We start from the raw sequence: 72089 nt of genomic DNA on the forward strand, positions 1-72089 counted from the left end.
CTGCTTTCTGGAGAGTTTTTATCATAAATGGATGTTGAATTTTGTCAAAGGCTTTCTCTGCATCTATTGAGATAATCATATGGTTTTTATTTTTCAATTTGTTAATGTGGTGTATTACATCAATCAATGTAATACACCTCATTTTAATTTTATAAGGTTGAAACTTTGTTTTATTTTACAGAAGGGGAAGTGCCGGGGTCCAGCCCCAGCTGATCCAGGGTATTCGAAGGAGAGACGGCGTAGGCGAGGGTCAGGGAACAACTGCTTAATTAAACGTTAATTAAGGATATAAAGAGTAATAGAATGAGGATAGCTCAGTAGGAAAATTCAGTGGAGAAAAGAGGCTGAGTAGCTTGGTTTACGCGGGGGACCAATAAAACTTCAAGACAAGAAGTTTGCACCACTTACGTAGGCCGCAGGCGTCCTTCCGTTCTCCCGAAGGAGAGGAGACACTGAGGCCTCCCCGGTCGGATCTTAGAAGCCCAGGCATAATTAGTAAGCATGGTGGGTTCCGCGCTCCAGATGGAGACTCAGCCAGAGTGAGAGAGAGACATGGGGAGACCAGTTTTTCGAGGAACTGATCCCAATTCTTTATTTTCCATGGTCTACTTTTATACACTGAGATGTTATGCAAAAGTCACGTGGGGTCAGCAGTCCTGACTTTTATCAAAGTCAGGTGCTTCATACAAATGTATACAGAGGTCTTAGGGGTGTTACATCATCTCCTGGCCAGGGAGCCTGCTGACAATTTACAACCCTCTCCTTGTGACAGCGGTCAGTCAACCAGGACACTTATTTCTCCAGGGGTGATTATTCTTAAAACAGACGCCACCCAAATAAAGTTACATTCCTATAGGGTGAGGGTGTAGTGGGTTTTAGTTAAGGAAAGAATTTACTTAGCCTAAGGTCTAACGTGATTTATATCAAAGGTTAATACTTATTTCTTCTGTATATTCATTAATGTGTGTAAGGGCAGGGGATGTGGAGACTTAGCAGTAAACATTGGCTCAACAAATGAAAAACCCTTCACCAATACAATTTCTAATCAGCCCATTATACTTATACTAATAATTTTCTAACTTTTCTAAAGAACCTGTTTTTAGAAGGTTTAAAGCATCTCGTGCCTCTCACGGTTGGGAGGCTGTGAGCAATCACATGTGGCCGGACAAGCCTGTCAGGTAGGCTAGAGAACCTTCAGAGGAGTTTGTAGGTTAAAACACTCTTGTCACGCCCAGGAGTTTTTATTAACTGGAGCTCTAAGTTAACTCCTTCTCCGAAAGAGGTGGTGGGGGACAGCCCCCCGTAAAGTCAGAGGTGTAGGTGGGAGCACAAAGTAGTAAAGCAGGCAGGCTCTGGTTATGGGGGTAGATACTTGAGGATTTCCAGGGGGACTCCTGAGGCTCGATCCCGCCTTTGCGTATGTCGAGCCTCCTTCCTCATGACCTTTGCCATGGGCGGAGTGCCTCACGCCGGCCCCCAACAGGGAAGCTAAAACCCTGACAGGTTAAATAACTTTCCCAAAGTCATGGAACTGTTAAACAGTGAAGTTAAGATTCATCTCTAGTCAATCTGAATCTAAAGTCCCCTCTTCTCAGTTTTAAAAACAACCTTTTTTTTTTCTTTAAAGTAAATATATCCCCTCTTTATTAATTTCAGACATGTATATTGCTTGTAATTTGGTTCCTGATTTCTGGTTAGATGTTTAGGATAAATTCCTGGAAGTGGATTCCCTGTACCAAAGAATGTAAAATTTAAGCTTCCTTTAGAATATATCAGATTCTTTTTCAGAAAAGTTAAAAATATTTAGAGTCTAGGTGTACTTCTCAATCCCACATAGAAGTATATTTCAATCTCATGGGATTGTCTAAGCCATGACATACAAGAGGACTCAGTAACACTGTGATAAAGATGGTGGTTAGGATAATGAATCAGTGAATCTGTTAGAGCAGGAAGGAACTCCAGGTGTCAGGGAGCCACGTCCTTCTTTATTAAGGACCAAGGCTCAGAGAGCTTAAGGGACCTCATCCAGGTCACAGCCCTCATTAGAGTCAGTCTGGATAAGAAGCTGCATTTGGCACTTTGTGATACACTGAGGCAGAGTCTCTAGGATGGTATGGATGATTCTGGGGTTGCTAAAATGTCCATCTGGGATCTCAGCTGGAGATTTAAGAGCCTTTTAGTGTTTGAGTGAGCTTCATAGTTCATCTTTGAAACTTCACAGTTCTATCAGAAGGATGAGGAAGTAACTCAAAGGGATCTTCCCTGAATTGAGAGGTCCATCACCCACCCCTGCTGAGCTGAAGGGAATCCTGAAATCCCCTTTTGTGAGTTTTCCTGCACTGGCCCACTGTAAGATCCACAGGGGTGATTCTGAACACTCTCTTTGTTATTCTGTAGATGATACAATACCTTTGAACAAAAGCGTGCTCATGTAATTCAAAACTCATATAACTAAAGACTGATTTTCTATGAGTGTGTTAGTCACTCAGTTGTGTCTGATCCTTTGCCACCCCATGGACTGGGGCCCACCAAGCTCCTCCATCCATGGGATTTTCCAGGCAAGAATACTGGAGTAGATTGCCGTTGACTTCTCCAGGGGATCTTCCCCACCCAGGGATCAAACCTAGGTATCCCAATTTGTAGGCAGACTCTTTACTGTCTGAGCCACTAGGGAAGACTCTGATTTTCTATAGCACTGACCAAAAAAGGAGTATATTTTTGTTTTTTTATTGCTTGATCATGTAGCAATACAGTTCAAGCCTGGTTTTCTATCAATTCAGTTCAGTTACTCATCATGTCGGACCCTTTGCCACTCCATGGACTGAAACATGCCAGGCTTCCCTGTCCTTCACCAACTCTGGAGCTTGCTTAAACTCATGTCCATTGAGTCAGTGAAGCCATCCATCCATCTCATCCTCTGTCATCCCCTTCTCCTCCTGCAGTCAATCTTTCCCAGAATCAGGGTCTTTCCCAATGAGTTAGTTCTTTGCATCAGGTGGCCAAAGTATTGGAGCTTCAGCATCAGTCCTTCCAATGAATATTCAGGACTGATTTCCTTTAGGATGGACTGGTTGGATCTCCTTGCAGTCCAAGGGACTCTCCAGAGTCTTCTCCAACATCACAGTTCAAAAGCATCAGTTCTTTGGTGCTCACCTTTCTTTATGGTCCAACTCTCACATCCATACATGACTACTGGAAAAACCATAGCTTTGACTAGATGGACTTTTGTCAGCAAAGTAATGTCTCTGTATTTTAATATGCTGTCTGTGTTTGTCATAGCTTTTCTCCAAGGAGCAAGCATCTTTTAATTTCATGGCTGCAGTCACTGTCCACAGTGATTTTGGAGCCCAAGAAAATAAAGACCTTCACTGTTTCCATTGTTTCTCCATCTATTTGCTATGAAATGATGGGACTGAATGCCATGATCTTAGTTTTTTTTTTTTCTTAGTTTTTGAATCTTGAGTTTTAGGCAAACTTTTTCACTCTCCTCTTTCACTTTCATCAAGAGGCTCTTTGGTTATTTTTTGCTTTCTGCCATAAGAGTGGTGTCATCAGCATATGTGAGGATATTAATATTTCTCCCGGCATGAACAGAATGAAAAGACAAAAAGATAGGACACTGAAAGATGAACTCCCCAGGTCAGTAGGTGCCAAATATGCTGCTGGAGATCAATGGATAAATAACTCTAGAAAGTATGAAGAGATGGAGCCAAAGCAAAAACAATACCCCGTTTTGGATGCGACTGGTGATGGAAGTAAAGTCTGATGCTGTAAAGAGCAATATTGCATAGGAACCTGGAATGTTAGGTCCATGAATCAAGGCAAATTGGAAGTGGTCAAACAAGAGATGGCAAGAGTGAACATCAACATTTTAGGAATCAGCAAACTAAAATGGACCGGAATGGGTGAATTTAACTCAGATGACTATTATATCTACTACTGTGAGCAAGAATCCCTTACAAGAAATGGAGTAGCCATCATAGTCAACAAAAGAGTCTGAAATGCAGTACCTGGATGTGATCTCAAAAAAGACAGAATGATCTCTGTTCATTTCCAAGGCAAACCATTCAATATCATAGTAATCCAAGTTTACTCCCCAACCAGTAATGCTGAAGAAGTTGAATGATTCTATGTAGACCTACAAGACCTTCTAGAACTAACACCCAAAAGAGATGTCCTTTTCATTACAGGGGACTGGAAAAAAGTAGGAAGTCAAGAAATACCTGGAGTAACAGGCAAACTTGGTCTTGGAGTACAGAATAAATCAGGGCAAAGGTTAATAGAGTTTTGCCAAGAGAATGCAGTGATCATAGCAAACACTCTCTTCCAACAACACAAGAGAAGACTCTACACATGGACATCATCAGATGGTCAATACTGAATTCATACTGATTATATTCTTTGTGGCTGAAGATAGAGAAACTATACACAGTCAGCAAAAACAAGACAGGGAGCTGACTGATTATGGCTCAGATCATGAACTCCTTATCGCCAAATTCAGACTTAAATTGAAGAAAGTAGGGAACACCACTAGACCATTCAGGTATGACAGAAATCAAATCCTTTATGATTATACACTGGAAGTTAGAAATAGATTCAAAACATTAGATCTGATAGACAGAGTGCCTGAAGAGTTATGAACAGAGGCTCATGACATTGTACAGGACCATCCCCAAGAAAAAGAAATGCAAAAAGGCAAAATGGTTGTCTGAGGAGGCCTTAGAAATAGCTGAGAAAAGAAGAGAAGCTAAAGGCAAAGGAGAAAAGGAAAGATATACCCATTTGAATGCTGGGTTCCAAGAATAGCAAGGAGACATAAGAAAGCCTTCCTCAGTGATCAGTGTAAAGAAATAGAGGAAAACAAAAGAATGGGAAGACTAGAGATCTCGTTAAGAAAATTGGAGAAACCAAGGGAACATTTTATGCAAAGATGGGCTCAATAAAGGACAGAAATGTTATGGACCTAACAGAAGCAGAAGATATTAAGAAGAGGTGGCAAGAATACACAGAAGAACTACACAAAAAAGATCTTTTTGACCCAGATAATCACAATGGTGTGATCACTCACCTAGAGCCAGACATCCTGGAATGCGAGGTCAAGTGGGCCTTAGAAAGCATCACTATGAACAAAGCTAGTGGAGGTGATGGAATTCCAGTTGAGCTATTTCAGATCCTAAAAGATGATTCTATGAAAGTGCTGCACTCAATATGCCAGCAAATTTGGAAAACTCAGCAGTGGCCACAGGAGTGGAAAAGGTCAGTTTTCATTCCAATCCCAAAGAAAGGCAATGCCAAAGAATGTTCAAACTACCACACAGTTGCACTCATCTTACACTAGAAAAGTAATGCTCAAAATTCTCTGTGCTGGGCTTCAACAGTAGGTGAACTGTGAACTTTCAGATGTTCAAGCTGGATTTAGAATAGGCAGAAGAACCAGAGATCAAATTGCCAACATCCGCTGGATCATGGAAAAAGCAAGAGAGTTCCAGAAAAACAACTATTTCTGCTTTATTGACTATGCCAAAGCCTTTGACTGTGTGGATCACAATAAACTGTGGAAAATTCTGAAAGAGATGGGAACACCAGACCACCTTACCTGCCTCCTGAGAAATGTGTATGCAGGTCAAGAAGCAACAGTTAGAACTGGACATGGACTGGTCCAGTTCCAGTCCATTTGCCAGCAAGGGACTGGTTCCAAATTGGGAAAGGAGTACATCAAGGCTGTATATTGTCACCCTGCTTAACTTATATGCAGAGTACATCATGAGAAATGCCAGGCTGGATGAAGCACAAGCTAGAATCAAGTTTGCTGGGAGAAATACCAATAACCTCAGATATGCAGATGACACCACTCTTATGGCAGAAATTGAAGAAGAACTAAAGAGTCTCTTGATGAAAGTGAAAGATGAGAGTGAAAAGTTGGCTTAAAACAATGTTAAGAAAACAGATCACGGCATCTGGTCCCATCACTTCATGGTAAGTAGATGGGGAAACAATGGAAACAGTGACAGACTTTATTTTGGGGGGCTCCAAAATCACTGCAGATGGTGACTGCAGCCATGTAATTAAAAGATGCTTGCTCCTTGGAAGGAAAGTTATGACCAACCTAGATAGCATATTAAAAAGCAGAGACATTACTTTGCCAACAAAAGTCCATCTAGTCACAGCTTTAGTTTTTTCAGTAAGTCATGTATGGATGTGAGAGTTGGACTATAAAGAAAGCTGAACGCTGAAGAATTGATGCTTTTGAACTGTGGTGTTGGAGAAGACTCTTGAGAGTCTCATGGACTGCAAGGAGATCCAAGTAGTCAATCCTAAAGGAAATCAGTCCTGAATATTCATTGGAAGGACTGATACTGAAACTGAAACTCTGATACTTTGGCCACCTGATGCAAAGAACTGACTCATTTGAAAAGACCCTGATTCTGGGAAAGAGTGAAGGTGGGAGGAGAAGGGGATGACATCACTGACTCAATGGACATGAGTTTGAGTAAGCTCTGAAAGTTTGTGATGGACAGGGAAGCCTGGCGTACTGCAGTCCATGGGCTCACAGAGAGTTGGACACAACTGAGTGACTGAACTGAACTGAATCTTCATTCCAGCTTATGCTTCATCCAGCCCAGCATTTTGCATGATATACTTTGAATATAAATTAAATAAGCAGGGTGACAATATACAGCCTTGGCATACTCCTTTCCTGATTTGGAACCAGTCTGTTGTTCCATGTCCAATTCTAACTGTTTCTTCTTATCCTGCATACAGATTTCTTAGGAGGCAGGTCAGGTGGTCTGGTATTCCTATCTCTTCCAGAATTTTCCATAGGTTGTTGTGATCCACACAGTCAAAGGCTTTAGCATAGTCAATGAAGCAGAAATAGATGTTTTTCTTGTATTCTCTTTCTTTTTCTCTGATCCAACAAATGTTGACAATTTGATCTGTGGTTCCTCTGCCTTTTCTGCTGCTGCTACTGTTGCTCAGTCGCTTCAGTCATGTTTGACTCTGTGAGACCCCATGGACTGCAGCCTACCAGGCTTCTCCATCCATGGGATTCTCCAGGCAAGAACACTGGAGTGGGTTGCCTTTTCCTTCTCCAATGCATGAAAGTGGTAAGTGAAAGTGAAGTCGCTCAGTCCTGTCCGACTCTTAGCGACCCCATGGACTGCAGCCTACCAGGGGCTCCTCCATCCATGGGATTTTCCAGGCAACAGTACTGGAGTGGGGTGCCATTGCCTTCTCCCCTGCCTTTTCTAATCCCAGCTTGAACATCTGGAAGTTCTTGTTTCTTTTTCTGTTGAAGACTAGCTTGGAGAATTTTGAGCATAACTTTTAGCGTGTTAGATGAGTGCAATAGTTTTATATAGTGCTGACCAAAAAGGAGGATATGTCTGATTTTTATTGGTCAATCATGTAGCAATGGAATGAACAGAATTTGCAGTATGTTTTAGCTTGGTATCCCTTTGGATCTGCTTGATTAAGCTATTAAACCTCAACATTTAAATGACTTAACCCAATAAAGGGTTGTTTCTTGTAGAAATCTGATGCAGGCTGTTTGATTGTCTTCTATCTTGTAGATATGCTATGCCCAGGTTGCCAAGGCAGGGGAAAAGTGAGTTAAAGGAAGCATGTAGGTTCTTAACTGACTCACCCTGGAAGTGACAAATGCCACAGTCCACTGCTCAGAACTGGAAATGTGATTCTGATCAAATGGTGAAGTGGCTGGGAAAAGTGTGGAAGAGTACACAGATATTTGATAAGTACTAATGATCTTTTCCACACTCTTGGTGTTTGATACTTTGAAATTACCTATTTAAAAATTCTTGTAGGCAATTTTATATCACTTCAAGTTTTAAACATAAAGATAAAACTTTCCTGTTACTTTCTTTCAAATATATTTAAAATGTGTTGGTTGAGTACACACTATCATTTTTCAAAGATCTTTTCAGTTCTCTGTTAAAAACAATGAAGTTTTTTTTTTTCCCCCCAATAGTTGTGAGGTTTGGGTAAGTCATTTCACTTCCTATACTTGTATCCCAATTGAAAATGTGATTTAACCCTTGATTTATGTGTATGCTGTGAAAATTAAGTTAGAGATCACATGTAAACCGCTTGACACAGTGCCTAGAAAAAGGTAAGTGTTCAACAAATGTGGATTTTTCTACTTGCTGGTATGTTGATATTGTAATAGGTCTACTACTGTCGTCAGTGATACTGGATCCTCTGACTCAGTGGTAATATCTACCATTATCAGAGATAGTATACTTTACAGAAAAAGTGACATTTAGGCCAAGTTCTGGGAATGAAATGCCTTCATCTTCTCTATGTTCTTATTTTGGTAGTCATGGGGGATTTCAAAGGCCATGTTCTCCCTGGAGTCTTCTTATTTACATTGGGGATTTGGTGGACTATAACGTGCGTTCTGAAATATGCCTTCAAAAAGCAGAAGCGGATTTCCTACTTTGAGCCCAAAGTATTATTCTATCGAATAGAAATGTTGGAGGGAATTGCACTAGTTGGAATGGCTTTAATCGGTGAGTGACCCTTTTCTGTGTTCTGTTTGCTTTCTTGGTGTATTTTCACATGCAAAGAGAAGATTGAATATCAAAACAAGAGATTACTAAAACAAATTTTTTATTCAAATACATCTGAATACGTATTCTAATTGTATTTCTGTTTTTTATTGCTTGATCATGTAGCAATTCAGTTCAAGCCTGGTTTTCTAACAGTTCAGTTCAGTTGCTCGGTTGTATTTGGTTATCCTTAATTGGGGAGAAGCTGAACTCTAGCATTTTAATCCTGAGCCAAGCACAACTCCCTACCCAAAGATGTACTCTGTAAGAAGGAAGTAATCAGATGCTATAGGATTAATCTCACAAATCTAAATCCAAAATTACTCAGGATTTATCTAGTCATTAGATTAAAATAGGAACTCAGTGGAACTAAGTCCATTAGCTTTGAAGATCTGACATAGCTGTTTGACAAAATTGGCTATCTTTGACTAAAAGGGATTATCTAAACCAGTCTTTGAAGCTCTAAACCAGTCTAAAGAACCAGTGCTCAGCTGTTAGGTAATGGCCCAGAAAGAAGAATCAGTGCCATAAAAAGACAATATATTGGGCTAAGCTGTAGGCTGATCTTTCTGCATCTTCAGTTTTCAGTAAAGTTGTGGAAAGATGGCTTAAAGTGTGATTTATCCCTCTGCAGGCATACTTGCAGGACAGTTTATTCCTGGAGGACCGCACTTGATCTTATACGACTACAAAAAGGATCAGTGGGTCAGACTCCCAGGCTGGCATCATTTTACCATGTACCTCTTCTTTGGGCTGCTGGGTGTGACAAACATCTTATGTTCCACCATCAGGTCACTTCCTCCCTCCTTTACCAAGCTAATGCTATTAAATGCCTTATTTGTGGAGGGTAAGTATGAATGTTTTCATTTATCTTTCATTATTATTGGACATTTGTCTAGCCCTTTACAACAATAAAGGGCACCTTTCCTTTGGTGTCCTGGTACAGCCTTGACCTGTAGGCCAGCTGTCTGGGTCATGGTAAGCTATTGAGGTGTCCTAGACAGGATGCCAAAGATTTCCCTTCCCTACTAACTTATTTAGTAAAACTGGACAAGCACAATCATTCAGGTATCGTATTCAAATTTCACATCTACCTTAAAGAACCACCTGCCATGCTCATTTATCTCAGGTTTATCCTGGAGATGATCATTATTTCCATTTTTAACACAAAAAACTGAGCTCAGAGTAGTGAAGTGTTGTTGTTGTTTTTTAGTCACACATTTGTGTCCAACTCTTTGTGATCCCATGGACTAAAATCCATCAGGCTTCTCTGTCCATGAGATTTCCCAGGCAAGAATATTGAAGTGGGTTGCCATTTCCTTCTCTGGGGTTAGTAAAGCATAAATATTCCTCCAAAGAAGAGACCACTCAAAGCAGAGTAGTTCCCATACCTATGAAGTAGCCTTTTTAATATTGATATAATTAAACTCCACCATTACATGATAAACAGAGTCCAAAAAATCCAGTCACATAAAATTGAGGTCCTAACACTTTTTGTTCAGTTGGCCTCTCTGTTACTGCATAAGAAAACACTGATGACAAGTATTTAATGCTTTGTTTTCATTTATTTTATATGTATGGAGAAGGAAATGGCAACACACTCCAGTATTGTTGCCTGGATAATCCCATGGAAGAGGAGCCTGGTGGGCTGCAGTCCATGGGGTCACAGAAGAGTTGGATACGACTTAGTGACTGAACCACAACATTTTATATGTAAGGGGTAGACTGGTCATAGAACTAAAAAGCCCCCAATTATCAAGAGGCAGTCCTTTCTAATGTCCACCTTGCCTCCTACGTCTAAAGATAAGCGCTTTTGCCAAATGCTCTTTGAGAACAAGTGATAGATACAAGTTGGGCAACAGTCACCAACAGCATGATTCTCATTATCTCAGATGTTATCATATTATTTTAAACTTTTTATTTTATGTTGGAGTATAGTCGATTAACAGTGCTGTGATAGTTTCAGGTGGACAGCAAAGGGACTCAACCATACATATCTGCACGTATCCATTCACACCGAAGCTACTCTCCAGATGTTACTATATTTTGAATGAACATCTTTTCCTCTACATCTGAATGAAAAGGATGAAGTTGAAGCCACTATCTGTCCATAGGATTAAAAATATAGTTAGTTACTACTTCTTGGGAGCTTCCAGAGAACCTTGCCCTACCCATCGAAGTGCACTCTTATGATTTGTGTTTATATTTGCTGCCTCCAGTAGACTAAATTGCTTAAGGAAAGACTTTATTTCATTCATCTGTCCACTCGCCCTAACTCCTGCTCCCCTGCCTTCATCATGCCTATTATTCATCCTTTTGCATAAAATATGGTTTGAAATTTAGTTCCTTGAAAATGTCATGATGTATTGGAGAAGAGAATAAAGACTGGGGAAGGGAAAAGGAGATTTCAAAGATTACATCGTAAACAGGTATAGTGATGATTCCAAAAATGCTAGAGATTTCCATTATTAATGGAAGCAGTGGGCACCTCATCTTTTGGACAAATGCGTGTGCTTTATGTAAAGCTGTGTGGAGATGGGGGAGGAACAGTAGTTTCATTGAGAAAGACAAACTATTTTTTCTGCCTCCGACAGCTTTTATCTTCTACCATCACACTCATGGCCGAGAAGTGCTGGACATCTTTGTGCACAAGCTTCTGGTCTTGGTCATCTGTTTGACAGCCCTGGTTACCTTCATGGAGCTCTTCATGCAGGCCAAGATAACTGTGGAACTTCTGCGGATAAGCCTTTTCCTGCTTCAGGGAAGCTGGTTCTGGCAGGTGAGTTGGGGCCTCCAGTCAATGTGCCTGATGTCTGCACTGATGACCTCTCTTTGACTGTGGGTGTTGTGCCCTGGAACCCAAAGATTTCCTTCTGATATGCTGCTGGTAGTGAGAATGCAGGCCTTTGAGGGGCCCAGTGGCCCTGGTGAGAATAGTGGCAGAGCGGCAGGGAAGGAGGTAGGAGGTGTACACCTTCATCACGCACCTGAATATCCATTTGTAGGAACTCTGAGCTAGTGCTTAGCTGGAAGCAGTTCCCGATGCTAAAGTCACTTAAAGCCTAATGGGTATTAAGCTCGAGAAACATAAGGAAGGCAGGAAAGGAAGGGAATTATTATCTATTGAGGAATAAGTATGTGCCGGCCCCTGGACATGACTTTTACATACACATTGTTTCATTTTCATTTTGTCTTCATGACAACTTGGAAGTTAGATATTATCATCCCCAACTAACTGATAAAGAGACTCAGAGAGAGCAGGTTACTTGCTCAGGATCACACAGTAGTGGAACTAGGATCTAAATGTGGGTCTGTCTGACTCCAAATCCCAGGCACTTTTATTGTTGACTCCCTAACCTTGGAGTGTTGTTGAAAACATATATTCCAATCAGTGAACATATACTTTATCTGTTCAGTTCAGTTCGGTCAGTCATGTCCGACTCTTTGTGACCCCATGGACTGCAGCACACCAGGCCTCCCTGTCCATCATCAACTCCTGGAGTTTACTCAAATTCATATCCATTGAGTTGGTGACGCCATCCAACCATCTCATCCTCTGTCCGAACATACATTCATGAATATAAGGAAAGTCTGGAATGAAAGGTGAATGTGGTTTAATTACAGAAGATTTCTTAGAGGAGATTTTTAGTCACTAAAGTGCAGGGATTTGGGATGATGAGGTTCTTCCAGGGATTTGCATTTCAGTGAAGATTGACAAGAAAGCCCTGGTGGACTCAGAGAAACATCACGGTCAAATGGGGGCTAGGAAAGATGTGATTATTTAAGCTTGTGGGGGAGTAGAAAGGTTGTTGGAGCACAGGCTAGTAAATAGGGGCTGAGATTCAGGGGTTTTTTGAAGGTAAAATGATTTGGAAAAAATAACAAATACCTCATCATGGTATAATTTGATAATCAGTGAATTTAACCAGTTGGTATATAGATGTTGTATTGTGAGATTATTTACCATCAGTTGGCAAGCTAAATAGAATGGCATGTAAGATGTGATTATGTTTTCTATATCTCTTGGTTGGAATATTTTACTATGTTCTGGTATTGCTGATTCAAAACTAAAAATAAAATTTAAAAAATTTAACGGTGATAATTTCAGATCAAGATGACACAGTGAGTTTATGCCTCAGTGTATTGCCTCTGCTTCAAGTATGTAACAATGATACATAAACTATCAAAAATACCTATAAAATAAAAAGTAAATTAAAAGAATAGAAAAGTAAATGAAAGTAAGAGTGTTTAAAAATACATAGTTGCAAATTAAACACCACAAACAAAAACAGGGCAAGCCACCAGTGAATAAAATAAAAATAGAATAGACTAGACATTCCCAGACTGAGCAGAGCTGGGCGGCAGCTCTGTGGGTTCCAAGTCTGGGGTAGGCATGATGGTTGGTTATTTGGCTCCAGGGGAACTAAAAGGAAATTAGAGATTTCTCTGGATGTAGGGGTAAAGTCAAGCTCTTCGACTCTTTTTAATTAAATGTTTGTAAATATTTTCTGTTTCTAATTGCTTTCCATCCAGTTGATCATTCACTTTCTGATAAAGGTATGTTAAAATTTTATGTTATATTTACGGATTTGTCAGTTTCTCCCAGTTTTCAGTTTTCTTTAATGTCATGAGGCTATATTCTTCTCTATTTCTAGTTTTTTTGAGTTGAATATTCACTTATATTTAATTTTTCTTATTTTTATATAAATATTCCTAAGACTGTAGAATTCCTCCTATACACTAGTATAACTACTTCCTATGAGATTTTGTGGGAGAAGGCAATGGCACCCCACTCCAGTACTGTTGCCTGGAAAATCCCATGGATGGAGGAGCCTGGTAGGCTGCAGTCCATGGGGTCGCTAAGAGTCGGACACGACTGAGTGACTTCACTTTCACTTTCCACTTTCATGTATTGGAGAAGGAAATGGCAACCCACTCCAGTGTTCTTACCTGGAGAATCCCAGGGATGGGGGAGCCTGGTAGGCTGCAGTCCGTGGGATCGCACAGAGTCGGACACGACTGAAGCGACTTGGCAGGCAGCATGAGATTTTGTATGTGGTAGCTTTCATCTTGGGTGATTTTGAATGTTGCATTTTCTATGTGCTTTCCTCTTTAATTTATGAGTTATTTAGAAACATTTTTTTCAATTTCCAAAAATATTCTTTTTATTATTTGTTTTCAATTGCTTTGTATGTGTTCCCTTTGAAATGTGTCAAGACTTTTTCGGGATGCAGCCCAATGTCAGTGGTAGTAAATATATATTTGAGAAGAAAGTATATTCCATCTTTTGGGCTGAAGATTATCCACATGTTTATGCAATCCAATTTCTTAAAGAGCTAAATATTCAAATAAAGAAACTAAGATAAAAGGGGGAAACCCAAAGATAGTTGAATAAAGTAATAATACAATTAAGAGCAGAACTGATGAAACTAATTAGTGTTCCATTAAAGATTAATGATTAATTAATTAAATATCTGAGGGAGGAAGCTGTGAACTTTTGCAACTGAGCATAGGTTGGCTTAATGTTGTCCCTTTTGGCAGAGTAATAATGTTTTCATATTTCCCCAAGAGCTTTTCTAAGGAAGATATATGAGGTTAAATTTTGAGGGTATAAATTTGAGATTATTTTTAAAACTTTCTGTCCATCACTATGTCCAGACTAGTATTTTTCTTTACTGGGTGGTCAGACTAAATGACATTTGAGACTTAGAGAAAAATGAATATTTGATACCAATACAAGCAAACATACTAGCAGGATAGGAAGCTTTAGCCATGGTACATGTCCCTTGTCCCCTCTGTGCTGGATTCTTCTGAAATGAAAATGTTTCAGGGACTTAGGTGAATTTATTATGCTTCCATGTTTGGTTGCTTTGAATGTTTATTTCCCAAACTCTATCTCAAGCTAATAAAATTACATTGTTATTTGCTTTTCACAATTTTTTTCTCCCACTACTTTTCCATACAAAATGTCCTCTTCATTATGGGGGACTAGAGTGCAAAAGTAGGAGGTCAAGAGCTGCCTGGAGTAACAGGAAAATTTGACCGTGGAGTACAAAATGAAGCAGAGCAAAGCCTAACAGAGTTTTGCCAAGAGAATGCACTGATCATAGCAAACACCCTCTTCCAACAACACAAGATAAGGCTCTACCCATGGACATCACCAGATGGTCAATACCAAAATCAGATTGATTATATTCTTTGCAGCCAAATGGAGAAGCTCTATACAGTCAGCAAAAAACAAGACGGGAGCTGACTGTGGCTCAGATCACGAACTCCTTACTGCCAAATTCAGACTGAAATTGAAGAAAGTAGGGAAAACCACTAGACCATTCAGGTATGACAGAAATCAAATCCCTTATGATTATAGTGGAAGTGAGAAATAGATTCAAAAGATTAGATCTGATAGACAGAGTGCCTGATGAACTATGGATGGAGGCTCATGACATTGTACAGGAGGCAGGGATCAAGACCATCCCCAAGAAGAAATGCAAAAAGGCAAAATGGTTGTCTGAGGAGGCCTTAGAAATAGCTGAGAAAAGAAGAGAAGCTAAAGGCAAAGGAGAAAAGGAAAGATATACCCATTTGAATGCTGGGTTCCAAAGAATAGCAAGGAGACATAAGAAAGTCTTCCTCAGTGATCAGTGTAATGAATTAGAGGAAAACAATAGAATGGGAAAGACTAGAGATCTCTTCAAGAAAATTAGAGAAACCAAGGGAACATTTCAAGATGAGCACAATAAAGGACAGAAATGGTATGGACTTAACAGAAGCATAAGAGATTAAGAAGAGGTGGCAAGAATACACAGAAGAACTGTACAAAAAAGATCTTCATGACCCAGATAACCATGGTGGTGTGATCACTGACCTAGAGCCAGACATCCTAGAATGGGAAGTCAAGTGGACCTTAGGAAGCATCACCAGAAACAAAGCTAGTGGAGGTGATGGAATTCCAGTTGAGCTATTTCAGATCCTAAAAGATGATGCTGTGAAAGTGCTGCACTCAGTATGCCAGCAAATCTGGAAAACTCAGCAGTGGCCACAGGGCTGGAAAAGGTCAGTTTTCTTTCCAATCACAAAGAAAGGCAATGTGAAAGAATGTTCAAACTACCACACAGTTGCACTCATCTCACACATTAAGCAAAGAAATGTTCAAAATTCTCCGTGCCAGGCTTCAATAGTACATGAACTGTGAACTTCCAGATGTTCAAGCTGGATTTAGAAAAGGCAGAAGAACCAGAGTTCAAGTTGCCAACATCCATTGGATCATGGAAAAAGCAAGAGAGTTTCAGAAAATAATCTATTTCTGCTTTATTGACTGTGCCAAAACCTTTGACTGTGTTTGTTGTGGTTTGTTGTGGAAAATTTTTAAAGAGATGGGGATACCAGACCACCTTACCTGCCTCCTGAGAAATGTGTATGGAGGTCAAGAAGCCACAGTTAGAACTAGATACCAATTCCTTATTAGATACATGATTTGCAAGGATTTTCTCCTATGCAGAGGATTTTCTTTTTATTTTCTTGATACTGTCCTTTGATGTACAAAAATTCTTAATTTTAATGTGTCTTGGTGTCATGTATAAGAAATCATCACTAAAACCCAGGACATGAAACTTTTTCCTTATGTTTTCTTCTAGCAGTTATGATTTTAGTTCTCATATTTAGGTTTTTGACTCATTTTGAGTTAACTTTTATATATGGTGTAAAATAAGGGTAAATAATTTTTTTTTTTTTTTTGCACGTATATATTCATTTGTCCCAGCACCGGTTGTTGAAGAGACTTTAACTTCCCCATTGAATGGCCTTGGCACACTTGTCAAAAACCAATTTATTACAGGTTTATGGTCTTATTTCTGGACTCACAATTTTATTTCATTGATCTGTATGTCTACCATTATGTTAGTACCACAATGTTTTCATTATTGTAGTTTTTGTCATAAGTTTTGAAATCACTAAGTGTAAGACTTACAACTTTGCTTTACTTTTTCAAGGCTGTTTGGGCTATTCCGGGTCCCTTGCAATACCACATCAATTTTAGAATCAGATTTCCATTTCTGCAAAAAAAAGACCATTGGGATTTTGATAGGGATCGTAGTGAATCTGTGGAGTGCTTTGGGTGCTATTGCCGTCTTAACAATATTAAATGCTCCAGTTCATGAACATGAGGTATACTTTCATTTATTTAGATCTTTGATCTCTTTTGACAATATTTTGTAGTTTTGCAAGGTACAAGACTTGAACCTCCTTGATTAAATTTATTCCTAAATATTTTATTCTTTTCAGTGTTTTTATAAGTGGAGTTGTTTCCCTAATTTACTTTTTTGAATTGTCCATTACATGTTTTGAGTGTTGCTTTTGTATCCTGCAAGTTTGCTAAATTCATTTATTAGCTCGAATAGGCTTTTTGTGGATTCTTTAGAATTTTCTGTACATACGATCATTTTATTTGTGAATATAGATAGTTTTACTTCTTCCTTTGCAGTGTGGATGCCCTTTATCTATTTTTCTTGACTAGTTGCTCTGGCTAGAATTTCTAGTACAGTGTTGAACAGAAATGGTAAAACCAAACACCCTGTCTTGCTCCTGATCTTAGGAGACAAACTTTAAGTATAAATATAATGTTACCCATGGGCTTTGTTTATTTCAAAAACTTAAAAAAAAAAAAACCCTCTGATTTTGAAATAATAGAGTGAAACCGAGCAACTTAGAATCCTACCAAATTCTCTGAAAGTCTACCAATCTACAGAGATGACTACTAGTCATATTTTGAAAATTGATCTGTAAATATCCTAAACATTTTTGCAAAAATATAATTTAGTAGATATTGTCTATCTTAGTAAAACAGATAGCAGTTTCTTATCTGTAGCATCTCAGATAATGGGAGTTATCTGTCACCATTAATCTTGAAACAAAGCATTTTGAATTGCACCATTTTTGTGAATATGGCTGGTAATGCTTTAATGTTCACTTTTTCTTTTAAATTACAGATTGCGTTTGTCCTTTATCCCCTCAACGGAAACCCTCCTTGGGATTTAACGGATCATAACAACATTATGTTTCTCACCATATGCTTTTGCTGGCATTATGCAATAGCCATTATCATCACTGGAGCAATGTATGTCTTTGTCACCTGGTAAGTTAGTGATTATTGTTCATAGAAATTCTATTTTTTTTTTTTTTTTTGGTATATGATCATCAAGACTCGACAGTCCGAACTTTAAGTTCAAAGAGGTATTTTATTCCTTAGCATTCCACAAAGAGGGTAATATAGCAGAAAATTATCTACAAACACAAACATTTCCAATTAAAATAATAAATGCTGGTTTAAGATTGGAATAGCTAAAGAGTGTCTCTGCTGTACTCTGAACCTATGCATCACCCTTCAATATGTTCTTCTGTGCCTTCATGTCTTTGTATATTCTGTTTTCTTTCCCAAATGGTCATCAACATACCTGCAGTGAGCCCCCTCCATTTGCCCATGTGGACATCAGTTATGACACTTCCCAAATGTGGTGGCGTTTTTGACCAACATGTATGCCTCTCATTAACTTTGATTAATTTGATATTTGCTGTAATATTTGTAACAGTAAGATTAAGTTGAATGCTATATGTTTTTATAAGGACTTTGATACAGTGTTTCATGATGGGTGAGGAGCAATGTAACAGATTGCTAAGAACCCATGTTTCCAGCTCTGCTTCTTGTCAGCTAAAAGACTTTGGGTAAATGATTTAACTACATTAAATATCAGTTTTGTTGTCTGCAAAATGGGGATAACGATGGTACCTAAATGAGATCATATCATTAAACTGCCCTTAATATAATAAGAGCTCAACAGAAATTCTTCTTACCCTTGCTCTTTTTTTCCCCGCATTGGTTCCTATGATAGATTTCTTTTTCAATTGAAGTACAATTGACATGGGCTTCCCTGGTGGTTCAGTGGTAAAGAATTAGCCTGCCAATGCAAGAGATGGGGGTTTGGTTCCTGGGTTGGGAACATTCCCTGGAGAAGGAAATGGCAATCCACTCCAGTATTCTTGCCTGGGAAATCCCATGGACAGAGGAGCCTGGCGGGCTATAGCCTAAGGGGTTGCAAAGAGTCAGATACAACCTAGAGACTAAACAACAACCACCACAATTGACACACAACATTATACTAGTGTCATTTTGTACAACATAATGATTCAACTTTTGTATACATTGCAAAATGACCACCACAATCAGTCTATTAATAGTTACACCATCTGTCACCATATTAATGTTACAAAATTTTTTTCTTATGATGAGAACTTTCAAGATTTACTTGTTTAACCAACTTTCATATCTGCAATACAATATTTTTGATTATAGTCACTGTGTTATATACAAAATCCCCATGACTTATTTTATTCTGTTTTTAAAAATTTTTTAGTTATATGATAGTACAGTTGATTAACAGTGTTGTGCTAATTAAAGTGTACAGAATAATGATTCAGTTCTACATACACATATATCTATTCTTTTTCAAATTCTTTTCCCATTTATTTTATTACAGAATATTTAGCAGAGTTCCTTATGTTATACAGTCGGTCCTCTTTGGTTATTCATTTTAGAGGCAGCAGTGTGTACATATCAATTCCAAACTCTCTAAATATCCCTCCCCCCACTACCCCTGTAACTATAAGTTCCTTCTCTAAGTCTGTGAGTCTATTTCTGTTTCATAAATAAGATATGATATTTCTTTCTCTGTCTGACTTACTTTACTAAGTACGACAATCTCTGGGTCTACCCATGTTGCTGCAAATAGCAGTATTCTTTTTAATGGCTGAGTAATATTCTGTTATATATATATATGTACCACATATTCTTTAGATCAGATCAGTCGCTCAGTCGTGTCCAACTCTTTGCGACCCCATGAATCGCAGCATGCCAGGCCTCCCTGTCCATCACCATCTCCCGGAGTTCACTCAGACTCACGTCCATTGAGTCAGTGATGCCATCCAACCATCTCATCCTCTGTCGTCCCCTTCTCCTTCTGCCCCAATCCCTCCCAGCATCAGAGACTTCTCCAATGAATCAACTCTTCGCATGAGGTGGCCAAAGTACTGGAGTTTCAGCTTCAGCATCATTCCTTCCAAAGAAATCCCAGGGCTGATCTCCTTCAGAATGGACTGGTTGGATCTCCTTGCAGTCCAAGGGACTCTCAAGAGTCTTCTCCAACACCACACTTCAAAAGCATCAATTCTTCAGTGCTCAGCCTTCTTCACAGTCCAACTCTCACATCCATACATGACCACAGGAAAAACCATAGCCTTGACTAGATGGACCTTTGTTGGCAAAGTAATGTCTCTGCTTTTCAATATGCTATCTAGGTTGGTCATAACTTTCCTTCCAAGGAGTAAGTGTCTTTTAATTTCATGGCTGCAGTCACCATCTGCAGTGATTTTGGAGCCCAGAAAAATAAAGTCTGACACTGTTTCCACTGTTTCCCCATCTATTTCCCATGAAGTGGTGGGACCAGATGCCATGATCTTCGTTTTCTGAATGTTGAGCTTTAAGCCAACTTTTTCACTCTCCTCTTTCACTTTCATCAAGAGGCTTTTGAGTTCCTCTTCACTGTCTGCCATAAGGGTGGTGTCATCTGCATATCTGAGGTTATTGATATTTCTCCCGGCAATCTTGATTCCAGCTTGTGTTTCTTCCAGTCCAGTGTTTCTCATGATGTACTCTGCATATAAGTTCAATAAGCAGGGTGACAATATACAGCCTTGACGAACTCCTTTTCCTATTTGGAACCAGTCTGTTGTTCCATGTCCAGTTCTAAATGTTGCTTCCTGACCTGCATATAGGTTTCTCAAGAGGCAGGTCAGGAAGTCTGGTATTCCCATCTCTTTCAGAATTTTCCACAGTTTATTGTGATCCACACAGTCAAAGGCTTTGGCATAGTCAATAAAGGAGAAATAGATGTTTTTCTGGAACTCTCTTGCTTTTTTGATGATCCAGCGGATGTTGGCAATTTGATCTGTGGTTCCTCTGCCTTTTCTAAAACCAGCTTGAACATCAGGAAGTTCACGGTTCACATATTGCTGAAGCCTGGCTTGGAGAATTTTGAGCATTACTTTACTAGCATGTGAGATGAGTGCAATTGTGCCCTAGTTTGAGCATTCTTTGGCATTGCCTTTCTTTGGGATTGGAATGAAAACTGACCTTTTCCAGTCCTATGGCCACTGCTGAGTTTTCCAAATGTGCTGGCATATTGAGTGCAGCACTTTCACAGCGTCATCTTTCAGGATTTGCAATAGCTCAACTGGAATTCCATCACCTCCACTAGCTTTGTTCGTAGTGATGCTCTCCAAGGCCCACTTGACTTCACATTCCAGGATGTCTGGCTATAGGTCGGTGATCACACCATCTTGATTATCTGGGTCGTGAAGATCTTTTTTGTACAGTTCTTCTGTGTATTCTTGTCATCTCTTCTTAATATCTTCTGCTTCTGTTAGGTCCATACTATTTCTGCCTTTTATCGAGCTCATCTTTGCATGAAATGTTCCTTTGGTATCTCTGATTTTCTTGAAGAAATCCCTAGTCTTTCCCATTCTGTTGTTTTCCTCTATTTCTTTGCATTGATTGCTGAAGAAGGCTTTGTTATCTCTTCTTGCTATTCTTTGAAACTCTGCATTCAGATGTTTATATCTTTCCTTTTCTCCTTTGCTTTTTGCTTCTCTTCTTTTCACAGCTATTTGTAAGGCCTCCCCAGACAGCCATTTTGCTTTTTTGCATTTCTTTTTATTGGGGATGGTCTTGGTCCCTGTCTCCTGTACAATGTCACAAACCTCATTCCATGTTCATCAGGCACTCTATCTATCAGATCTAGGCCCTTAAATCTATTTCTCACTTCCACTGTATAATCATAAGGGATTTGATTTAGGTCATACCTGAATGGTCTAGTGGTTTTCCCTACTTTCTTCAATTTAAGTCTGAATTTGGCAATAAGGAGTTCATGGTCTGAGCCACAGTCAGCTCCTGGTCTTGTTTTTGCTGACTGTATAGAGCTTCTCCATCTTTGGCTGCAAAGAACATAATCAATCTGATTTCAGTGTTGACCATCTGGTGATGTTCATGTATAGAGTCTTCTTTTGTGTTGTTGGAAGAGGGTGTTTGTTATGACCAGTGCATTTTCTTGGCAAAACTCTATTAGTCTTTGCCCTGCTTCACTCTGTATTCCAAGGCCAAATTTGCCTGTTACTCCAGGTGTTTCTTGACTTCCTACTTTTGCATTCCAGTCCCCTATAATGAAAAGGACATCTTTTTTGGGTGTTAGTTCTAAAAGGTCTTGTAGGTCTTCATAGAACTGTTCAACTTCAGCTTCTTCAGCGTTACTGGTTGGGGCATAGACTTGGATTACTGTGATATTGAATGGTTTGCCTTGGAAATGAACAGAGATCATTCTGTCATTTTTGAGATTGCATCCAAGTACTGCATTTTGGACTCTTTTGTTGACCATGATGGTCACTCCATTTCTTCTGAGGGATTCCTGCCCGCAGTAGTAGATATAATGGTCATCTGAGTTAAATTCACCCATTCCAGTCCATTTCAGTTCGCTGATTCCTAGAATGTCAACGTTCACTCTTGCCATCCTTTGTTTGACCACTTTCAATTTGCCTTGATTCATGGACCTGACATTCCAGGTTCCTATGCAATATTGCTCTTTACAGCATCGGACCTTGCTTCTATCACCAGTCACATCCACAGCTGGGTATTCTTTTTGCTTTGGCTCCATCCCTTTGATGGACATTTAGGTTGCTTCCATATCTTGTCTACTTAAATAATGCTTCAGTGAACACTGGGGTGCATGTATCCTTTTGGATCATGTTTTTCTCTAGTTGTATGCTCAGGAGTGGGATTGCAGGATCATATGGTAACTCTATTTTTAGCTTCTTAAGAAGAAGACAATGGAACCCCACTTCAGTACTCTTGCCTGGAAAATCCCATGGATGGAGGAGCCTGGTGGGCTGCAGTCCATGGGGTCGCGAAGAGTCAGACATGACTGAGCGACTTTACTTTCACTTTTCACTTTCATGCATTGGAGAAGGAAATGGCAACCCACTCCAGTGTTCTTGCCTGGAGAATCCCAGGGATGGGGGAGCCTGGTGGGCTGCCGTCTATGGGGTTGCACAGAGTCAGACACAACTGAAGCGACTTAGCAGCAGTAGCAGGAAGGAATCTCCATACTGTTCTCCGTAGTGGCTGCAATTTACATTCTCATCAACAGTGTAGGAGGGTTACCTTCTCTCAACACCCTCTCAAGCATTTGTTGTTTGTGGATTTTTTGATGATAGCCATTCTGACTGGTGTGAGGTGATATGATCATCTCAATAGATGCAGAAAAAGCTTTAGACAAAATTCAACACCCATTTATGATAAAAACTTCAGAAAGTGGGCATAGAGGGACCATACTTCAACATAATAAACCCCATATATGGCAAACTATAACTAACAATCATATTTATTGGTGAAAAGTTAAACGCATTTCCTCTAAGATCAGGAATAAGACAAAGATGTCTACTCTCACCACTTCTATTTGACTGAGTTTTAGAAGTCCTAGCTACAGCAATCAGAGAAGAGAAAGAAATACATGAAATTCAAATGAGAAAGAAGTTAAATTCATGTCACTGTTTGCAAATGGCATGATCTTATACATGTAGAAAATGTTTTAGAAAATCCTAAAAACACCAAAAGAAAACTACTAGAGCTCATTATGAATTTGGTAAATTTGCAGGTTACAGAGTTAATACATAGAAGTCTCTTCTTATCTATACACTAACAGTAAAAGATCCCAAAGAAAATTCAAGAAACAAGCCCATTTACAAAGAATAACAACTTGGTAATAACAAGAATAACAACCCCATTACAAGAATAAAATATCTTGGAATAAACCTACCTAAGGAGACCAAAGACCTGTATTCCCCAAACTATAAGACTTATTTTATAACTGGAAATTTGTACCTTTTGATCCCCTTCATCCATTTTTGCCTACCTCCCCCAACTCTGGCAACCATGAATCTGTTCCTTGCTTTGTTTGTTCCTTTGTTTTTTAGATCTCAAAGTTAAGTGAAATCATTTGGTATTTGTCTTTCTCTATCTGTCTTATTGTGTTTAGCATAATACCTCAAGGTCCATTTCATTCTTTTTTATGGTTGAGTAATATTCTATTATATACATATAAGTATAAAATATTTATCTTGTATAAACACATATATAAAACATCTCCTTTATCCATTCATCAATTGATAGACATTTGTTTCCATATCCTGGTTTTGTGTGTATGTGTTCAGTTGTGTCTGACTCTGTGCGACCCTGTGGCTTCAGTTGTGTCTGACTTTGTGCGACCCTATAGCCCGCTGGCTTCTCTGTCCATGGGATTCTCCAGGTAAAAATACTGGAATGGGTTGCCATTTCCTTCTTCAGGGGGTATTCCTTACCCAGGGATCAAACTCACCTCTCCTACATCTTCTGCCCTGCAGGCAGATTCTTTACCACTAAGCCATTGGGGAAGCCCAAATATTTTGGTTATTATATTATAAATATGGTACAGTGAACCTAGAGTTGCCTTTTTGAATTAGTGTTTTCATTTTCTTTAGATAAATACCCAGAAGTGGATTTGCTGGATTGTATGATACTTCTGTTTTTAATTTTTTGAGGACACTTTATGCTGTTTTCCATAGTGGCTATACCAATTTACATTTCTACCAAATGGTACATCAGGGTTCTCTTTTCTCTATATTCTGGCCAGTACTTGTTATATCTTGTCCTTTTGATAACAGCTGTTCTTCAGGCGTGCCTTTTAGTTGTCTGTAGGTCTTCTCTGGAATAATGTCTATTCAGATTCTCTGCCTATTTTTAAATTGAATTTTCGTTGTTGTTGTTATTGGGTTGTTTGATTTCTTTATGTATTTTGGATATAACCTTTTATCAGATAACATTTAGGAATATCTTATTCCATTCAGTGTTTCCTTTTTATTTTGTTGATGGTTTCCTTCACTGTGCAGAAGCTTTCTATTTGATGTAGTTCCATTTGTTTAGTTTTTCTTTTGTTGCCATTTCCTTTGGAGTCAGATCCAGAAAATATCAACAAGAGCAATATCAAGGAACTCACCACTTATATTTTCGTCTAGGATTTTTATGGTTTTAGTCCTACATTCAAGACTTTAATCCATTTCGAGTTTTTATGTATGGTATAAGATGGTGTCCCAGTTTCATTATTTTGCACATGGCTGTACAGTTTTCCCAGCACAACAAAAAGATTGGCCTTTTCTCATTTTATATTCTTGCCTGCTTTATCATAAATTAATTGACCATGTATTTATGAATTTAGTTCTTTAGTTTGTGTCATTGATCTATGGGTTTGTTTTTATGCCAATATCATACTGTTTTGATTTTATAGCTTTGTTGTATAGTCTGAAATTAGAAAGTATGAGTCCCCCCAAGCATTGTTCTGTTGTTACAACCTCTTTTTGACTATTCAGGATCTTTTGTGATTCCATACAAACTTTGGGATTGTTTGTTCTATTTCTGTGAAAAATGCCATTCATAATTTGATAGGGATTGTATTGAATCTGTAGATCAATTTGGGTAATGTAGATATTTTAATGATATTAATTTTTCCAATCCATAAGCATGGAATATCATTCCATTTATTTATGTCTTTTTCAATTATTTTTATCAGTGTTTTATAGTTTTAAGTGTATGCTGCTGCTAAGTCGTGTCAGTTGTGTCTGACTCTGTGCGACCCCATAGACGACAGCCCACCAGGGTACCCCGTCCCTGGGATTCTCTAGGAAAGAACACTGGAGAGGGTTGCCATTTCCTTCTCCAAGGTGTGAAAGTGAAAAGTGAAAGTGAAGTCACTCAGTTGTGCCCAACTCTTAGCGACCCCATGGACTGCAGCCCACCAGGCTTCTCCATCCATGGGATTTTCCAGGCAAGAGTACTGGAGTGGGGTGCCATTGCCTTGGGTCTTTCATTTCCTTGGTTAAATTTGTTCATAGGTATTTTATTCTTTTTGATGCCATTGTAAATGGGACTGTTTTCTTAATATCTCTTTCTAATAGTTCCTTGTTACTGTATAAAATGCAACATGTTTGCATATTTATTTTATACCATGCAGCTTTACTAAAATTATTTATTAATTCTAACAGTTTTTTTGGTGGAGTCTTTAGGATTTTCTATATTGAGTATCATGTCATCTGCAAATAGTAACAGTTTTACCTCTTCCTTTACAATTTGGATGCCTTTTTTCTTGCCTAAATGCTATGGCTAGGACTTAAACTCTATTTTGACTAAAAGTAGTGAAAGTGAAACTTATTGTCTTGGTCCTGATTTTAAGGAATAAAATTTCATGACTTCATCGCTGAGTATGGTGTTACCTGTGAGCATGTCGTATATGATCTTTATTATGTTAAGATACATCTTTTTATATTCACTTGTTGAAAGTTTTTATCATAAATGATGTTGAATTTTGTCAAATGTTTTTATACATCTATTGAGATAATCATATGATTTTAATCCTTTTTTTTGTTAATGTGATATATTACATTGATTAATTTGTGGATGTTGAACTATTCTTACATCCCTGTAATAAATCCCACTTGATCAGGGTATACGATCCTTTTAATATAGCCTTTAATTCAGTTTACTTATAGTGTTGAAAGTTTTTCACCTATTTTTATCAGTGATATTGGACTGTAATTTTCTTTTTTGTATGTGATATCTTTGTCTGATTTTAGTGTGAGGGCAGTGTTGGTTTCTCCTTTTTTTATTTCTGATTTTATTTGAGCCTTCTCTCTTTTATTCCTTTCCTGATGGCTCAGATGGTAAAGAATCTGCCTGCAATGTGGTAGTCCTGGGTTTGATCCCTGGGTTGGGAAAATCCCCTGGAGAAGGAAATGGCACCTCACTTCAGTATTCTTACCTGGAGAATCCCATGATCACAGGAGCCTGGCAGGCTACAGTCCATGGGCTCACAAAGAGTCAGACATGACTAAATGACTAACATTTCATTTTCATTTTCTTTTTTCGTTAGTGAGTCTAGCTAAAGGTTTGTCAATTTTGTTTCAGTCAGTTCAGTTCAGTTCAGTCACTCAGTCATGTCTGACTCTTTGCGACCCCATAAATTGCAGCACGCCAGGCCTCCCTGTCCATCACCATCTCCCGGAGTTCACTCAGACTCATGTCCATTGAGTCAGTGATGCCATCCAACCATCTCATCCTCTGTCATCCCCTTCTCCTCCTGCTCCCAATCCCTCCCAGCATCAGAGTCTTTTCCAATGAATTAACTCTTTGCATGAGGTAGCCAAAGTACTGGAGTTTCAGCTTCAGCGTCATTACTTCCAAAGAAATCCCAGGGCTGATCTCCTTCAGAATGGACTGGTTGGATCTCCTTGCAGTCCAAGGGACTCTCAAGAGTCTTCTCCAACACCACACTTCAAAAGCATCAATTCTTCGGTGCTCAGCTTTCTTCACAGTCCAACTCTCACATCCATACATGACCACAGGAAAAACCATAGCCTTGACTAGATGGACCTTTGTTGGCAAAGTAATGTCTCTGCTTTTCAATATGCTATCTAGGTTGGTCATAACTTTCCTTCCAAGGAGTAAGTGTCTTTTAATTTCATGGCTGCAGTCACCATCTGCAGTGATTTTGGAGCCCCCAAAACTAAAGTCTGACACTGTTTCCACTGTTTCCCCATCTATTTCCCATGAAGCGATGGGACCGGATACCATGATCTTCGTTTTCTGAATGTTGAGCTTTAAGTCAACATTTTCACTCTCCTCTTTCACTTTCATCAAGAGGCTTCTTAGTTCTTCTTCACTTTCTGCCATAAGGGTGGTGTCATCTGCATATCTGAGGTTATTGATATTTCTCCCGGCAATCTTGATTCCAGCTTGTGCTTTTTCCAGCCCAAAGAGTCTCATGATGTACTCTGCGTATAAGTTCAATAAGCAGAGTGACAATATACAGCCTTGACGAACTCCTTTTCCTATTTGGAACCAGTCTGTTGTTCCATGTCCAGTTCTAAATGTTGCTTCCTGACCTGCATACAGGTTTCTCAAGAGGCAGGTCAGGAAGTCTGGTATTCCCATCTCTTTCAGAATTTTCCACAGTTTATTGTGATCCACACAGTCAAAGGCTTTGGCATAGTCAATAAAGGAGAAATAGATGTTTTTCTGGAACTCTCTTGCTTTTTTGATGATCCAGCGGATGTTGGCAATTTGATCTGTGGTTCCTCTGCCTTTTCTAAAACCAGCTTGAACATCTGGAAGTTCACGGTTCACGTACTGCTGAAGCCTGGCTGGGAGAATTTTGAGCAATTTTGTTTAAATTTTTTCGAATAACCAGCTGTTTGTTTCACTGATCTCTTCTATTGTCTTTTCACTTTCTATTTCATTTATTTCTACTCTGATCTTTACTATTTCCTTCCTTATAGTAATTTTGGGCTTGTTTGCTCTTCTTTTGCCAGTTCCCTTTGGTGTAAAAGTGAGGTTGTTTATTTGAAATTTTTCTTATTTCTCAAGGTAGGACTATTGCTATAAACTTCCATCTTACAACTGCTTTTGTTGCATTGCATAGATTTTGGTATGTTGTATTTCAATTTTCCACTTGTCTGCAGGTGGTTTTTAATTTCTCCTCTGATCTAACACTGGTGCTAGCAAGTTAGAATTAGAGTACAAAAATGGTGGCCCCTAGTGCTGGCACTAGCAGAGCAGAGGGGGAAGAAAGTGAAAATGGCACCTGCCAGTGCTTCCATTCTCGCGAGAGAATCCTAACAGATTTCTTCCTTGCTGGCAGATGCTTTAAGATTAGCAAATGAATCCCATTCACATATGGTTTGGACTCTTCAAACTGTGGTTTTTGTGCTGTATGGCCAGGTGGGTGAGTCTGCATGCAAGCCCATTAAGAGTGGAATCTCCATTCCTTACAGTCCTTTGGTTCTTCTGGACATCAGCCCTGTTGATCTTCAAAGCCAGATGTTTTGGGGGCTCATCTCATCAATGCAAGTCCAAAGGGTTCGGGTGCCTGATATAGGGCACAAATCCTTGCTCCTCAGGAAGAAGCTCGGTATCTGTGAGATCTCTTTGACTGTGGGTCTTCAACCTGGAGATGGGGTCTTTGGTTGGACCACATCTCTGCCTCTTTTACCCATCTCATTGTGGACCTTTTGTCTTTTATTGTAGAGGAGCTGTTTGACTAGTTTTCAGGTCTTTTTATATTTCCATAGGAAATTGTTCCTTATGTAGCTGTAGATTTGCTGTGTCCATGGGAGAAGGTGAATTCAGGACCTTCCTAGGCTGCTATCTTGAACCACCTCCCCCACCCACCCTTGTTGTTTTTATTATTCCTCTGGTTCTTGTTCTCCTTCTTCTTCTGTATCAAAAATTGTATAAGGTATCCAAAATCACTGCAGAAGGTGACTGCAGCCATGAAATTAAAAGACGCTTACTCCTTGGTAGAAAAGTTATGACCAATCTAGATAGCATATTGAAAAGCAGAGACATTACTTTGCCAACAAAGATCCGTCTAGTCAAAGCTATGGTTTTTCCTGTGGTCATGTATGGATGTGAGAGTTGGACTGTGAAGAAAGCTGAGCACCGAAGAATTGATGCTTTTGAAGTGTGGTGTTGGAGAAGACTCTTGAGAGTCCCTTGGACTGCAAGGAGATCCAACCAGTCCATTCTGAAGGAGATCAGCCCTGGGATTTCTTTGGAAGGAATGATGCTAAAGCTGAAACTCCAGTACTTTGGCCACCTCATGCGAAGAGTTGACTCATTGGAAAAGACTCTGATGCTGGGAGGGATTGGGAGCAGGAGGAGAAGGGGATGACAGAGGATGAGATGGCTGGATGGCATTACTGACTTGATGGACGTGAGTCTGAGTGAACTCCGGGAGATGGTGATGGACAGGGAGGCCTGGCGTGCTGCGATTCATGGGGTCACAAAGAGTTGGACACGACTGAGCGACTGAACTGAACTGAACTGAACTAAACTGATGGACCTTATGGAGAAAGAAAGACAGTTTAAATATAGTATGATGAATGGAAATAGTGTAAGAATAAAGCACTATTGGAACACACAGGAGGCCTCCTCACAATTGAGAATTAAGCTGCAACTTGAAGGATGAGTAGGAATAGAATGGAATGAGCATGGTTCCTTATTTCCATTAGCATGGTAGCTAATGCCAAACCACAGTTGGCTTGGCTGATTCCAACTGTTAATTATGCAGGCTCTAAACCTTCAGACTTTAGCATTGATTGAAGTGTTCTATATCTGCAGTCTCCATCATGTAGCCATGATCTATGTGTGATTATTGCACACTTGACATGTGCCTTGTTATTGTTGTTGCTATTCAGTTGCCAAGTCATATCTGACTCTTTTGCAACCCCATGTCCTGTAGCTCGCAGGGCTCCTCTGTCCATGGGATTTCCCAGGCAAGAATACTGGAGTGGTTTGACATTTCCTTGTCCAGAGGATCTTCCCAACCCAGTACTACATTAATTTTAATGAATTTTAGCTTTCATATATACATAATGACTATCATTTTGGATAGTACACGTCTAGCATGTTCTCTAGATCCCTAGATTCAGTAGTTGATTCGAGGTCCGATGGGGTCTCAGCCTCTGCCCAAACTAGCTTTCTAGTCCTCTCTAGATGTTTCCCCAGCTACCTCTACTTCTCTGTGCTTCTTTGGGTTTTACTGCTAAAGAGCTTTGGTGCTGTGTCTCTGGGTAAAAAAGGTCTTTTCCTTGTCTAGCTCCCAGATGTCTCTAGTAGGCTTTGATTTGTAGTTACCTCCTTCTAGAGGTCTAAGTGCTATGCCTGCTTGAAATTCTACCTTCTTATGAAATGATTTCTATTAGTCCTATTCAGTTCCCCCAAAGCATGTGTATGCGCTGATGGTTAAGGTTCACTCTGCCACTGAGTGAAACTTGACTTCTTCCTCTATTGTTTTAGGCTGACTTTGGGCCTCATCTCCTTAGGGTTTGGACAGCCTCCAAGAATAAAGCCGGCATTCAAGAAGCCTCTCTATTCCATGTCAGTTCTAGAGCCAAAAGAAGACTATTGTTTCTTTCTGTTTTAAAAACCTTCAGACCCCTAATGAACCGCTTTATCCACGTATAGTTTTCTAGAAACCAGAAAGTCCATGTTTACTTTTGCAACTGCCTCTCCTTCCCTGGCACCCTGGACTTCTTGACCACATGTTGTCTCTACCCGGCATATCCAATCAAATGCTCATCTCTTCTATGAAAACTTATGTGATTGTTCTTGTCTTTGCTTATCTCCTTGCATGAGTTTACAGTACTTTAGTCTTGATCACACATTTTAACAGTTGTGATCTATCTTGTGATATTTACTATTAGCTCATGTTAGGCTTATCTGCTAACTAGATTGTGCTACCTGGAGGAAAAGATCTTTTTCATATCTCTCACTGATCTTGGCATACTCTCAATAAACACTTATTTTCTATTTTAACAGCTCTGCTTCAGAACTACTCAAACAGGGTTCAGTTGTTTGGGAATCATGTTTTATATGCTTTTAAGTTTTATTCTCATACTGCTTATGAAATATAAGGCCAAGAGCTTGTATTATGATATATTTTAATATAATACTAAGCAGTAGATTAAACAATATCACGAAGATTGAATATTGACTTTTAGCATGGTTATATGTAGGATAATTCAATTCAATCCTGTAGTCATGAAGAGCTTTGAAAATACATACATCTGGGTTTGACTGTGAAGTGGATTATAACTCAGTCACAGGTGATAGGTTTTAAGGACATTCTATCTGAATTTATTTGACAAAGCACAAAGATCACCATGAAAACAAAACTGGGTTATGGAACTGCTGCCCCCCAAATCTCTGAAGAATGAAGCTGTGCTTTGCAGCTTTCCCGAATAATGGTTTAAAGATTGCCTCATCTAGTCCCATGCCTGTTGTTCTCATGACAGCTCATAGGAGACACCTATCTGTTGGGAAATCTTATTGTGTGTTTTACTGTATTTCACATATAAACTTACATAAACATCACTGTGATACAGAAGTATTTCAAAAGCCCCTTTGGATGGACAAAGAAATATTACCTATTTTCAGGTTGGTTTTCCAAACAAATGATTCTTGTGAGCCATTTTGAAGAACAAAATAGAAATGACCAAATTCATGGTAGATGGTAGTTTGCCTTTTGGAAGTTTGATTTCCACCTCAACTCTGGAAGTATACCCAGAGTCTCAGCTCTGCTCTTATATTAAGAGCAGAAGAGAACATGTGGGAGCAAAAGCCCAGACACACCCTGAACTTAGTTTCCTGAACTTGCACCATTCCAGGATTTAGCAATTATTTGTACTTCCTGTTTATTATTCCATCCCTCAATCTCTCCCCAGTAGCCATTTCTGTGTGTGCCAATACCAAGGGCTTCAGGGTGTGGACAGACCCTGAATATGCCTCAGCTTGATGGCGTCTAACAACAGCAGATACAACTCAGAGGGGAGGAATCTGGAACAGGAGTAGTCACTGTGTTAACACTGTTAACCGTGTAAACAATTTCTACAGCAAATTTCCTGCAGACAAATGAGTTCCATTCTGAGAGCATGTTCATAAGTCCAATTTGTTTGTAAGTGCAAGCGGCTTCACTTTCACTTTTCACTTTCATGCATTGGAGAAGGAAATGGCAACCCACTCCAGTGTTCTTGCCTGGAGAACCCCAGGGACGGGGAAGCCTGGTGGGCTGCTGTCTATGGGGTCACGTAGAGTCGGACACGACTGAAGTGACTTAGCAGTAGCAGTACTGTAATAGGTTTATAATACTTTTCACACAAGTAATATATACATAAAAAACAAACACAAAAATAAAGAAGTATTTTTAACCTCACAATACAGTGCTTTGAAAAGTACAGTACTATAGTACAACAGCTGGCATATGGGGGCTGGCATGCACATTCACATATTTGAAAGTGTGCGACTTGAAGTTTCACATGTAGGCAACTTACAATAAATAGCTAGTTCTTTGTTTCACTTTCCAGAAGAGTCAACAAGAATGAATCTAATGAATGTACTAATTAATCCCTTCCATTTAGCACCTACTCAGGTTTTGCAATGTGGAGATAACCGTGTAGGTTTAAAAAAATGAAATGATACACTGTCCCAGTTTTAACCGTAGTTAAAACTATTAGCTTTTCATGAAAACAGTGCCTTGAAGAGTTGAGAACGTTGGGAACCAGGTCAATGGTCAACTAATTATCAAGGCAAAAGATTTTGAGTACTTTTTCTTGGTTTCTGATGAGTCAGTAGATGTTACTGATACCACTCAATTGTTGTGTGTTGGAGAAATTAATGTTGAGTTGGAAGTGACTGAAGAATTACCTCTGGGTATATAAGTGATACGAACTCCTGTAGGACCGCTCCACAGTCCACTGAATCATCACATACATAGTGAACCACTATTATGAACCAGTGAACAATTATCCTATGAACCATAGAACAATTATTACGAATTGTTCTAGACTCTGACAAGAGTTAGAGCAGTAAATAAGATGAAACCTCTGCTCTTAGGAAACTCATACTCTAGTGAGATCCAGAGCACAGGTCAAATCCTGGTGTATTGAGAGGGATGGGCCAGACCTTCTTTGGGAGAAAAAGACAGAAAACAAGTGTAAAGTTACAGATAGGCTGGTGACGTTTTTCATAAAACAATAATGATTTTGGATTTGGTTTATCAGTTTGTTTGCATATCCTTATGTACTTCTGGAAGTTAACAATATTTTATTGACATAGTCACGCACCATTTCTTCACAAATAATCCTGCACAGGAAAAGCTTTATGTAGTTCTGATTACATCAGAAAAGTTGAGAGCCTGCTGAGTTTCTGCTACCAAGAAACTTGGCATCTTTCAATTCCGAAATTTCCCCCCAGCACCTACAGATTTTCTTAATCTATGAAAACAGTTACAAGAACAGAGGTCACTTCTTTCAACTTTTTAGTGCATCAGGGACCATCACATTCAACAGAACAGCCAGGGGCCAGCACAGAAGCAGCTCTCTGAAGACACAGTAAGGGCTGCAGTACAGCCCAGACTTGACATGGGGCTCAACCTGGGGAAGGAGATGGCTTCATGGGCTTCCTTCTCAGGACAGGGCTCCTTTTTGTAATACTCAGCTGAGCTCAGTTTCTTCAGGGCCTACTACAGTCCAGAGATTCTTTTGTTTGTCTTAGAAATGGTTAAAGTTATGAATTTTGAATATGATGCAAACAATCATGTTACATATTAGAGGTTTATTGTGTCTGCTTGCTTATAGACTGCTTTAATCCACAAAATGTTCGCAGGTAGCTCCAAAGACAAATAAAAGTGATTTTCTTTTTGAGGGTGCCTCTTCCACTGTTTGTTGTACTATAGATACAGATAGTTTGGGATTTTAATTTTAAATGGAATAATGTACGATGACTTTCATTCTCCTTAGGTTGGTTAAATCTCGATTTACGAGGTTCTGCCCTTCAGAAGTTGAACTGCTGAAAAATGCTGAACAAGAACAAGATTCAGAAGAGATGTGACTTTGATGGGCATCCAGTCTTTCTAGATGAAATTTTTCTTTTTCTATTATTTTTGCCTTTTTATCTTTTGTTTGGAGAACAGCTGATTGAGAATGATTCTTGGTGTCATGATATTGGGGGCTTGAGGTGGCTCTCTCTAATTAGTTAAAGCATGATGCCCACATTCTGAAAAATATTTGTTTTGTTTGCCTTATAGATATATATGCTCAAGGTTCCTGGGCTTACTATCATTTGTAACTCATAGATGGGATTTCATTTGTTTACTGCCTTGCAACAGTGGGAAATAAACAAATGCATGGATCTTGGTTCAAACACCTCAGATATTTTTGTTATTCAGCTGCACCCCACCTTTATATCATGAAGATAGAACCTGTGTGACACCGAAATTCCTTTTCGTGAGATATCTCTTTCTGTAGCACCTGTATTCTCTCCTGGGAAGAGCAAGCTGGAAGTCATCCTGTGGTGCACTCTCTCAAAGAAGATAAAAGAGATGATCCATGGTTACAGAAGGGTACGTGGTGAAAAAGCCATGAAAATCTAGGAAAGGAGAGTTTGAATATTATCTGTAGAGGAAAAAATCATCACATGGCTTAGTATGGCCACCATGCCATCTCCCCTGCTAGAATAACTGAGGGGTTAAAACAGAAGCCTTTTATGGAATACATGGGTAAACAGTCAGAGCCCTTTTTCACTGGTGGACTAAGTAACTCCCAAAGGAGAGTCCGAAATTCTTTCTCATTCTGGCTTTACCATCGCTAGCCTCTAGGGTTTAAACAGTTACCATGTCTTCTCTCTGAAGGTAGGGAATTCAATCGAATGGATTGATTTCTGGCTGTCACATTTTATGAATCTAGAATCTCTGAGACAAAATTGAAGCTAATTTAGTACAGATCAGTCAGAAAGGCCAGTCTCTGCTGTGACAGGAAAGATAAGGAGCACTGCATGAGTCCATGGATGGCTGACCTGAATATGAAGGAAAAGAGGCAGTCTAGCAGGTAGAGGAGCCTGGGGGGCTAGTCCATGGGGTCACAAAAGAGTTGGACACAATTTAGTGATTAAACAACAACCAGAAAAAAAGTGGGTAGCTGGAGGTGACATGCACTCAATTTAAACCAGAAGCTCCCTGGTGTTCCAGAAGCACTGACTAATCCAGAAAGCTGCCCCAGTCTGGTATTTTCACATGACAGTGAAGAGGGATGTGAGTGGATTCTTTAGGCCAAAGGACTGGACGCATTTCTTTTTTTACGTAATGGTTGAAAAGAGCTGATGAGGGGGCCTAAAGGTTTATCTTGAACAATGCAATAGACCCGAGTACATTTCTGGCATATGAAATGCCCACATGCTGTGGTCCCCAGGTGACCATGGCATTCTGCCCCATATGTATCCTATATCTTAGGGCGAGTTTCTATGATTTTTGGCAATTTGTATTTCAAACAAATGAGCTGTCAACTGCAGTTATGTCAAAATGGCATTGCTGGTACCTAGGCCCGAGTAGGAACTCTATGATAATTAGCATGAATGAGATTAAGTCTGGAGTTTTGAAAGCTCTAAGTGTAAATATGCTAGCAGTCTTTACAAGATAGCAGAAATGTCTCTTCCTGCAGTTTCTTCACAGAGAGAACACAAGTGAGATGCAACCCAGTGAGTTCTCAGAGGAGAAACTTCCTGTTCAGGTCTAAGTCCATAGTTTGGGGTTATCTGCCTCTAGTCCATGAAATGAGCAATAAGCTAAATATAACTAATATAACTTTATGGAACCTTCAACAAGGAAATAGTAGAGGAAGAGCATCCTCCCTTACTTTTGTTTGTATTTTATCTCAACTTTTCCAAAAACCAGTCTCAAGTCCTGGGCTTTTATCAAGCCTCTTCAGAGTTAACCCATGCTTGACATGCCATAACCAAGGGAAAGAGATTCTTTAAATAACTCAGCACAATATCAACATGGCTATGGATATGGTAATACCTCCTCAGCTATTTCTGTGGTCTCTAATACCTCCTCAGTGAATTCTGTGATCTCTTACCACTGTTGCTTAGGAAACTGCAGCCTTGCATGGCACCAACTGCCAGTTCACTGTTGAACTGGGAGATCAGGTTATGACCATCATGGTGTCCTCCTCATCATGTCACTACAGGGCTCATTACTCAAGGTTGTAGTGATTGTATCTTGGATGTGGATTAAGAAGGTGATGCAAGAGTTACTGAGAACTACAGGAGCAGTGAAAATAAAAGCTGAGAAATGACAAGGTATCCCAAATGCAAGGAATTAATAGATTACAAAGCATGAAACAAACATTTGTATACATGGAGAATAGATCCAGAAATTCTATATTCTCCTAATCTGAATTCCAGATGGAGAAGATTGAAAGAATAGAAGACATGCATGAAATAATAGACAAGAATTTTCCCTAAATAATATCAATAAAAGGAGATGTTTGCTTTAAGCTTGGAGAGGTGCTTCAAGAGCTGTGCAGAGAATACAGTGTTTGGGTTTCTGATTCATACAAGTAAAAATGAAGAATATAAGCCATTCTTATAAATTTAAGTTCAATATATGAATAGTATTATTCTATTTTTAAGTCTGGAAAATTTAAGCATTCAATTTTAAGGAAACTTTAGTATTTGGGGCACAATTTTAAACTTAGATAATAAGATTGCCCTTTAGATTTCCTCACTGTGTTTATGAATTAAATATTTTTTCAGATTCTTGAGTACTTTAATTAATTAACAGATCTTCTCAAGTTGTTATTATTAAAAGTTTAAATTATTAAACTTTTAAATGTGGTATTATTTAAACTTTCTTAAATATTCCAATACTGTATAAACAGTGAGATTGCAACTGCAACTCACAAGCATAAATTTGTTGGTCAATCTCACACTTATAAACTGAACTTGCAAGACTAATCTGGGTAGATAAAATTATTTGTAGGATATAAATACTTAAAATGCTATACATGTACAATTCTTAAAGGCACAAATATCAACATTTGTTGATTCTGATGCTCTTAAACATTTCTGTACTTAGCTGGAGTAAGTTACTGTAAGTAACTTACTGGTAAGGAGATGATTTGTTTACAACAGACAATGCCAGGGAACATCTAGTTTGCTTGTCGAGATTTTGGGCCCAGATACTGAACAGGACAGGATTCTTGACAGTGACCCTAAAAGCACTTTATGAATGAATGACAGTTAGGAATGAATCCTGTTATTTACAGTCACTACATCAGACCCTCCACATAGGCTGTCTCCCAGTCTTGCACAGCACATGGAAGGAGGCTTCCCCTGCTGGAGTCATACTTAAAATTATCTGTCTTTTCTGCCTCCTCGTGAAAATCTGCAACCCCTGCCCAGGCTGCCATGTCACTTGATGGGATTTCATTATTCTTTAGCTCTTAAGATATTAATTGTGTTTCCTTCTAAGTAGAAATTTCTGAACTTGATAGAATCCTCCACTCCCCCTCACTCCCCTGACCATTTCCTATATGATGAGACTACTCATTTTCTGCACATATTAAGATGATATTCTAATGAATTCTAAGTCACTCTCTCTTAACAATGATTCAGCAGCTCTGAGCTTGGATGTCAGTATTTCTTAGCCTTTAATCTTTTAAAGCCAGGACAATACCTCTCTGTTCAGTGCTTGCATGAATTGTGGGAGGAATTGATATGACTAATGCAAAAGGTTAAAATGGAGGCAAAAGAGTGCCTCCTGTCTGGTTCCTCTCATGAACCTGAGCTCTTCTGCCTGTTTTCAAATGTCCAAAAGGGAGAATTAAATATTTTTAGTCAGAAGCCATGTGGAGGAGCCCAATATAAGTCCCACTTATAATTTGTGTCTGAAGCCAAAATTAAGGTGATGAAACACAGAAAAACTCAGCCAAGTAATCAAAGGGCTAAACAGTTTAAGTTGAAACAATTCTCTCATGTGCTCAGAGACTGACTTCGGTTCCCTTGGCTTCTCAGATTAATTCTAAGTTGACTAACATTACACCCGAATAAAATAAAATTACTTTGAATGTACTTCAATATGTAGTTATACTCTCATATTGTCTAACACAACCCCTGTTCTAGAAATGTGACTTGTTCTCTGTTTCCTAAAATTTGTTTCTTTTAAAACATGTGTATTTCTGTGTCTGTATCATACCAATTGCACTTTTTTCCCCTCCTCCTCTTTTGCAGCTTAACTTCAGGAGATTCTTTAAGGCCCAGTTCAAAGCTCTTCTTTTCTGCTTCTTCTTACCACACTTTGCTGTTTATAAGTTCCTACAGTATGGAGCCCAGAGCAGCACAGGATCATAGGCTGTTCAATCCCCTAATTACCTCTGCAATGAAATGCTATCTTGTTGCTAAGTTGTAATTCCCTAAAGGCAGTCACACTTTTTTAGTCTCTGCTGTAGCACCTAAGGAATTCTTCTAAACCTGCAGCATTGAAAGGTGAGCTAGAGGAGTAGGAACAAGAGAGAAGAATCAAAGGAAAATATACTTTAAAGAAAACAGGGCCCCAAAGGTTGTCTATGGGTGAAGATTCTGAGACCAGATTTAGTGATTTATCTAAGATTGTGCTGTCTATTAGTGGCCAAGCCCATGATGGGATATAAATCTCCTGACCCCGAGAGAGAGGGCTCTGTCCACTGAAGAGTCTTCATGACTGCACAGTGAATGGTTCAGGTCCGTCTTCAAGGGACCTGCTTCATTCATAAGACCCGTTGTCCCCCAGCCCTGCTTTCCACACAAATGTCCATTCAGGGGAAGAGACTTTGGCTTCTGTTCTAATAAGTCTGGTGATTTGATTATGGTCAGAATTATCTTGGTTTGGGCTGCTGTAATAGAAGACTATAAACTGGGTAACTTAAACAACAAGTGTTTGTTTCTGACAATTCTGGAGTCTGGGAAGTCCAGGATCATGGTGCCAGCAGATCTGGTGTCTGGTAAAGGCCCACTTTCTGGTGGGAGAGACAGGTCTTCTCTCTCCAGTCTCTTTCTCATAAGGGCGTTAATCTCATCACAAGGGCGCCACCCTGATGACCTAATTTTCTCCCAACAGCCTCAGGGCCAAATATCACACTGGGATTAGAGTTTCAACACATGAATTTTGAAGGTACACAAACATTCAGTCCATAGCAAAAATTCAGCAGATGAATCACCAATACAGGGATGACCATGACACTCTGTTCTTCCCAGCTGATACTTTTCCTGCTCCTCACCCCTTGGATAAATGTATCTACAGTTACTTCATATCTGATGTGTCCCCATTATGGATGAATGGTGAGTACTTAGCAGCAGAAAAAAATAGCAATGATGCTACCCTCTAGTGGTAAAGCATGGAAACACAACTCATAAGCCAAAACACCATGTTTCACACCTGAAAAGAGGGCTTCACTTATCAAAGTAACATGTCAAACCACAAGCATTGTTAGAAGAAGAGTTTGGGTTATTTAAAAATATATTAGATTTTAATTTATCAGCACCCTAACACATTGTGATGGGTTGAGTTTTATCTCTTCAAGTTCAAGTTGAAGTCCTAACCTCCAACACCTCAGACTGTGAACTTATTTGGAAATACAGTGTTGTAGATGTAATTAGCTTGGAGAAGGCAGTGGCACCCCACTCCAGTACTCTTGCCTAGAAAATCCCATGAATGGAGGAGCCTGGTAGGCTGCAGTCCATGGGGTCGCTAAGAGTTGGACACGACTGAGCGACTTCACTTTCACTTTTCACTTTCATGCATTGGAGAAGGAAATGGCAATCCACTCCAGTGTTCTTGCCTGGAGAATCCCAAGGACGGAGGAGCCTGGTGGGCTGCCATCTATGGGGTCGCACAGAGTCGGATATGACTGAAGTGACTTAGCAGTAGCAGATGCAATTAGCTTAGTTAAGATGAGGTCATACTGGAGTAGGGTGACCCCCAATCCCAATAGACTGATGCCCATATAAAAAGGAATTTGGGTGAAGATACACATAGGGAGAATATCATGTGGACAGGAAGGAACAGACCGGGGTGCCAACAATGCCAGCAAACCACCAGAAACAAGGAGAGAGAGTTGGAACAGATTCTTTCCCAGCACCTCTAGAGGGAAGGAGCATGACTCTACCAATAATTTGATCTTGGACTTGGCTACCTGAACTATAAGACAATAAATTTCTGTTAAGCCACTCTATTTGTGTTGCTTCATTATAGCAGCCAAAGAAAACTAATACATTCACTACTCTAACATCAGTTTTAAATTTAATGTTTTAGACTTCAAAATAAGATATGCATTTGAGCTGGGAAATGGCATACTGAAGGTTATATGGCAATTCCCGACATGAAAATATGATCTCTCCTATGTTTTGTTAACAGCCATAAAATACATTGTCCTTATTGGGAAAACTGCTGACAAGTGACTTGGTTATACATTTATGCTTTTTTTATGGCTTTACTCAGGTTGGCAAGTTTCCTTAACTGGTTTTTTTGTTCAACATTTCTCAGGTAGGTAGAGTTTACACTTGGAGAGTAAATCATTTATCAACAAGTAACTTCTGCATTATCATCTTTGGTATTCTCTAACTTTTTATATGCCTGTTCTCTAACTAGATCACAAACTCCTTGAGTATCATACACTAATATTAAGCTTTCTGGGAATTACAGTCCTCTTCTGGAAAATGCACAATGTTCATCACAAGATGCTCTTGTATTAGCCAAGGTTTTATCAGATACATAACCTGTAAGATATATATACACACATATATATAAGTTTTCCCTGTGACTTAGCCTGCAAGAGCCCCAGGAGACTCAGGTTTGATCCCTGTGTCAGAAAGTTCCCCTGGAGAATGGCGCAGTAGCCCATTCCCTCCAGTATTCTTGCCTGGAGAATCCCATGGACAGAGGATCCTGTGGGCTATAGTCCATGGGGTCACAAAGAGTCAGACGTGACTGAAATGACTTGGCACATACATATATATGATATATTTAATTAAATTTTGTTTAGTTTGAAATTTAGTTGATTTATAATATTTTGTTAGTTTCAGGTATACAGCAAAGTGATTCAGTACATATATCATGATATTGAATGTAGTTCCCTGTTCTATTTAGAAGGTCCTTGCTGGTTATCTATTTTATATATAATATTGTATATATTTTAATCACAAACTCCTAGTTTGTCCCATATATATATGTGCATATATATATATATATATATATATATATACAATTTATGTATTTTAAATAACTGACTCATTGTGGAGGTTGTCAAGTGCAAAATCTGCAGAGTGCCCTCCTAAGCTTTTAAGAAGGCAGGCTGGAAAGAGTTGATGCTGCAGTTTGAGTTCAAAGGCAGCCTGCTGCAGAATTCCATGTTAGGTGGAAGTCAGTGTTTTTCTATTAATATTAAGGTCTTCAACTGCTTGGATGAAGGTAATCTACTTTACTCAAAGTCTACAGATGAAACCATTAATCTCATCTAAAAATCACCTTCACAGAAACATCTGGAATAAAGTGTGACCAATAAGAAGGAACCAGGGCCTAGCTTAGTTGACACATAAAATGAAACTTCATGGTCATTAGGGATTCTGCTTACTTGATTTCATGTGTTTTTGTGGTTTCCTCAACCCTGAATCTGGACGGGCCTTACAATTTTGTTTCACCAATGAAATGTGGTAAGAGCATGTGGCAAATTATGGTCTTACACTTTAGGAGGTCTTGCAGCTTACCCTGTTGCTGTCTTGAAACCTAGCCTGAATGTGAAGGAAACAAGGCTATTCTGTTGGGAAATCTTCAAGGAGGAGGCCCTGGAGCAGAACAGACCACGAGGTAGAGAGAGGCCCTGGCAGTTGGCCTTTCTGGTCATCTCAGCTGAGATCCCAGACATGTGAGAAAGGTCATCTTAGATCCTTGAAGCTCCTGTGAAACTTCCAGATGATTCGGCTATATGATCATGTGGAGCAAAGCCACTGCTGCTGAGTTCTGCCCAAATTACTTGATTATGAGGAAATAAATGATGGTTGTGTTTTAAATCACTAAACTTTGGAGTGGCCAGTTATATAGCAATAGATAATTGATATTTAGGCCAATGATTTCTGTAAAATAATTATATTAATTGAGAGACTTAGGATATAGAATATTATCTTGTTAAGATATAAATCATAGAGCTTTTTGACACAAGACATTGAAAATATCAACTTAGCTCAGTTAAGCTTAAGACTTTATATTACTATTTTCAGGAGGACTAGCATTTACATGGGACTAATGTTTCTTGGCTAAAGCTCATGTCTATTTGCTATAAATTCTGGATTTGTCTTTCACCTGGAGCTGGGTTTTTAGAAAGGAAAACAATAAAACTATTCCCACACTGTTATCCCACACTATGTTTCTTAATCTAAACCATAGTGGAACATTTCTCTCTGCTTTCAGTCTTGACCACATATCTGTGCCCGTCAGCTGAAATGAGGGATGAAAAAGAGAAGAAATAAAAGAGAAGAAAACAGGAAAGGAATTTAATAGGAATATGTTGGAATACATGGAGAGAGAAATTGAGATTCTCTGGAGCAAGATGCAGAAGTAAATTTAAAACTAAAAAAAAAATTGAGGGCGCCTTTTCTTTCATCTTCTGGGGCATGAAGAGGTTAGCTCAGGGTTACATTAACCAAGGCTTCCCCAGTGGCTCAGTGGTAAAGAATCCACCCATAGTGCTAGAGATGCAGGAGACACAAGTTGGATCCCTGGGATAGGAAGATCCCCTGGAGAAGGGAATGGCTACCTACTCCAGTATTCTTGCCTGGAGAACCCCATGAGGTTACAGAGGAGCCTGGTGGACTACAGTCCACGGGATCGCAAAGAGTCAGAAATGACTGAACACACATTAATCAGAGTGCAGCATCTTCCACATACATTTGAGTTTCTTAGGCAACAAGTATTAAATTGTTACTACTTGTTAATACAAGTATTAAATAATTACTAGTATTAAACAAGGTACTTCCGTCTATGAAGAAATCAGCCCTTGAAATACGATCTGGAACACCTTGCTGTGGGGAGCGTAGGAGGTACCTGATGAATAAAGACACACAGAGCATGGGAAAGCAGAAAAGCACAAAGAAAGCAAGGTGAGTAACTTGGTAACTTCCTCTTGGCCCAGAAAAGGTTTTTTTGATATCTTTATTCCTGTCCTCCATTGACTAGGTAGAAACAGAGGATGGTAGGGTTGAATAGAAATATAAACAGGTGAGTTCAGGCTTCTCTGTAGGCAATAGTTCAGACTTTTCACTAATTAAGGGGTAGATAATGCCCCTGGGATATTTTCCAGTAGAGAAACTCAGAGGCTCAGTTCAGTTCAGTTCAGTTGCTCAGTCGTGTCTGACTTTTTGCGACCCCATGAACCACAGCATGCCAGGCCTCCCTGTCCATCACCAACTCCTGGAGTTTACCCAAACTCATGTCCATTGAGTCAGTGATGCCATCCAACCATCTCATCCTCTGTCATCCCCGTCTCCTCCTTCCTTCAATCTTTCCCAGCATCAGGGTCTTTTCAAATGAGTCAACTCTTCACATCAGGTGGCCAAAGTATTGGAGTTTCAGCTTCAGCATCAGTCCTTCCATTGAATACCCAGGACTCATCTCTAAGTTATAACAGATGGGGAAGTTGAGATTGGCCTTCCTCATCAATGCTGTGGGAGGTAAGGTAAGCAGGTTTATATGTACTTAACTCTTTGTTGGGGTCACAGTCCAGATGGTAGGAAGATTAAAGGGATTTAAGAACTGCGTGACACTTCTGGGTATAAACCCATTAAAAATCTAGTTGAATAAATGAATAAGATAAAACAGAATGGTAGTTTTACATATGACAAAAAATATAATCTACTTATGAATTTTAGCGTACTTATCTGATATCTGGCAATCTTTAAAGCCATGAGATTTCCTATAAGCATTAACAAAGGAATGTCCTATTATTGAAAAAGCCATTCAATCTCTTGCCATTTGCTAGTTTACCACAAACTTGATCACTTCCTTTGGGAGAATCACCTTGAACAGTGGTTACCAAACATTTGTGGGCATAGAGTTGGAGATTGCTGGGCCCACAGATTGCTGGGCCCTACTTCAGATTCAGTAGATTTCCTATTTTATTTAATGAATTATAGTATGTTGCAAACATCATTTATTTTGATGCTCAAATTGTCTCCCATTTGGTAATGGAGAGTCACTTCATGCTGGAGTCTGTGTCCATTTAATATGTACCTATCATTCCTTGTACACTTTTTTGCTTTCTGGTCTAAGATAGTCTAGGCTCAACTTGGATTTCCCCTGCCCCAGTCTTGGAATTAGCCATTTCTTAAAGGAGCCATATTCCTTTTAGTGGAAAATTGTTTTTAGAAGTCAGAATCTGGGCATTGGTGTGCTTATTGCTAATGGGGTATAACTGCTTCCAGGCCCTATGAGTGGCTGGAGCTAGAGAATATCTGTGTGATATGTATCACAAATGTGCAGTATATACATTTTTGTATTTAACACACTTGCATCTATGCTTGCTTCTATATTATTTACATATAAAATAAATTTATTAAACATATGTTGAAATATATGATGAAAAGTATATCAAAATATATGAAAAACCATGAGTTTATATTGACACATACATCCAATTCCAATTCAACACTACAGTTTGTTGTTCAGTTGGTCAGTTGTGTCCAACTCTCTGCAACCCCATGGACTGCAGCATGCCAGACTGCCCTGTCCTTCACTATCTCCCAGAGTTTTCTCAAACTCATGTCCATTAAGTCAATGGTGCCATCCAACCATCTCATTCTCTGTCACCCCCTTCTCATGCCTTCAATCTTTCCCAGCATCAGGGTCTTTTAAAATGAATTGACTCTTCGCATCAGGAGGCAAAAGTATTGGGACTTCGGCTTTAGCATCAATCCTTCCAATGAATATTCAGGGTTGATTTTCTATAGTATTGACTGGTTTGATCTCCTTGCTGTTCAAGGGACTCCCAAGAGTCTTCTCTGGCACCATAGTTGCAAAGCATCAGCACTTTGGTGCCCAGACTTTTTATGGTCTAACTCTCACATCCATACATGACTTTTATTAGGGCACAATGGAAATTATTTCATTCAAGCACTCGAAATAAAAAGTAATATTTGTCTTTGTTATAATATGTCTTCAAAATATTCGTTTTTGTTGTATCACAGCAAGTCACAAGTTTTCAGCTTTTGGATGAGAAGTTCATTGCTGCATTTATGCATTTGTCTGACTGCCACTTTCCCTGGAGGATATTGCTTCCTTCAGAATTGACTGTATGTAGCTTTGTTTCTTTCTCCATGTTGCTGATTACTTGTTTTGAAATTCTCATGGAATTAAGTTTTCTTCTTTTGCATTGTTGTAACTCTCTTCTCCTAGAGTAAGGAAATTGGCTCTGATTATTCTTAAACATTGACTTGTTTGATGATCCTCTGTGTAACCAAACTTTCATCTTCACCCCCACCTCCACCCAATAGCTTCCCTTGTGGTTCAGAGGGTAAAAGCATCTTCCTGCAGTGCGGGAGACCCAGGTTCATTCCCTGGGTCAGGAAGATCCCCTGGAGAAGGAAATGGCAACCCACTCCAGTACTCTTGCCTGGAAAATGCCATGAATGGAGAAGCCTGGTGTACACTACAGTCCATGGGGTCACAACGAGTCGGAAATGACTGAGCAACTTCACTTCCCACCTCCATGTGGGACACCGTTTCCTTCTTGCTTGGGGTCTGACTCCCTATTCTAGGCTGCCATTCCATGTGGATACCCTTCCCACTAACCATGACTCTGAGTTCCCACATCAATCAGCTCATCATGAAGATGTCTTTCTGACCCGTCCTGGTCTCTGAAGCACTGTCCTCCTCTGTTCTGACTTTGATTTCCCATATGGGACTGTCTATCACCTGGACACCTTCTTCACACCTGCTTCTGATACCTCATGCCAGGCTCCTCTCCCCATTGTGTGGGTGGCTTATTCACCTTGCTTAGGGGTTAACATCTCATGCCAGGCTTTCCCCGTCCTTTGCCCTCTACCATTATGAATCCCCTCCTTATCCTGTTGAATTCTGACACCTGCTCTGGGCTACTTCTACTCTATACCCCCATCACAGACACCTACCTTGTTCTTCCTCAACTATGACTTTACGGCTGAAATTTTAATGAAGGAAAGGGATCTAATAGGCTGTTTAAAATGTGAAGAAACAGAGATTCAGAAGTTTATGTGGCTTATCCCTGGTCACAGACCAAATTGAGACAAAGTCAGTACAAGTCCAGGTCTCCCTGAGTGTCAGCTATGTGAGAGCAGGAACCCTGCCTCTCTTGTTCACTGCTTTGTCTCCAGCACCTAGAGTGACGTCTCCATGAATACAATGAATGAATGAGTGAATCATCCCCTGTGTAGTTCTTTTCCATTCCTTCTTTGTCATCTTAGTATATGTGTGCATAGATTAATGACTTTATATGTTAATATTGGTCTATAACCAATAGAAATTCATGCTCTTATATAAATGTCAACATCTAAATTTCTGTGCCTAGGGATTTCTTCCATTCCCTGAATTTCTCGAGTGCCTAGGGGGATATCTGGCCTATAGATGAAGATGGAGACACTGAAAAGTTATGGCTAATGTAAGATTCCCAGGATTCCAGCACTTCTACCATGTGTGGAACAGAAAATGTCTGAGCCCCAATAAAGCTGGTTTTTAGTCACCCCTTCAACATACCTGGAACTCTACATGAGATGAATGCCCTTAGCTACACAGCAAAGACTTGTCCATGACCAGCGCCTGCAGTCACACTGCTCAACTAAGACCATTCTGCTGATGTTAATGCAGGGCAGGGCTTCCAAAGCACACTCCTAAGAATGCTACCTCTGAAAGGTTCTTCTCAGGAAGAGGATTCTGTGGCCAAATAATGCTGGGAACTTGATAATTCACAAGGTATGTGAGCATACGAAAGGCTCTGAGAAATCCTAGAATTGAAGAAAGCTGTTAACTTTGTGTAACCCAGTGTCACCCAGATGTCCTTAACCACAGAGCTCCTGTTCAGAGTAGTACTTGCCCAAGTCTCATTTCTTCATTCATGCAATGGGCAAAAGTATCTGTTCCTTGGGATTATTGTACATATTTATAAATGAAATAAAATATGTAAAGTGCCTAGCACCTTTGTTGGTATTCTTTTACTTAGGTTTCTTATTTATTGAAAATGATTCCCTTTACTACTGAAGAGATAATAGATATATTTATTATTATAATACTTGAAAAAATAATAAAAATATAAGATGAAAACATAAAAGGGACGAAAAATGAAAAATGTTTTTCATCACATCTCTCAGATTCCCAAGAAGAATTTTTTAAATTGGAGGATAATTGCTTTACAATGTTGTGGTTGTCTCAGCAGTTCAGTTCAGTCGCTCAGTCATGTCTGACTCTTGGTGACGCCATGAATCACAGCACGCCAGGCCTCCCTGTCCATCACCAACTCTCGGAGTTCACTGAGACTCATGTCCATCGAGTCGGTGATGCCATCCAGCCAACTCATCCTCTGTCGTCCCCTTCTCCTCCTGCACCTAATCCCTCCCAGCATCAGCGTCTTTTCCAATGAGTCAACTCTTTGTATGAGGTGGCCAAAGTACTGGTGTTTCAGCTTTAGAATCATTCCTTCCAAAGAAATCCCAGGGCTGATCTCCTTCAGAATGGACTGGTTGGATCTCCTTGCAGTCCAAGGGACTCTCAAGAGTCTTCTCCAACTCCACAGTTCAAAAGCATCAATTCTTCGGCACTCGGCTTTCTTCACAGTCCAACTCTCGCATCCATACATGACCACTGAAAAAACCATAGCCTTGACTAGACGGACCTTTCTTGGCAAAGTAATGTCTCTGCTTTTGAATATGCTATCTAGGTTGGTCATAACTTTCCTTCCAAGGAGTAAGTGTCTTTTATTTCATGGCTGCAATCACCATCTGCAGTGATTTTGGAGCCCCCCAAAATAAAGTCTGACATTGTTTCCACTGTTTCCCCATCTATTTTCCATGAAGTGATGGGACCAGATGCCATGATCTTAGTTTGCTGAATGTTGAGCTTTAGGCCAACTTTTTCACTCTCCTCTTTCACTTTCATCAAGAGGCTCTTTAGTTCCTCTTCACTTTCTGCCATAAGGGTGGTGTCATCTGCATATCTGAGGTTATTGATATTTCTCCCAACATTCTTGATTCCAGCTTGTGCTTTCTCCAGCCCAGCATTTATCATGAGGTACTCTGCGTATAAGTTAAATGAGTAGGGTGACAATATACAGCCTTGACGTACTCCTTTCCCTATTTGGAACCAGTCAGTTGTTCCATGTCCAGTTCTAAGTGTTGCTTCCTGACCTGCATACAGGTTTCTCAAGAGGCAGATCAGGTGTTCTGGTATTCCCATCTCTTTCAACAGTACATCAATACAAATCAGTCATAATTTAATTTTGTTGTTGTTTAGTTGTGGAGTTGTGTCCTACTCTGTGACTCCATGGGCTGCAGCATGCCAGGCCTCTCTGTCCCTCTAAAATAAAAATATAAATTATATCTATATATACATATATATATGTATATATAGATAGTTATATACCCTGCCTCTTCTTTTTAATTTTATTTTATTTTTAAATTTTACATAATTGTATTAGTTTTGCCAAATATCAAAATGAATCCGCCACAGGTATACATGTGTTCCCCATCCTGAACCCTCCTCCCTCCTCCCTCCCCATACCTTCCCTCTGGGTCGTCCCAGTGCACCAGCCCCAAGCATCCAGTATCGTGCATCGAACCTGGACTGGCAACTCGTTTCATACATGATATTTTACATGTTTCAATGCCATTCTCCCAAATCTTCCCACCCTCTCCCTCTCCCACAGAGTCCATAAGACTGTTCTATACATCAGTGTCTCTTTTGCTGTCTCGTACACAGGGTTATTGTTACCATCTTTCTAAATTCCATATATATGCGTTAGTATACTGTATTGGTGTTTTTCTTTCTGGCTTACTTCACTCTGTATAATAGGCTCCAGTTTCATCCACCTCATTAGAACTAATTCAAATGTATTCTTTTTAATGGCTGAGTAATACTCCATTGTGTATATGTACCACAGCTTTCTTATCCATTCATCTGCTGATGGACATCTAGGTTGCTTCCATGTCCTGGCTATTATAAACAGTGCTGCGATGAACATTGGGGTACACGTGTCTCTTTCCCTTCTGGTTTCCTCAGTGTGTATGCCCAGCAGTGGGATTGCTGGATCATAAGGCAGTTCTATTTCCAGTTTTTTAAGGAATCTCCACAGTGTTCTCCATAGTGGTTGTACTAGTTTGCATTCCCACCAACAGTGTAAGAGGGTTCCCTTTTGTCCACACCCTTTCCAGCATTTATTACTTGTAGACTTTTGGATCGCCGCCATTCTGACTGGTGTGAAATGGTACCTCATAGTGGTTTTGATTTGCATTTCTCTGATAATGAGTGATGTGGAGCATCTTTTCATGTGTTTGTGAGCCATCTGTATGTCTTCCTTGGAGAAATGCCTATTTAGTTCTTTGGCCCATTTTTTGATTGGGTCATTTATTTTTCTGGAGTTGAGCTGTAGGAGTTGCTTGTATATTCTCGAGATTAGTTGTTTGTCAGTTGCTTCATTTGCTATTATCTTCTCCCATTCTGAAGGCTGTCTTTTCACCTTGCTAATAGTTTCCTTTGATGTGCAGAAGATTTTAAGTTTAATTAGGTCCCATTTGTTTATTTTTGCTTTTATTTCCAATATTCTGGGAGGTGGGTCATAGAGGATCCTGCTGTGATGTATGTCAGAGAGTGTTTTGCCTATGTTCTCCTCTAGGAGTTTTATAGTTTCTGGCCTTACATTTAGATCTTTAATCCATTTTGAGTTTATTTTTGTGTATGGTGTTAGAAAGTGTTCTAGATTCATTCTTTTACAAGTGGTTGACCAGAGTTCCCAGCACCACTTGTTAAAGAGATTGTCTTTAATCCATTGTATATTCTTGCCTCCTTTGTCAAAGATAAGGTGTCCATGTGTGCGTGGATTTATCTCTGGGCTTTCTATTTTGTTCCATTGATCTATATTTCTGTCTTTGTGCCAGTACCATACTGTCTTGATAACTGTGGCTTTGAAGTAGAGCCTGAAGTCAGATTGGTTGATTTCTCCAGTTCCATTCTTCTTTCTCAAGATCGCTTTGGCTATTCGAGGTTTTTTGTATTTCCATACAAATTGTGAAATTATTTGTTCTAGCTCTGTGAAGAATACTGTTGGTAGCTTGATAGGGATTGCATTGAATCTATAAATTGCTTTGGGTAGTATACTCATTTTCACTATATTGATTCTTCCAATCCATGAACATGGTATATTTCTCCATCTGTTAGTGTCCTCTTTGATTTCTTTCACCAGTGTTTTATAGTTTTCTATATATAGGTCTTTAGTTTCTTTTAAGATTAGATCTCAATTACAGGAGAAAAACTATCAAAAATTCCAACATATGGAGGCTGAACAACACGCTGCTGAATAACCAACAAATCACAGAAGAAATCAAAAAAGAAATCAAAATTTGCATAGAAACGAATGAAAATGAAAACACAACGACCCAAAACCTGTGGGACACGGTAAAAGCAGTCCTAAGGGGAAAGTTCATAGCAATACAGGCACACCTCAAGAAACAAGAAAAAAGTCAAATAAATAACCTAAGTCTACACCTAAAGCAACTAGAAAAGGAAGAAATGAAGAACCCCAGGGTTAGTAGAAAGAAAGAAATCTTAAAACTTAGAGCAGAAATAAATGCAAAAGAAACAAAAGAGATCATAGCAAAAATCAACAAAACCAAAAGCTGGTTTTTTGAAAGGATAAATAAAATTGACAAACCATTAGCCAGACTCATCAAGAAACAAATGGAGAAAAATCAAATCAATAAAATTAGAAATGAAAATGGAGAGATCACAACAGACAACACACAAATACAAAGGATCATAAGAGAGTACTATCAACAATTATACGCCAATAAAATGGACAACGTGGAAGAAATGGACAAATTCTTAGAAAAGTACAACTTTCCAAAACTCAACCAGGAAGAAATAGAAAATCTTAACAGACCCATCACAAGCACGGAAATTGAAACTGTAATCAAAAATCTTCCAGCAAACAAAAGCCCAGGTCCAGACGGCTTCACAGCTGAATTCTACCAAAAATTTAGAGAAGAGCTAACACCTATCCTGCTCAAACTCTTCCAGAAAATTGCAGAGGATGGTAAACTTCCAAACTCATTCTATGAGGCCACCATCACCCTAATACCAAAACCTGACAAAGATCCCACAAAAAAAGAAAACTACAGGCAAATATCACTAATGAACATAGATGCAAAAATCCTTAACAAAATTCTAGCAATCAGAATCCAACAACACATTAAAAAGATCATACACCATGACCAAGTGGGCTTTATCCCAGGGATGCAAGGATTCTTCAATATCCACAAATCAATCAATGTAATACACCACATTAACAAATTGAAAAATAAAAACCATATGATTATCTCAATAGATGCAGAGAAAGCCTTTGACAAAATTCAACATCCATTTATGATAAAAACTCTCCAGAAAGCAGGAATAGAAGGAACATACCTCAACATAATCAAAGCTATATATGACAAACCCACAGCAAACATTATCCTCAATGGTGAAAAATTGAAAGCATTTCCTCTAAAGTCAGGAACAAGACAAGGGTGCCCACTTTCACCATTACTATTCAACATAGTTTTGGAAGTTTTGGCCACAGCAATCAGAGCAGAAAAAGAAATAAAAGGAATCCAAATTGGAAAAGAAGAAGTAAAACTCTCACTATTTGCAGATGACATGATCCTCTACATAGAAAACCCTAAAGACTCCACCAGAAAATTACTAGAACTAATCAATGACTATAGTAAAGTTGCAGGATATAAAATCAACACCCAGAAAGCCCTTGCATTCCTATACACTAATAATGAGAAAACAGAAAGAGAAATTAAGGAAACAATTCCATTCACCATTGCAACGGAAAGAATAAAATACTTAGGAATATATCTACCTAAAGAAACTATACCCTGCCTCTTAAGCCTCCTTCTGAACTTCCATTCCACCCCTCTAGGTCATCACAGAGTGCCAGACTGGGCTCCCTGTGTTACACTAGCTTCCCGCTAGTATATCTTCATGAATATATGATAGTGTATAGTATGTCAATGCTACAAGATTGCCTGGAGAAATATCAATAACTTCAGGTATGCAGATGACACCACCTTTATGGCAGAAAGTGAAGAAGTACTAAAAAGTGTCTTGATGAAAGTGAAAGAGGAGAGTAAAAAAGCTGACTTTAAACTCAATCTTTAAAAAACTAAGATCATGGCATCTGGTCCCATCACTTCATGGCAGATAGATGGGGAAACAGTGAAAAAAGTGAGAGACTTTATTTTTTTGGGCTCCAAAATCACTGCAGATGGTGACTGCAGCCATGAAATTAAAAGACACTTGCTCCTTGGAAGAAAAACTATGACCAGCCTATTCAGCATATTAAAAAGCAGAGACATTACTTTGCCAGCAAAGGTCTGTCTAGTCACAGTTATAGTTTTTCCAGTGGTCATGTATGGATGTGAGAGTTGGACTATACAGAAAGCTGAGCACCAAAGAATTGATGCTTTTGATCTGTGGTGTTGGAGAAAACTCTTGAGAGTCCCTTGGACTGCAAGGAGATCAAACCAGTCAGTTCTCAAGGAAATCAGTCCTGAATATCTTCAGAAGGACTGATGCTGAAGCTGAAACTCCAATATTTTGGTCCCTGATGTGAAGAACTGACTCATTTGAAAAGACCCTGATGCTGGAAAAGATTGAAGGTGTGAAGAGAAGGGGATGACAGAGGATGAGATGGTTGGATGGCATCACCGACTTGATGGACATGAGTTTGAGCAAGCTCTGGGAGTTGGTGATGGACAGAGAAGCCTGGTCTGCTACAGTCCATGGGGTCTCAAAGAGTTGGACACAACTGAGCAACTGAAATGAACTATGTCAATGCTACTTTCATGTCTTACCCTCTCCTTCTTCCACTGTGTCCACCAGTGTCCTCCATGTCTGCACCTTCATTTCTTGTCTGTAAGTAGGTCCATCAGTACTATTTTTCTAGGTTCCATGAAGTGAAAGTGAAAGTGTTAGTCATTCAGTTGTGTCTGACTCTATGAGGCCCATGGACTGTAGCCTGCCAGGCTCCTCTCTCCATGGAATTCTACAGGCAAGAATACTGGAGTGGATAGCTATTCCCTTCTCCAGGGGATCATCCGAACCCAGTGACTGAACCTGGGTCTCCTGCAATGCAGGTGGACTCTTTACCATCTGAGCCACCAGGGAAGCCCAATACATATATTCAGTTCAGTCGCTCAGTCATGTCCGACTCTTTAAGACCCCATGAATTGCAGCACGCCAGGCCTCCCTGTCCATCACCAGCTCCTGGAGTTCACTCAAACTCACGTCCATCGAGTCGGTGATGCCATCCAGCCATCTCATCCTCTGTTGTCCGCTTCTCCTCCTGCCCCCAATCCCTCCCAGCATCAGAGTCTTTTCCAATGAGTCAACTCTTCACATGAGGTGGCCAAAGTACTGGAGTGTCAGCTTTAGCATCATTCCTTCCAAAGAAATCCCAGGGCTGATCTCCTTCAGAATGGACTGGTTGGATCTCCTTGCAGTCCAAGGGACTCTCAAGAGTCTTCTCCAACACCACAGTTCAAAAGCATCAATTCTTCGGTGCTCAGCTTTCTTCACAGTCCAACTCTCACATCCATACATGACTACTGGAAAAACCACAGCCTTGACTAGACGGACCTTTGTTGGCAAAGTAATGTCTCTGCTTTTGAATATGCTATCTAGGTTGGTCATAACTTTCCTTCCAAAGAGTAAGCGTCTTTTAATTTCATGGCTGCAATCACCATCTGCAGTGATTTTGGAGCCCAGAAAAATAAAGTCTGACACTGTTTCCACTGTTTCCCCATCTATTTCCCATGAAGTGATGGGACCAGATACCATGATCTTCGTTTTCTGAATGTTGAGCTTTAAGCCAACTTTTTCACTCTCCTCTTTCACTTTCATCAAGAGGCTTTTTAGTTCCTCTTCACTTTCTGCCATAAGGGTGGTGTCATCTGCATATCTGAGGTTATTGATATTTCTCCCGGCAATCTTGATTCCAGCTTGTGCTTCTTCCAGCCCAGCGTTCCTCATGATGTACTCTGCGTATAAGTTAAATAAGCAGGGTGACAATATACAGCCTTGACATACTCCTTTTCCTATTTGGAACCAGTCTGTTGTTCCATGTCCAGTTCTAAATGTTGCTTCCTGACCTGCATATAGGTTTCTCAAGAGGCAGGTCAGGTGGTCTGGTATTCCCATCTCTTTCAGAATTTTCCACAGTTTATTGTGATCCACACAGTGAAAGGCTTTGGCATAGTCAATAAAGGAGAAATAGATGTTTTTCTGGAACTCTCTTGCTTTTTTGATGATCCAGCAGATGTTGGTAATTTGATCTGTAGTTCCTCTGCCTTTTCTAAAACCAGCTTGATCATCAGGAAGTTCACAGTTCACGTATTGCTGAAGCCTGGCTTGGAGAATTTGAGCATTAGTTTACTAGCATATATTAATATATAATATTTGTTTTTCTTTCTCTGACTTATTTTGTTTAACAGGCTCTACATTCATCCACCTCATTACAACTGACTCAAGTTCAATCCTTTTATGGCTGAGTAATATTCCATTGTATATATGTACCACAACTTCTTTATCCATTCATCTGTCAGTGGACATCTAGATTGATTCCATGTCCTGGCTTTTTTAAGTATTAAATACGATGAATATTTATTATCATCACACTGATGTTATAAAAGAAAAATAGTACTATTAGGTATGTTCCAGTGTATGGAATCTCAAGTAAAATGAAGCTGATGCCCACTTTTCCTGTTATCTCTGTGGTAAAGTTAGGCATTGTGAGGAGGGACCAGGAGGACTTGGTTGCTAATAATGAGATCTGAATTATAGTGCCTACTCAGCTACAAACCAATTATTGAACTAGAAAGAATTATTCTTAATGGAGAAAATACGTACTACATAAGATGAGGAAGTTGGGCTAGTGAAGAGCTAATGCCACTTTTATGAGTCAATAACTCTAAAATACTAGTTATAGGATAAAAACAAATCACTCAGTCTTTCTGGATCTGACTTTCTTTACTGAAAACAGAGAGGCTTAAAAATACGAATACTACTTTTGGTATATTTTGTGGGTATTTTAGAGGATAGGGTCTTGAACTGGGGAGCACAATGAGTTAAAATGTGATTATGATCCAAGAGTAGATAGCTCAGTTTGATATCCTCAACAAAAAGGTAAATAGCTAAGAAGCCAGTGAGCAAAAATTTTGGGGTACTTTCCATGTATCTGGCATTGTGCTAGCAACTGAAGATATAACTCACAGCCTTTCTCTGCTGCTGGTGCTGCTAAGTCTCTTCAGTCGTGTCCGACTCTTTGTGACCCCATAGGACAGCAGCCCACCAGGCTCCCCCATCCTGGGGATCCTCAAGGTAAGAACACTGGAGTGGGTTGCCATTTCCTTCTCTAATGCATGAAAGTGAAAAGTGAACGTGAAGACGCTCAGTCATGTCCGACACTTCGCGACCCCATGGACTGCAGCCTACCAGGCTCCTCCATCTATGAGATTTTCCAGGAAAGAGTACTGGAACAGGTTGCCATTGGCTTCTCTGGACAGCCCTTCTCTAAAGGGAGTCAAAATACTCATTAAGTAAAAGGAATGACTCTAATGACTCTTGATTGATGGCAAAAAGAATAGACATAGATAGGCACCCTTCCTACTTTGTATTTGTATTTGTATGTGTTTGTAACCAGAGAAGGCAATGGCACCGCACTCCAGTACTCTTGCCTGGAAAATCCCATGGATGGAGGAGCCTGGTAGGCTGCAGTCCATGGGGTCGCTGAGGGTCGGACACGAATGAGCAACTTCACTTTCACTCTTCACTTTCATGCATTGGAGAAGGAAATGGCAACCCACTCCAGTGTTCTTGCCTGGAGAATCCCAGGGATGGGGGAGCCTGGTGGGCTGCCGTCTATGGGATCGCACAGAGTCGGACACGACTGAAGTGACTTAGCAGTAGCAGTGTTTGTAACACATAGAAATTATAAATAAAAAATAAAAATAATTGAAATAAATAGCAGACTTTCTTTCTTGAAGGGAAATTCCAGGTGGCAGAAACAGAGAGAAAAGTCAGTACCATAATGATGAGGCACTGCATTAGCTTTAGAGGCTGGGGGTGGTCATTCAATGTAGACATGGGCCCTGGAAGCATGTCTTCCATCCTGTGTCAAGAGGGAAAGCTGGACCTGTGCCACAGGGATTATCCTAAAGCCTTAAAAAGTTGCCCTGACCATTAGAAGTTAGAAAAGCTCTTTTCACTATTCCAGAGAAGCACTGAAAAACAGTATCATCTGTTCAGGGACCTGAGTAGGAAAAGAAAAGTCGCCACATGTAAATGAAACCCCAGGCTATAGAAGCTGAATTTATCCTACCAGTGTCAGTTCAGTTCAGTTCAGTCGCTCAGTCATGTCCGACTCTTTGAGACCCCATGGACTACAGCACACCAGGCTTCCCTGTCCATCACCAACTCCTGGAGTTTACTCAGATTCATGTCCATTGAGTCGGTGATGCCATCCAACCATCTCATCCTCTGTCATCCCCTTCTCCTCCTGCCCTCAATCTTTCCCAGCATCAGGGTCTTTTCAAATGAGTCAGTTCTTCACATCAGGTGGCCAAAGTATCGGAGTTTCAGCTTCAGCATCAGTCCTTCCAATGAATATTCAGGACTGATTTCCTTTAGGATGGACTGGTTGGATCTCCTTGCAGTCCAAGGGACTCTCAAGAGTCTTCTCCAACATCACAGTTCAAAAGCATCAATTCTTCAGTGCTCAGCTTTCTTTATAGTCCAACTCTCACATCCATACATGACTACTGGGAAAACCATAGCCTTGACTAGACAGAACTTTGTTGGCAAAGTAATGTCTCTGCCTTTTAATATGCTGTCTAGATGGGTCATAGCTTTTCTTTCAAGCAGCAAGTGTCTTTTAATTTCAGGGCTGCAGTCACCATCTGCAGTGATTTTGGCGCCCAAGAAAATAAAGTCTCTCACTGTCTCCATTGTTTCCCCATCTATTTGCCATGAAGTGATGGGACCAGATACCATGATCTTAGTTTTCTGAATGTTGAGTTTTAAGCCAACTTTTTCACTCTCCTCTTTCACTTTCATCAAGAGGCTTTTGAGTTCCTCTTTGCTTTCTGCCATAAAGGTGGTGTCATCTGCATATCTGAGGTTATTGAAATTTCTCCTGGCAACCTTGATTCCAGCTTGTGCTTCATCCAGCCCAGTGTTTCTCATGATGTACTCTGCATTTAAGTTAAATAAGCGGGGTGACAATATACAGCCTTGACGTTCTCCTTTCCTGATTTGGGAACCAGTCTGTTGTTCCATGTCCAGTTCTAACTGTTCCTTCTTGACCTGCAAACAGATTTCTCAGGAGGCAGGTCAGGGGGTCAGGTATTTCCATCTCCTGAAGAATTTTCAACAGTTGTTTGTTGTGATCCACACAGTCAAAGGCTTTGGCGTAGTCAATAAAGCAGAAATAGATGTTTTTCTGGTACTCTCATGTTTTTCGATGATCCAGTGGATGTTGGCAACTTGATCTCTGGTTCCTCTGTCTTTTCTAAATCCACCTTGAACATCTGGAAGTACACGGTTCACGTATTGTTGAAGCCTGGCATGCTGTAGTCCATGGGGTCTTAAAGAATCTGACACGACTAAGTGACTGAACTGAACAGACTGACATGTATAGCTTTAGCTTTATATTAAAAAGCGGGACAGAGTGAAATTAAAGATTCTAATTTTAGAAGGAAAAATGAAAAGAGTAAGTTCTAAGAAAGTAAGTTTGGCAGTAATAAAAGGAAGACCAATTAATGGGAATCAAAGAAACAAGAGGAGAGATCAACAAAACCAAAAGATTAATTTTTTAAAAAGAATAATTTAAATAGATACATTCCCTGGGAGACTTATTAGGACCCCCTGCCCCCCCCAAAAGAGCATAATTAAGCAATATATACAAAAATAAGGTGTCTCAGACGGTAAAGAATCTGCCTGCAGTGCAGGCGATTCTGGCTCCACTCCCGGGTGGGGGAAAATCCCCTGGAGAAGGGAATGGCTACCCACTCCAGTAATTTTGCCTGGAGAACCCCATGGACAGAGAAGCCCAGTGGGCTACAGTCCATGGGGATCACAAAGAGTCAGAAACGACTCAGCAACTAACACTTTCACTTTCTTTCGCTTTCATACAAAAATAAAAGGGTCACGACTCTTTAAGCAAACTCCCACTCCTCTGGGAAGCCAAGGAAATACGCCCACCCAGATCCTGCATCACCCCTTCTAACCGCTGCGTGCCTCTTCTGCATCCGGGTCCTTAGAAGCCCTGACCAGCCTGTGAGACTGTGCCTCCCTTTCCCATTATCCTTTCTTGGGTCAACCTTCGCTGACTGTAAGGGGAGGCTGTCCACAGTGTGGTGTGAGAAGAGCTTGTGGGTGTGGGCTGGGCTGTCGGCGTGTGTGAGCACAAAGCCCCCTGAGGGTGGGTTAGAATGGACATGGGGCGAGAAGGGCAGCTGCCCGTCTCTGGCCTTCTGAGGTAGGGCTCCGAGGAACCCACGGTTTCTAAATTCCAGACCTGGATTTTCAGGTCTTTGTGAAGGTATGTTTATTATGGCATTAGAATAAACTTTTCTGTTTTCTTATATATAAATGGTATGTAGGTCTTCATCGTATTTCATCCCAGATCGTGCATGTGGTTGTGTTGCTGCTGAAAATATAAATTAGCACCACCCCTGTGGCGAGGTGATTAAAAACTGTCAAGATGTGAATGTGTACTCTTTGGCTCAGAAATTTCATTTCTGGAAATTTATTCTACAGATGAATTTGTACAGTGGCAAAATAAAATGTGCATAATGCAACTTTGAAGCAACAACTGAAAACAATGCTAGTGTTGTTCATAAGAAGTTAGTTAGAGTACAGTCACATAATGGAATATAATGCGACTGTAAAGGAAGATGTGGAAGTTCCCTGTGAACTGCCTTGTAAAGATTTTTGACATTTGTAAAGTGTAAGAGCAAGCTACAGAAATGCCTGGAGAATCCCATGGAGGGAGGAGCCTGGTGGGCTACAGTCCACTGGGTTGCAAAGAGTCAGACCCAACTGAGTGACTTCACTCACTCACTCACTCAAGCTACAGAAAATGGGAGAAAATAAGACTGTAGATTCATATTTTCTTATCCTTGTGAAAAGAAGATTGGAAAAATGAATAGAAATTAATTACTTGTGTATATTTGTGAATGGGAACAAGTGTTATTTTTATATTTCAACTCTGTATATATTACCTATTAAAATATATATTAAAGTAAGACAGTGATTAAAAAAAAAAAACAGTAACTTATGAGGAAACTCATAAGTAAATACCATGAAGAGTCTTAGCTACTATAAAACTTTGGTCAAATGGCAATTTTCTTGAAATAACGTAAGTGACCAAAATTTACTCCAAAAAGAAGGGAAAAAACCTAAATAGAACAGTTTACTATTAAAATAGTTATTGGTATTTTTTTTCCAAAAGCTACATGCATGCTACATACTGACTTAGATATAACACTAGTATAAAATGTGATGGGGAAGATAATTTCTGAATAGTGTTATTTCTAGGTAGGGGGTTAAAAGAATATCAATAGATAGAAATTCAGAGGGTTTCATCTCTTTCTGTAAAGTTTCATTGCTCATTAAAAAAAACTAAAGAAAATATATGAGAGAGTTACTGTCTTTTAAACCTGAATGTGGGTAATTAGTGATGTTTTATCATTTTCTGTACTTTGTGTATTTGAAGTATTTCATAATTTAGAAAGATTTGCATATCTCTTGTTCACATAGAGAAGTTTGTCACACAACAGTTACAATTAAATCTCTCTTGCTAGACTGTAAGCTCTTTGAGATCAGGATCCATACCTTGTTTTGAAAAAACTATTTTTAGAGCAGCTTAGGTTTACAGAAAAATTAAGCAGGAAGTACTGAGAATTCCCATTTACTGTCTCTCTCTCATCACTCCTCCTCCTCTATAATTTCCCTTATCATTAATAGCTTACACTGGTGTGTTGCTTTTGTTACAATGGACAAGCCAATATTGATACATTATTATTAGTTAAAATATATAGTTTACATAATGGTTAATTCTTTGTGTTGTACAGTTCTATGGATTTTGACAAAATGACATATTCACTAATATAGGCTCATTAGGAGTAGTTCACTGGCTAAAAATTGACTGTTTCACCTATTCATCCTTCCTTCCCTTCCCCAACCACTGATCTTTTTATTGTCTCCATAGTTTTGCCTTTTCCAGAATAACATATTTGGAATCATACAGTATGTAACCTTTTGAGACTAACTTCTTTCACTTAGCTAAATATATATAAGATTCCCTCCTATCTTTTGTGGGCTACAGCTTCATAGCTCCTTTCTTTTTATGGCTGAATAGTATACCATTGTATGGATATACTGCAGGCTTTTTTTTAAATCCGTTCACCTACTGAAGGTCATCTTGTTTGCTTCCAGTTTTTGGTGATTGTATATACAGCTGTTATAAACGTTCAGGTACAGCTTTTTGTCTGGGGGCAAGTTTTCACTTATTTGGGTGAATGCCTAGGAGCAGCCTGAAGTTTGCAATATACATTTACGATTAATCTAAATTCACTTTCTAATAACAATATATAGCCTCATGGGTAATGCCAGTACCTTATAGCAGAGTATTTCCAGTTCTTCATCCTCATTCCTTATAACACTTTTTGTCATTCATTTCGTTTGTCCATGAGCTTTAATCACCTCATATATCATTACTATTATTATTTTAAACAAACTTATCAGTTCAATTAAAAATAAAAGTAACTGAAAGATTTTATTTTACCTTCATTTATTCCTTCTCTAATGTTCTTCTTATGTAGATCTTAGCTTCTGACCTTTATCATTTCCTTCTTTCTGAATAAATTCCTTTGATATTTCTTGCAAGGCAGGTCTACTGGTGACAAACTCCCTCAATTTTTCTTGGTCTTAAATTCTACTTTACTTTTAAATGTCTTTATTTCTACTTTACTTATAAAGGATAATTCCTTGGATACAGCATTCTTTGTTGGTTTTCGTTCAACACCAAATATTTCACTCTACTTTCTTTTGCTTATGTGATTTCTGAAGAAAAGTTCAGTATATTCTTGTACTTGTTGCTCTATAGGTATTTTTCTCCCCTTTTAACTTCTTTAGAAATAATCTCTTCATCTTTGATTTTTCTGCAGTTTGAATAGGAAATGCCTAAGTGTAGGCTTTTGTATTGTACTTAATATTTATCCTGGTTACTGTTCTCTGACTGAGATTTCTGGATCTGTAATTTGGTGTCTGTCATTTATTTTGGAATATTCTCAGACATAAAAACTTCAAATATTTTAAAATTTCTTTTACCTTTTCCTCTCCTGTTATTCCCATTATGTATACACTATACCTTTTGTCCCACATTTCTTGGATATTATATTTTTCATTATTTTTTCTCATTGCTGTTTAGTTTGGGAAGTTTCTACTGACATTTTTCAAGCTCATTGATTCTTGTCTAGTCTACTAATGAACCCAGAAAAGGCCTTCTTCATTTGTTAATTAATTAAAAAAATTTTTTTCTGATGCTCTGGCTTTTTGTTGCTGTGCATGGGCTCTCTCTAGTTGCAGAGACTGGGGGCTACTCTCTGTTTGTGGTGCGTGATCTTCTCATTGTGGTAGCTTCTTTTTTTGAAGAGCTCCAGGGCAAGCAGGCTCAGCAGCGGCAGTGCGTAGGGTCAGCAGTTGCAACGTACACGCTTAGCAGTTGCAACGCATGGGCCCAGTTGTGGCGCACAGGTTTAGTCGCTGCGAGGAATATGGAAACTTCCTGGACTAGGGATTGAACCTGTGTTCCCTGCACTGGCAGGTGGATTCTTAACCACTGGCCCACCAGGGAAATCTAGCATTTCTTTTGATTCTTGCTTAGAGTTTCCATCTCTCTACTTATATCACCTCCTTGTTTTTAAAAATTGTCCATTTTTTTCCCTTAATGCTCTTAGCATATTAATCATAATTATCTTAAATTCCTGATCCATAATTCAAAAATCTCTGTCATCTATAAATGTGGTTCTGATGGTTGACTTGTCCCTTCAGGCTGTCTTTTGCCTTTCAGCATGCCCTTTAATGTGTACTAGAAAATCAGACATGATATATTAGGTGAACGGAACTGAGGTGCAAGCCTTTAGTGCGAGGTTTTATGTTTGTCAGGCCAGGAGTTAGACTGTGTTCGCTGTTTATGGTAGCTGTAGGTGTTCCTTGCCAGTCAATCTCCCCGTCCTTACTACCCACCCTTTAGGCCACACTGTTCTGATTTTATCACCATAAGATTAGTTTTGTTTTCCTTGAACTTCATGAAAAGAACCATACAAGATTTACTGTGTCTGAATACTTTCATTAACATATCTATGTTGAGTGTATTGATTTTAATACTAAACAATCAGTATTCTATTGTATGAATATACCATAATTTGTTTACTCAGTTTCCTGTTGATGGACTGTTTGGGTGGTTTCCTTTTCTTTTGGCTACCATGAATAAAACTTCCAAGAGGCTTCCTTGGTGATCTGGTGGTTAGACTCGGTGCTTGTGCCGCAGGAGGCACAGGTTGATCCTCTGTCAGGCAACTAAGATCTCACAAGCCATGTGGTGTGGCCAAAAAAAATGAAAAGTTAAAAAAACCCCACAAAACTCCAAGATTGTGTTCCCTGGAAAACAAATTCTGAATTGATTTTTCTACATAAAGGTTTCAACAGGTGTTGTTGAGATCAGTACTCATGGGAAATGACAGGCAGGATTGGGTGAAAGGAGAAATTGAACACAGCTGAAACTGGACTGGCCCTTCAGAGTTGCCCTCTGTGTATCAGTTTTCTTGCTGCAGAAGAAATCACCCTGAAACCTAGTGGCTTAAAACAACCACAATCATTTATTATCTGTCAGAATTTAGAATTTGGAAGCAGCCTGCCTGTGTAGTTCTGGATTAGGATCTGTCATAAAGTTGCCCTCAGATGGTGACTGGACCCGGGGTCACCTAAATGCTTCTTTACCCGTGTGTGGTGCCTGGGCTTTGTGTGCAGGTGCTCAGTTGTGTCCAACTCTTCGCGACCCCCTGGACTGTAACCTGCCAGTCTCCTCTGTCCATAGGATTTCCCAGGCAAGAATACTGGAATGGGTTGCTATTTCCTTCTCCAGGGGCTTTTCCCAACCCAGGGAAGGAACCTGTGTCTCTTGTATTGGCAGGCCGATTCTTTACTGCTGTGCCACCTGGGAAGCCCGGTGCCTGGGCTGGGAAGACTCAAAAAGTTGAAATAGCTGAAGCTCTTCCAGCTTCCCTGTCTCTGTGTAGTTCCCCACTTGGTATCTCCAGCATGGAGGCTTCAGAGTAGCCAGGCTTCTTACATGTCTCTTGTAGGCTCAAGGCTTACTAAAGTGTCTGTCCTGAGTGAGAAGGAGCTAGGTGGAGGGCAAACCACCTTTTATGGTCCAGCGTGGAAGTCACACAGCACATTTCTCCCACCGTATTAGTCAAGACAGATACAAAAGTCCGCAGGATCCAAGGAGAGAACACAAACCTGCTTCTCAATGGAGAAGTGTCATCACTACAAGAAGAGTGAGATGGAACATGTAGTACAGCTGTCTTTGGAAAATGCATTCTTTGAGGTATTGAGGCTGAGGGATGAGCCTTTATTCCCTGGCATTGAGTAGTCATGGCATGTATCACGAGGCTCCTGTACAGTCTGACTCTCTTCAGTTGAGGGCAATTTCTAGAAAAGGATTCAGCTATTCTCTTAGTTGCCAACATCCCCCAAGGCAGGAGGAGTGAGTGCGTTAGTCCTAAAAGTGGCATATGATTGATCGCATTTACTGCAGGTGCTAGAAACATTCAAGTCTCTTTGTGGACATATATTTCCATTTATTTTGCATATACCTCTAGGCGTGGAATTTCTGGTAGGTGTGTCTTTAACTTCATGGCAGTACCAAACAGCTTTCCACAGTGGTTGCTTTATTTGAAATTCTCAGCAATTTGCTGAAGTTCCAGTTGTTTCACTTCCTTAACAGCATTTGACCTTGTCTGTTTTGTAATTTTAGCTGCTCTAGTCAGATGTGAGATTATATTTCATTGTGGTTTTAACTTGCATTTCTCTGATGACCAATATGCTGATCATTTTCATGTGCTTAGTACCCTTCTGTATATCTTCTTTTATGAAGTGTATATTCAAGCCTTTGCCCATTTAAAAAAGTGGGTTGTTTGTGTTCTTATTAATAATGTATACTCTTTACAATCCTAGTTTAAAGTTATAGAAACACTTCCTTTGTCAGAGAAGTACTGCAGACATTTCTCTCAGTCTGTGGTTTCCATTTTTATTTTCTTTAATGGTGTCTTTCGATGAGCAGTTTTTAGTTTTGATCAAGTACAATTGATCACTATTTTTTCTTTTATGTGTAGTGCTTTTTGTGTCCTCTTAAAAAAAAAAACAACTTTGTCCCAAAGTTGCAAAGGTGTTCTCCTGTATTCTTAGAGAAGCTTTGTAGTTTTAGCTTTTGCTTTTGGATCTCTGGTCCATCTTAAATTGCATTTTGAGTGTGGTATATTATCCAGTTAGTCTAGCACTATTTGTTGAAACCGTTTTTCCATTTCCCACTGAATTGCCTTGGAATCTTTTGGAAGAATAAACTGACTATATGTGCTGTATCTATTTCTAAGCTATTTTATTTCAGTGGTGTATTTGACTGTCTTTATGAAGTTCTCATAATGCTTTGATTGCCATGGCTGGATAGTAAGTCATATAACTAGTAATGTCAATTATCCAACTCTGTTTTTTCCTTTAATTTTTATTGGAATGTAGTTGATTTACTCCAAAATCACTGCAGATGGTGATTGCAGCCATGAAATTAAAAGACGCTTACTCCTTGGAAGGAAAGTTATGACCAACCTAGATAGCATGTTTAAAAACCAGAGACATTACTTTGCCAACAAAGGTCCGTCTAGTCAAGGCTATGGTTTTTCCAGTAGTCATGTATGGATGTGAGAGTTGGACAGTGAAGAAAGCTGAGTGCTGAAGAATTGATGATTTTGAACTGTGGTGTTGGAGAAAACTCTTGAGAGTCCCTTGGACTGCAAGAAGATCCAACCAGTCCATACTAAAGGAGATCAGTCCTGGGTGTTCATTGGAGGGACTGATGCTGAAGCTGAAACTCCAAAACTTTGGTCACCTCATGCAAAGAGTTGACCCATTGGAAAAGACCCTAATGCTGGGAAGGATTGGGGACAGGAGGATAAGGAGATGACAGAGGATGAGATGGCTGGATGGCATCACTGACTCGATGGACATAGGTTTGAGTGAACTCTGGGAGTTGATGATGGACAGGGAGGCCAGGCATGCTGTGATTCATGGGGTCGCAAAGAGTCCGACATGACTGAGCAACTGAACTGAACTGAACTGATTTACAATGTTGTATTAGTTTCAGGTGTACACCAAGTGAATCAGTTATTTATATACATATATCAGAAAATGAAGATCATGGCATCTGGTCCCACCACTTCATGGAAAATAGATGGGGAAACAGTGGAAACAGTGTCAGACTTTATTTTTCTGGGCTCCAAAATCACTACAGATGGTGACTGCAGCCATGAAATTAAAAGACGCTTACTCCTTGGAAGGAAAGTTATGACCAACCTAGATGGCATATTCAAAAGCAGAGACATTACTTTGCAACAAAGGTTCGTCTAGTCAAGGCTATGGTTTTTCCTGTGGTCATGTATGGATGTGAGAGTTGGACTGTGAAGAAGGCTGAGTGCCGAAGCATTGATGCTTTTGAAGTGTGGTGTTGGAGAAGACTCTTGAGAGTCCCTTGGACTGCAAGGAGATCCAACCAGTCCATTCTGAAGGAGATCAGCCCTGGGATTTCTTTGAAAGGAATGATGCTAAAGCTGAAACTCCAGTACTCTGGCCACCTCATGCGAAGAGCTGACTCATTGGAAAAGACTCTGATGCTGGGAGGGATTGGGGGCAGGAGGAGAAGGGGACGACAGAGGATGAGATGGCTTGATGTCATCACCGACTCGATAGACGTGAGTCTGAGTGAACTCCGGGAGTTGGTGATGGACAGGAAGGCCTGGCGTGCTGTGATTCATGGGGTCGCAAGGAGTCGGATGCAACTGAGCGACTGATCTGATCTGATCCAGTTTAAAAAAATATTCTTTTACCATATTGGCCGTTACAGAGTATTGAGTAGAGTTCAACTGTTTATTTTTGCTTTTCCAGGTCTTTTACATTTTTGTAACATTAAAAAATTTTTATTTGGCTGCACTGGGTCTTAGTTGTGGTATGTTGGATCTAGTTCCATGACTAGGGATCAAACCTGGGCCTCCTATATTAGGACTACAGCGTCTTAACCACTGGACCACTAGCAAAGTCCCTCCATGACATTTTCAGATCAGTTCATCAGTTTCTACAAAAGACTTCTCATGTTTCTGGATTTTGGCTTTATAAATTTGGAGAAAATAGACACCTTAACTTTGAGTCTTTCATAAGTACATGGTATATGTTTCTACTTATTTAGATCTTTTAAAATTTCTTTCAGTACTGAGATCTAACACACATTTTATTAAATTTCTTTTCAAAAATTTAATGATTTTTAAGCTAATTTAAATATAAATTATTTAATAATTTTTTTCCCAATTATGTGATGCTGGCATGTGGAAATAAATATAATTTTATTTATTTTATATTGTGAAATCTTGCTAAATTTACTTATTATTTTTAGTAATGTTTTTGAGACACCTTAGAATTTTCTATATATTTGATTATGTCATCTACAACAGATGGTAGTCCTACTTTGCCATTTCTTTGTGATTTTTATTTCTTTTTCTTACCCATATTACTGGTTAGCATCTTCAGCACAATGTTGAATCAAAGTGGTTATAGCAGTTATATTAACCTCTTTTCTGTCAGTCTCAGGGGTGAAAGCATTCAATATTTACACTATTAAGTATGATGTTAGTGGTAGGTTCTTTATAGATGATTTATCAGTTTGAAGAAGTTCCCTTTTTGCTGAAAGTTTAAAAATAGGTGTGTTTTGCCCCCTTTATTGAAATGATTCTTGAATTTATGATTATTGAAATAATTATATGGTTTTCCCCCTCTATTCTATCACATGGTGAATTAAATAATTTATTTTCTATTGTTAAATCGACTTTGTACTCCTGGTATAAATCTCACTTTGTTATGATGTATTGTCAGTTTTATATACTGCTGGATTTGATTTTCTGCTATTTCAAAAGATCTTTGCATCTGTATAAATGAGGCTTATTGGTCAGTAATTTTATTTCCTTATAATGTTTTTGTCAGATTTTGGTATCAGGGTTATCCTGGCATTATAATATCATTTGGGAAGTTTCTCCCTTTCTCTATTTTCTAAGAGAGTTTATATAAGATTGGTATTTCTTCTCTAACTCAGCAGTAAAACTGTTTGGACTTGTAGTTGGTTGCTTTCAGGATTTTCTTCTTATTTTTTAGCAGTTTGACTACCATGTGTCTAAGTGTGTTTTCCCCTGAACTGCTGGTATAAATCTGGTATAAATTTTACTTGTGCTTTACTGAACTTCTTGGGCCAAGTTTGAAAAGTTTTCACCTTCAGATATTTTTATCGGCCTTATTCCTTTTCTTCTCCCTTTCTGGGACTTCATTTGCTTACAGGTTAGACTCTTGATATTTTTCTACATGTCCCTGAAGTTCTGTTTATTTTTTTCCTCCAGATTTGAGGGGAATTTACACCCAGAATTTGAATTTCCCTTCTGTATGGCTCCCTCCTTTCTGGGATGTCTCCCTTCAATATCTAGTTGTGGGTAGCCTCAGCCTTTTCTCCTTTCAAAACTTTGCCCATTAAAATTGTAGCTTTCCGCTGGTGTCTCAGTCACTCTTTCTATACAGACTGGGTAGTGCCCTTCTGTGGAGAAACTCTATAAACTTGAAATAACCTTCAGTTTCTGCCTGTTTTTTTTTTTATTGCTGTCCAGTCTCCTCAAGTAGCTAATTTAAAATTTTTGTCCAGAGTTTAAAATTGTCAACTGTGGAAGGATTAATGTGGTACAATCTACTCCATCATTGTTGGAACTGGAACTCTGCCTCCTATATTTTTAACCTTAGTTATTTTGTTCATCATCCACCCTGTGTTTCAATTTAGAGTCTCCAGTGTCCCCAGCTCAAAATATCCCCATCACTAGATCCAAACAGTCCTGTCTCAGGTGTGCTCCTGAGCTGATTGACACCTAACTTCTTTAGAACTGCTGTTTTAGGTCAGGTTCTCATTTAGCTGGTCTTCTTTTCCTTCCAGCCCCAGTCACTTCCCATATTGCTTCCCATATTGTAGGAGACAGCTTCCTAAAAAGATTCCTTATTTTGTTACTCCCTTGTTTTTAGACCCCTCAAGGCCCGTGCAGGGTTAAATCTTTTTAGCTTGGTCTATAAACTGCTAAAATGCAGTTTATGTCCTGCTGTTGATCCATCTAGAACCAATGCTCATGATATGTTAAGTATTTCTCTGTTCTTGGGCACATCAGAACTTTCTATTTTTGATTTTTTGCTCTTTGTATCCTGCCTACATTTTATCTGACTTTTCTAGATTTAATGTTAAAATTTGATGCTAACAGCACCTCTTCCCTGTGTGAGTTACCAGCATTTCCCGGAGAGTTTGTCTCAATCCTCAACATCTGTCTTCTGTGTTCTTACAGCACTTAAAAATCTACATGTTGACATGGTTTGTCTATATCTGTTGATCTAGTCTATCTATTGGAGAAGGCAATGGCACCCCACTCCAGTACTTTTGCCTGGAAAATCCCATGGACGGAGGAGCCTGGTAGGCTGCAGTCCATGGGGTCACTAGAGTCGGACACGACTGAACAACTTCACTTTCACTTTTCACTTTCACGCATTGGAGAAGGAAATGGCAACCCACTCCAGTGTTCTTGCCTGGAGAATCCCAGGGACGGGGAAGCCTGGTGGGCTGCCGTCTATGGGATCGCACAGAGTCGGACACGACTGAAGCGACTGAGCAGCAGCAGCAGTCTATCTATAAGTCTCCTTTTTCCTCCAGTAGATTCTAATCTTCTTGGTCAAGATGCTGTTATCTTTCAAATATGTTTTTTTGGTATCCATAACATCTAGTAAGCTTTGTATACCCTGTATAGATTCTCAGTGTATATATTTTTTGATGATATTACAAAGAATGTTTTTCAGCAGTGGTATTCAAAATAATGGTTTTACACATGTAAATTACAGGCCATAGAACCCAAAAGAGAAACTTATCAGCCAGTTCATATACTATTCTGTTATTGTTTCATTAGGAACAGTTAACCTCCACATCAAGCACCCCTGTAGAGTTTTGCAAGAATGCGGGACCTGGGAAAATGGCAGATGCATTTGTCCAGAAGAACGGAAAGGACTGAGATGTACAATCAGTGAGTTACTTGGGATAATACTAGGGTGCGAGATTTAGGTGACTCTTGTGTTTATAAGGACAGCAACAAAGACTTTCAAAGCTCCGTTAATGACTGTAGTAACAATGGGCTTTGGGATGACGGATTTAAGATGTGTTTTTTAGCTCAGTAGTAAAAGCTGAGGTTTCTTATGCTATTTACTTGTATGTTCAATGCACGTTGTTTATTTCCAAACTGTCAAGTTTCTCTGTAAAACTCACAGTTGCTTTTCTTTCTGAGGAGAAGGGGACGACAGAGGATGAGATGGTTGGATGGCATCACTGACTTGATGGACGTGAGTCTCGGTGAACTCCGGGAGTTGGTGATGGACAGTGAGGCCTGGCGTGCTGCAATTCATGGGGTCGCAAAGAGTCGGACACAACTGAGCGACTGATCTGATCTGACAGTGTTTACTACAGGGCAGTGGATAATATGGCTTTCTCAGGTCCTTTCAATTGGTGATATGCCATATCACCCCATTTCAAATATCATAATTTTAACATATTTAACTTTTCTGAAGTCAAGATGTACCTACTTACCCAAGTATAGACTTAGATCGAATTTTTTTTTTTTTTTTTCTTCCTTTCTGTTGGAGAGATGTTATTAAATTAGTGGCCTTACTTCCATCAATGGTATTTCAGAATGAAAGTTCAAAGCCACTTTTTGATCTTCCTGTGCTTCCCAACACTCTGCACACTTCATGCTGCCTACTTAGGATTCAGAGACCTAGAAGATGATTGCTATAATTTCCTACACTCCAAGCAGCCAGGGTATCCCCTGTACCTCACTTTGACATTTTTGCTTTAACCCATACCCTCACAGTTCATTTGCTACTGTAGGCTCTTTATCTTTGATTTTCAAGACTTCAGGTAATGTGACACACTATTCTTTTTGACGTGTTGGTGATCACATTCCACCTCTACTGAGTTATATATTGTGCACATTTTAACTGGAACCTGTTATGTAACATAAATGGTAGTAACTTAACTTGATAAGAAAATTTGTAGTTCCTGGCTGGTCAGTGAGGCCTATAAGCCTTCTGTTATCTTTCAGATTACACTGGATAGATTTCGAACTTTGACTTTTATCTGGTTTGTAATTTGAGAAAGAAAAATAATGAAAATTTATAGTGAAAAAATTTTGATTAATGATGAATTTATGATGAAAAATATCTTTTCTTTCCATTACAGTTAATTTTCTTTTCCATTACAGTTACTGTGGAAACAGTGCCTATAGGAGTTTCACTTGTGACAGAATTCCTGTGGGAAGATATGGGTCTTCCTTGCAAACCTGTGACAAGAACACTCAAAATGGTATGTGCTTTTCTAAACATCTCTTCTGTCTAGGCATATGAATTGGTGTGCTGGATCATACCTATTATTTTCTCCAATAAGTATTAGGTCCCTGAAAGAGGCATCAAGGGAGATTTTGTCAAAGAATTTGGCTCCTTTTCATGATGCCAATGTTCAAAGTTTTGGGTGTTAACTCACGTAATTAGAGTTTTCCTAAAAACTGAAATATAGATCAGTGTTATTGTTGTTCAGTCACTAAGTCGTGTCTGACTCTTGTGACTCCATGGACTGCAGCATGCCCAGCTTCCCTGTCCTTCACTATCTCCCAGAGTTTGCTTAAACTCATGTCCATTGAGTTGATGATGCCATCAACCATCTCATCCTCTGCCACCTCCTTTTTCTTTTGCCTTCAGTCTTTCCCCTCTTTAGGGTGTTTTCCAGTGAGTTGGCTCTTTGCATCAGGTGCCCAAAGTACTGGAGCTTCAGATCCAGCATCAGTCCTTCCAATGACTATTCATGGTTGGTTTCCTTTAGGATTGGAAGTAATGAATTCCTTTTAATTCTTCTTCAGCTTGATTTATTCTTGCAGCCTCCTTCATCTCCTGGAGTTAGACCAGGTTAAGATCTGTTCTCTCAGTTACCTAATTTATCTCAATTTTAAAGATTAGCTAGACCATGGATTTTGAGACTTCATCTTTCTAGATAGAAATGCAGTTGAGTCTGTCCAGTTAGTAGTCTTTCACCTGTTTGAACATTTTAGGTTTTCATCTTGGAACATTCTCTAGCTTCAGCATACCTTTCCTGAAGTATGACAATGTTTTTTGCACAGACACTTTCCAAGAATAAAGGAGCAAGTTACATTTTCTGTTTCTAATATGCTCCCTGATGAGAGCCAGGGTTTTCATGACATATGTGATTTTAATGCCAGTTGGGTAATATCTTCTTAGAGTCACCTTTAAATTCATAGAC

General features: G+C 39.4%; 1 protein-coding gene across 1 annotated transcript; it reads left to right on the forward strand.

The window, feature by feature from the left end:
• Nucleotides 1-8338: 8338 nt before the first annotated feature.
• LOC129644807 (transmembrane protein 45A-like) lies at nt 8339-34443 on the forward strand. The gene is made up of 5 exons (XM_055570259.1): nt 8339-8528; nt 9202-9414; nt 11162-11346; nt 17552-17697; nt 34050-34443. The coding sequence occupies exons 1-5, from the start codon at nt 8339-8341 to the stop codon at nt 34138-34140; spliced, it is 825 nt and encodes a 274-aa protein (XP_055426234.1). The 3' UTR covers nt 34141-34443.
• Nucleotides 34444-72089: the final 37646 nt, after the last annotated feature.

Source organism: Bubalus kerabau, chromosome 2 (assembly GCF_029407905.1).
Source record: "Bubalus kerabau isolate K-KA32 ecotype Philippines breed swamp buffalo chromosome 2, PCC_UOA_SB_1v2, whole genome shotgun sequence".
NCBI lineage: Eukaryota > Metazoa > Chordata > Mammalia > Artiodactyla > Bovidae > Bubalus > Bubalus kerabau.

What these genes read in the sequence shown, in the direction of transcription:
- LOC129644807 (XM_055570259.1), top strand. Translation starts at nt 8,339, where the DNA reads ATGGGGGATTTCAAAGGCCATGTTCTCCCTGGAGTCTTCTTATTTACA. An exon ending in AGGGAAGCTGGTTCTGGCAG is followed by an intron (nt 11,347 to 17,551) that starts GTGAGTTGGGGC and finishes TTTAAATTACAG; the next exon opens with ATTGCGTTTGTCCTTTATCC. An exon ending in ATGTATGTCTTTGTCACCTG is followed by an intron (nt 17,698 to 34,049) that starts GTAAGTTAGTGA and finishes CATTCTCCTTAG; the next exon opens with GTTGGTTAAATCTCGATTTA.